Source organism: Sorex fumeus, unplaced genomic scaffold (assembly GCF_029834395.1).
Source record: "Sorex fumeus unplaced genomic scaffold, SorFum_2.1 ptg000003l, whole genome shotgun sequence".
NCBI lineage: Eukaryota > Metazoa > Chordata > Mammalia > Eulipotyphla > Soricidae > Sorex > Sorex fumeus.
The window spans coordinates 54,465,360-54,536,356 of record NW_026606060.1 but is presented as its reverse complement, the minus strand read 5'-3'; the positions used below and the strand labels follow the sequence as shown (position 1 = coordinate 54,536,356).

Below are 70,997 nucleotides of genomic sequence, written 5' to 3'. Positions count from 1 at the left end.
TTCCTGAGTGTGTGAGCGAGGAGTAACCCCTGTGCATTGCTGGGTGTGACCCAAAAAGAAAAAAAAAGGTTTTTTTAGTGGTAAGCACATGGGGTTGAGGTGAGGTGGCTGGGTGTGATCAGAGTGGAGGGCCAAGTAGGAGAATCTCAGCTCAAAATGAGCCTGTAGCAGACTGGAAAGAGGTCAGTAGGGTGCTTGCTTTGCATGTGGTCTACCAGAATTTGAAAATTGATGCCCCATGTGATCCCCCCAATCCCTGCAATGGGTGACCCCTGAGCACAGAGCCACTAAGCTCTGAGCACCAAAGAGCGTGGCCAAAACAAAAAAAACAAAACCAGAAAGAGCCTGGAGGACTGGGGAGATAGCTGTAAGGCAGATTACATGGTAGCATCAAGTTGGCTCCCCGGCACCTCAGAACCACAACTCACTGCTAGATGTGGCCCAGGTGGGCCCCAGCTCTGACAAGTGTGGGCCTTAATTTCTTTTTACGTATCAAGCTAAGATGTAAAGATTTGGGATACATTCTAGAATGTGAGCCGGGAGAGCATTTTAAACAGGGGCGTCCTTATCCATCTCCTTCATTCTGAGCAATGGAAGATGACTACTAAATAGGAAAGGATTGGGATTATTAGAGAGCCAGAGAAATCACTCCAAAAGACTGTGCATCTTTTGCAGGTTGGGATCCCAGGCTGGATCCCGGGCACTTAATGGTTCAGTCCCCCTGAGCACCTCTGGCAAGAACCCCAGGACTAGCCTGGCTCCAGGGATGGAGAGTGGTACAGCAGGTAGGGCACCTGCCTTGCATGTGGCCCACCCGGTTAGATCCCCGGTACCACATAAGGTTTCCCATTCACTGCCAGCAGTGAATGGGGAGCGTAAGAGCCGCAAGTTAAGCCCTGTGCGCGTGCGCTGCGGAGCGTAGCCCAAAATAGCAAAACAAAATGACAGCAGATGAAGGGGACGGGAGAGGTGGCTGCAGGCTAAGCTTCCAGGAATGAGGCTCAGAAGCACGCAGAACTGGCTGGGGAGGAAGCAGCGCTACCGGGGTTGCTGCTGCGCCCCACCCACCTTGGGAGCACCGCGCCCCGACGGCTCCAGGAACCCCTAGGGAACGGCTGCCCCCTGCAGGTACCATACGCTTGTTGCAGCCTCCAGCACCAGCAAAAACCAAGGTATCCAGAGAGCCAGATCCCTGTCCTCTGCCCTGGCAACTGCGGTGGAGGCTGGAATTCAGGGTCCCAACTCCTTCCTTCCAAAGCAAGCCTTGTGGGTTGCTTATCTGGGGATTCCCAGATAACAGAAGGCTGTTTCAAAGCTGATAGGAAGTCATGAGTCTTGAAGTTGATAGGAAGTCATGAGTGCACTGTAGCACTGACCTCTTGTTGTACATCGATTTGCTTGAGTGCAAAGCAAATGCCCTATCCACTGTGCTATCTCTCCAGCCCAAAGTGGAGTATAGATTAAATATAGATGAAATTAGGGTTCCCTTGGAACCGAAGAGATAATTTAGTGCATAGGGCGCTTGTCTTGTGTGCAGCCGATCTGGATTTGGTTTCTGAGCACCACGAGAAGTGATCCCTAAGCATTATGCCAGAGGTAAGCCTTGAAAACAGCCAGGTGCAGCCCAAAAACCAAAATAAATAAAAAATTAGAAGGGCCACAGGACTGACTCAGGTTTGATTCCCCAGCACCCAATATGGTCTCCCAAGCCCGCCAGGAGTAGTCTCTGAGCAAAGTCAGGAGTAAACCTTGGGTGCCACCACATGTGACCCAAAAGCCAAAACAGAAAAGGAAAAAAGAAAAGAAAAAAGAAATTAAGGTTTACTTGCCTCAGCATTATTGGCATTTGGGGGTCTCGTAGTTTTGTCTGTATAGAATTTCTCAAGGTTTTGTAGAATGTTTAGCCTCTTCTGTCCAGTAGACTACCACCATCACCACCAGCTATGAGACCTGGAGTTGTAACTTTGACCAAATATCCTCCAGGAGTTAAAATCATCTTAGAACCCATGAAATTGAACCTGAAGCTCATAAGGAAACTCTTGACAACCAAAAAATTATTAATGGGAGGACAGTGGCAATAGACAATGGGATCTCTAGGGGAAATGTTACAGAGGCAAATGTAGTAGAACTTGGAAGATGACTAAAATTGGAGGAGATTGCTTCAGCTGCCTTAACAGATATGAAATAATGAATTAAAGAGAACATTCTTAGAGATAGGAAGATTTTACAAAGGTTAAGGTGGTGGCCTTACACATGGCCAACAAGGTTCAATCTCTGGGTTTGATCCCAGCACTCCATATGGTTCTCTGAGCATAACAAGGAGTGATTTCTGAGTGCAGAGCCAGGAGAAAACCATATAGCTCACAGTTAGGGAAGAAAGAAAGAATGAGAGAAAGAAATAAAGAACAGAAAGGAAAGAAGGAAAGAAAGAAAGAAAGAAAGAAAGAAAGAAAGAAAGAGAGAGAGAGAGGAAGGAAGGAAGGAAGGAAGGAAGGAAGGAAGGAAGGAAGGAAGAGAAAGGAAGGAGGGAGGAAGGGAGGGAAGGAAAGAAAAAAAAGAGGAGAGGGGAGGAAGGGAAGGGAAGGAGGGAGGGAAAGAAGGAAGGAAGGGATAGAAGAAAGAAAGGGAGAGAAGGGAAGGAGAAAACTTAAGATAATAAGTCAGATCTTTTGTGACAAAAGTAAAACTTTCTTGTGCATGACCAGGTATTCTCAAAAATCAAAAACCTAAACAAATTCATCAAGTTTTGACAGAAAGATACTACTCACCGCCAATCCCAGTTCAATCCCAGAGCAGTACTGGGAGCAACCCCCAAGCCCAGGGCCAAGAATAGCCCTGGCCCGCCCCAGCAATGCGGAGTGACTCCAAAACCCCTAACTAGAGTTATCTGTTGCCCCTCGTGATCGCTGCCTTTATCCCATTCCAGACAGACTGACCCACGATTGCTCTGGCTTCCACATTTTTCCCTCAGAGCTTTGCTTGCATGAATGTCAGGTCCGTTTTGATGGGATGATCCGTGGTATGTACCACTTTACAAGGCAGAGACTTCCTGCTCCTTCCTAAGCAGGAAAGCCAGCCCCGACACCACTCCATTGTACTGTTTTGCCACTTACAAGGCCACTTCCTGGCCACAGGCCCTGATTTCCTTGACAGCCCACACAGCATTCTCTACATTTCTGTTTACGTAAACTCCAGCAGACAGGGATTCTGTCTTCGCTGAAGGGGACCTTATACCAGTGGGCGCCCAAGACTGTGTTGAGTTACCGATTCTTCTATGGGGACTGACAAGAAGTGATTCTCTAGGGACCACACGGATGAATGAGCACTAAGAGCACTGAGCACTTTTAAGAGCACAGAGGTGATTGTCAGGCTCTGAACGTTAGTGTCTCCCCCAGATTCCTAGGTTGAAATCCTGTGTGATGGTTTTAGTGGGTGGGGCTTTAGGGAGATGCTTGTGCTCTAGGAAAGGGGTTGTACCTTCTCAGAGGGGCTCCAGAGAGTTCATACACCCCATAGGAGGACACAGGGCGCAGGCTTCGAGCAGGAGGGCTCAGCTCTCACCCACACTCTGCATCTGGCACCTGAATCTCCTGGACTTCCCCGCCTCCAGAATGGGGACCAGTAACCTCAGCAGCGCCAGCTTCCTTGGAGACAGTCTCCTGGAAAAACAATGTAGTTAGCACATCCTTTTCCGCCACCAGAACCTAGAGGTAGTGCTAATTCTAGTCTCATTTTACCCCAAGGAAACTCAGGGTTTTCTTTTGGGGGGGGTGGGGAGGAGGTTAGGCCACACTCAGGGGTGCTCAGGGCTTATTTCAGACTCTGTGCTCAGGAGTGACCTCTGGCAGTGCTCAAAGGACCATAACCTGGGGATTTGAACCACGGTTGTGGGTACCACAGCCACAAGCAAGGCAAAAGCCTCACTGCTTTTACTGTCTCTCCAGGCCCCCTGTATTTTTGACGAGAGGGGTGTAGGTTGGGTCATACCCAGGGCTTACTCCTGGTTCTGTGCTCAGGTATCCCTCCTGGCAGCCCTCAGGGAACCCTGTATGATGCTAGGAGTCAAAGTGAAGATCGCCATGAGCAAGACAAAAATGCTTCACCTCTGTGTTACCTCTTCAGCCTAGGGATCTCAGTGTAAATCGACTCCACGCCCCCTCTGCAGGGCCGTGCTGGCAGTATCAAGTGAACATACCTGCTCTTCTTACCTTCCAAGCTGAATCTTCCTGGGTTTTCCCAAGATGGTCCTGAAAACCTAGACAGTGGTCGCTTTTATCTTACCCAGAAAAGGGTCAATAAAATGGCCATGCAAAATGCAATGATAAACCACTGGGGCAGGCTGGGGGATGGGGTTTAGAGTCTTCAGGTATCAAGTCACACGATAGCCAAGGGAAGGCAGGAAAGGATGACATTAATCAGCTTCTGAGCAGTGGGGGCCGTGTAGGGTTCCACCTGAAAGATGAGGACCGTAACAGGGTAGCCTGGTGATCCGGCCTCATGCTTTCAGGCTGAACCTGAGCCCCGGGAGTTCAATGGGTGTTCTGGCAGCCCTGGGAGCACCCTCACTGCCTGCAAGGAGACCAGGAGAGATGGACATAAGTTCCCAGAAAGAAAAATTTCTCCTAGTTTGTCAACCATTTTTTTTTACAACTTAGTCAATGCAATAGAAATCTTGAATCACTTTGGTGAAGGAGCCACAACAATTTCATAATAACCCCTAGCACAAGTGTCTGAGTAGGTGTGTGCGTGTGTGTGTGTCTGTGTCTGTGTGTGTGTGTGTGTGTGTGTGTGTGTGTTGCAGGGAGGTAATTACTGCAGAGGTGGCACTGTCGGCTCACCTCGGTAGAGACGACAGTCTTCATTCATGCCATTGGGTAATTGAAGTGAAGCAACTGTGTATCACATTTTGAAAGAGGCATTTAAAACAAAATCCAGCAGGAGATGACTCAGACTTAATTAACCTTGCAGCAGCTGAGTTCACGGCTCAAAGGGAGAACACCCCGACTTCAAAGGCAGAGGAAAGAAGACTCTGTCTGACTTCAGATACTTCCTCAGCTCCAGGTAAAGACTGCCCCCACGGCTGTCTCCGAAGTTCTACCAGCGGGGCACAGGACAGCTGTCCTGCTGGAAACCATCTAGATCTGGTAGGACAACTTGAACAGCCAGATGTCACCTTTCCTCAGTGACTTTGGCTGCTTTGGTATTTCTGTGTCTTGCTCGTTGGTTCTCATCTTTGCTTTTTGTCACTTGAAGCTGCCTTAGGCAAGAGATGCGTTTAGGTGCTGAGGAGAGGAGCGTTCTGTGGAACACCAGGGAGTTCTCTTTCAATGGGGAGTGCTAAGAGGGTCTCTCCAGAATCAGTCCTGGTTTTGACTTCCAGTTCCCGAACGATACAGCCCAGGGGAAGATTCTCTCCATCTCTCCATCAGTGTAGTTAGGACAGAGGCACTGCTAAGATCTCTGTCAAAAATCCAGTCAGTGACCTAGATCCTGCCCCAGTAACCGCCTTCCACTGGTCAGATAGTTTAACTTGTCTGTGTTCAGCACGAAGCTTCGGGGGGAAAGACTGAATACTCAAGATTCTGGTCCTGAGAAGTCTTGCTGGATGGGGCGGGAAAGAGAGTAGGGAGTTTGCCTTGCATGTGGCTTACGCTGTTTAATACCTGGCACCACATACACCTCTCCCTGTCTCTGTCTCTGTCTCTGTTTCTCTCTGTCTCTCTGTCTCTCTCTTTTTAAATTTTTTTTAGATTTTTTTGCTTTTTGGGTTACACCCAGCAATGCACAGGGGTAACTTCTGGCTTTGCGCTCAGGAATTACTCCTGGCGGTGCTCAGGAGACCATATGGGATGCTGGGAATTGAACTCGGGTCAGGTGCATGAAAAGAAAACGCTCTACCCACTGTATTATCACTCCAGCCCCCCACATATGATCAAGAGAGCATGGCCAGGAGTAATCACAGAGCCGGGCGTAAGCCCTGACACTGCTGAATGTGACCTAAGAATCAAAAAAGAGATCTTGCTATGCAACTCCATGGGGTAGGGGGTGCTGAACCCCTTGAAATGCCCTCTACTTCTACTCATGGTACAGTTCTCTAGATGTAGAATTTTTACATACATTTTATCCTCATCCTTGCATTGAAATATTTTAATAGTCTAGACTTCTTTAAGCTCACTAAACTTAATTTTTGAAATTGTACTCTTTGTTGTCGTTGTGTACAAGACTTGCTCCTGGCTCTGTGCTCAGGGATTACTCGATCACTCCTGTCAGGGCTTAAAGAACCAATGTTGAGTCTCAGGGATTGAGCTTCAGTCAGCCGGGTGCAAGGCAAGCACCTTCCCCACTGTACTATCCCTCTGGCCCCCAAAGTTCACTTGTTTTTATCCTTAAGTCCTTATTCTTTTGATGACAGGGGTTTCCCACACACACCTGACCACGGTGCACACACATTGTCAGTTGTGGCGCTTATGTACACCTGTCCATGCTGGAGTCGCACACTCTGATGTGGTGCCAGGGACCCCAGATGACAGGGTTGCCAGGACTGCATTTGGCAAACATGGGCACTACACTCAACATATGCAGTGACTGCACTCAGCATATATAGGGGCTGCACTCGACATCTGTGCGGACTGTATTTGGAAATGTGGGAACTGCATTAGGCGTACATGGGCAGTCCCTGGGACGGAACTCAGAGCCTCAGAGTTGCAAGGCAGGTACTCTTGCTATGAGCCATCCCTGGGCCTGCCTGGCCTCTATTTTGAAATCAACTTACTTTTATTTTAACTCATCTCTCCTTTAATCCACTCTTGCAGTCTGTCAAATCTCTCTCCTGTATGAGCAATAATAGTGAGTTAATACGTGAGTCCCGCAACTGTTTCAGTTGTACCAGAATTCTTATTCCCCTTCCTTGAATGACTCAGGGAAAGGCCATTTTCATTCAGAAATGCCAGTCTGCCCTGAGATCGGTAGGGAAATGTAATGAGTTTGGAGACTCTGAATCTTGGAAAGAAGCAATACCTCAGAAACAAAACAAAAAAAGCAAAACAAATTTGAAAAAAACTAGGTAACTTGTTGGCAAGGTTTTCAGATCTCCTTGAAGCCCTTTTCAAAAGCAATCACCCTGCCCTTACTTGTCAGACAGATTACTTAACCTTTTAGGAGTCATCGTTCTGTTTGATAGGGCTGTTCTCCTTTCCTACCCATAAAACCTCCTGACCAAGCAACTCACTGAAAGTTACCTGCAACCCATCTCTAGACGCAGGATTTCATCTGCTCATAAAATCTCTAAAAGAAAAAGAAAGTGTGTTTTGATGTATCATGTGGAGTTCTGAGCTCCACTGAAGTCCACCACTTCAGCAATCCCTTCACCCAAGAAGGGAAATGGTTTGTAGGTGCCACAAGGGAATTTCAAATTCTTTTGGTGGCCTGAGAACATACACAGGGATTTGTATTTAGGTGCTTGGAGATTTCCAGATGCTCTATGGCTCTTCCACCTAGAAGATGGCTTCAGGCAAAGCCTCGGTCAAAGTCCCAGGTGAGAATGAAGAGGCATCCAGCAGCCATCCTGTCATTAGCTGAAAACACAGTTTATAGGTGCAAACACTAAGAACCAGATGCACAAGGTTTGATTCCTGTGGGAGAGAAGGTGGCTGATTTCCAGTGTGACTTCCAGGGTACCTGGACTAGACATTTGGCCTTTTGACTGTATATGGACTCATGTCTATAAGGAGGGGTTGGGGGTGGTGGCAGACAATGGTAATATTTACAATGATTTTGTTGTTTTTATCCCCCCCCCAAAAAAATGTGCTAATCGGGGCTGGAGTGATAGCATAGCGAGTAGGGCGTTTGCCTTGCACACTGCCGACCGGGGTTCAAGTCCCAGCATCCCATACGGTCCCTAGAGCACTGCCAGGAATAATTCCTGAGTGCAGAGCCAGGAGTATCTCCTGTGCATCACCGAGTGTGACCCAAAAAGCTAAATAAATAAATAAATAAATAAATAAATAAAACATGCTGATGTTGTCCCCTGACATGAGCTGGAGAAATAGTACAGGGATTAAGGTGATTACCTTGCAAATGGCCAACTCCCATGTGATCCCCAGGACCACTTACCCTCAAGCACTGTCAGTAGTGATCCATGAACACAGAGCCACAAGTAAGCCCTGAGCAGCGCCAGCTGTGCCCCCATCTCCCCCCAAATAATAAAAACGTCTGCTAGTCACGGTGCCATTTACAAGTAACATGTCTATTGTGCCTTTTTGTACTTTGAAATCACTCTTCCCGCGCAGGTTCCATTTTCTTAGATTGTTTTCTGTTTTTGTTTTGTTTTGTTTTGTTTTTTTGCTTTTTGGGTCATACCCAGCAATGCTCAGAGGTTACTCCTGGTTCTGCACTCAGGGATTACTCCTGGCAGTGCTTGGGGAACCATATGGGATGCCAGGAATTGAACCTGGGTCAGCCGCATGTAAGGCAAACACTCTATCCACTGTACTATTGCTCTGGCCCTCTTGGGTTGTTTTTGAACCTTCCCGGAACCTTTCTCAGTTAGCTCTAATCTTATAGGCCAGTCAGTTGATGAATTAGCAAACCTCCGGGAACAGAGCTGTGCATCAGACCTCAGTTTGCATGCAATGACACAGACACGGGCTACTGGGTCCTGCTTTCCAGGGTTGGGAAAATGTCTTCCTCTTGTTAAAAACTTGCTCCCCTGCCTGCCTCAGCATGATGCATCCTTTTATAACTCTTGGCCTTGGTGAAATGCTACTCACCAGCATGACCTCACCGTTTTGGCGATGTGGAAATAAATACTCCAGGTGCCAGGAGTTCGCCCTCACTTCCTTCATTGTCTTCCTCTCCTCACTTTGGACCAGACACCCCTTGCCCGTCCTCCTCTCCTGACTTTGGACCATGCATCTCTTGCCTCCCGTTGGAAACAATCCCCTTCCCTCATAGCACTTTGTAAATACGTAACTTTACCATCACTTGAGGCAGGTAGAATGAGACAAGCTGGAATTGCCGGCTTGTGAGTAATTTGTGTAGCATAATCCTGAAGAGGATGGAAGGAAGTCAGGTCAGGGGCTTTTCCTGCATTGATTGACCCTGACCCACCATGTCCCTTTTGACTGGTTTCAGTTTTGTGTGCGCTGCCCATTTCTCCTTCATATTACCCAAATGTGGCTCCTCAACCTATCACTGTCCTTATTTCTGGATAGATAGGGTTGGGTTTGGGTCTGATTGGTTGATTAAAAGTGTTAGATAAAATAAAATAGATAAAATAGGCAGAGTCTCCTGCCCCTGCGCCTGGCTGTCCTCACCAAGGTCCCTTGGAGGGGGGAGGGTTGAGTTTCCCTCCCTGCCCCGAGCAGAGCCCCGGCAGCTAAAGACCTCCAGAACCAAGCCATAACCATGCTTAAGACCACTCCCCACACTCTCGGACAAGCCTCACACATAAAGGAATTGGCAGAGGAACCCAGGTGTGCGGAACCTGGGGCTGAGATCTCCAAGCCTGCTCGGATCAGGACTGGGCCTCCTCTACTCAGATCCCCCATCTTCCAGTAGCTAGACAGTTACACCCATCAGCTGCCCCCAGCGCCGTGTAATCACATCAAAAGCCAAGATATAGAGACTATAAAACCAAGCTCCTCTTACTGTCTAATTCTCACTCTCGGAGAACCTGGCAGGCTACTGAGAGTATCCTGCCCACACGACAGAGTCTAGCAAGCTCCCCGTGGCATATTCAATATGCCAAAACCCAGTAACAATGATGAGTCTCATTCCCCTGACCCTGAAAGAGCCTCCAATGTGGCACTTGCTAAAATCTCAGGGCTAGGACGAATGGAGACGTAACTGGTGCCTGCTCGAGGAAATCGATGAACAAAGGGATGACAGTGATACAGATAAAATAGTTGTGGGGCCATAGAATCGAATGCATTGTGTGTATTCTTGGTTTAAAGGACTTTAGTGTTTGGATATAGTAAAGGATCCCTTGACCAACCCCAGGAAAACTAACACTTTCAAGGAACTTGCTGCCATAGAAGCTAAGATGGCCGGCGGCTGTCCCAAAGGAAGGGAAGGTGTTGTTGATGTCTAGTGATATGAACAATCTAGAAAGTGGAGCTGCCCATGCGCAGGACCCTGCACCCCTGCAGACCTGTGCAGAGATGCACTTCTGCCCACAGTCCTCACTCATGGCTCCTCCTTGCCCTGAGTATCTCAGGGCAGGGTTGGGCAGGACTGGGCTCTCAGTCTTCTGGGGACCCAGTCCTGAGCCTCCCCAGCCTGGTCCAGGACTCAAATCAGCATCTGTTGTGCAAGGTGCCCATCTTGCCAGTGAACACTTGCTTCACCTCTTCCGAGAAGTGCAGCACAAGGTCGAGTGGGGCAAGGCCACTGCTGTTCTCACCCATTATCTGACATGTTCTGCTGGCACTTGCTGGCCTTCATTATGTCTGAGACCCAGAGTCGAGCTCTAGGACCGGTACCGGGTCTCTGCGCTCCTAATCTGCATATTCTCCGAGGAGAAGCAATGAGCAAGAGCATAAGCATCCAAGGACCGGAGTGAGAGTACAGCAGGCAGGGTGCTTGCCTTGCACACAGCCAACCTGGGTTCCATCCCTGGCATCCCATATGGTCCCCCGAGCACTGCCAAGAGTGATTCTTGAGTGTAGAGCCAGGAGTAAACTCTGAGCATCACCAGTATGGCCCAATAAGGAAGGAGGAAAGGCAGGAAGGCAGGAAGGAAGGAAGGAAGGAAGGAAGGAAGGAAGGAAGGAAGGAAGGAAGGAAGAAGGGAAGGAGGGAGGGAGGGAGAGAAGGTGGGAAGGAGGGAAGGTGGGAAGGAGGGAAGGTGGGAAGGAGGGAAGGTGGGAAGGAGGGAAGGTGGGAAGGAAGGAAGGAAGGAGGGAAGGAAGGAAGGGAGGACACGTGAATAAATAGGTATTTTGGTGAGGAATGGCTCGGCCTACTAGCAGTGCTCAGGGGTTGCTCCTGGCTTGGTGCTCAGGGAACCAGGCGGCACTCAGGATCAAACCCAGGCACTCTGCATGCAAAGTGTGTGCTCCAGCCCTTGAGCCACCTCTGTGGCCCATAAATGTATTTATTTCACAGCTAGCTCAGAAGGAAATGAGCTCAACTTAGGGAAGTCATAACTGACTTGGGGAAGGAGATATAATACAGAGGGTAGGTTGTTTGCTTTGCTGTGGCCGACCTGGCTTCAATCTCTGATGCAACATATAGTCCCCCAAGCCTGCTGGCACTTGTCAACCTCCATTATGTCTGAGACCCAGAGTCTAAGCCCAAGAGACAGGAATACATCCCAAGCACAACCAGGTGTGGTCAAAGCAGAAAAAAAAAATTGGTTAATAAAGAAGGCTGTAGCCAGAGAGATGGTACAAAGGCTAAGGCACATCCTTGCATGCAGCCAACCCTGGTTTGATTCCCAGCACTCCATATGGTTCCCCAATTATGGGAAACTATCGTTGATGGTATTGTAAGTCACAGAACCTCAATCAACAAAAGAAGGGAAACAAATCTTAATTTTTTTTCTTTTTGGCTCTGCACTCAGAAATTACCCCTGGCGGTGCTCAGGGGACCATATGAGATGCTGGGAATCAAACCCGGGTTGGCTGCATGCAAGGCAAATGCCCTACTCGCTGTGCTATTGCTCCAGTCCCAATAAATTTTCATTTTAAAAAGTCATACTGACAATTATTTTCATTTTTGCATGTCTTATCTTCTATGCAAAATATTTGATAAAGTATCAACAATAATTATACCACTGTGTTTTAATTAGTAAATGAAACAAAAATAGATGGTTCCCCGAGGATGTCAGGGTGACCCTGGGAGAGCCTGAGCAGCACTGAGGTGGCCCGGGGGAACCCCCAGCACCACACCCTTGGGCCCTTGTATTGAACCATTCATTGAACCACCAGGGTCATTGGGAGGGGCCCGTCCCCCTGAGTACCACTGGGTCATCCTGGCACAGGGCAGAGTGGGAGCGGGAGATCCGGGCGCAGAGCAGAGTGTGGGGGACCCAGGTCCTGGCACAGAGTGGGGCGTGGAAGAGGCGGCAGGCAAGGTCAGCCCGTCTTCCTCTGCCTCTGGGCCCGAGGCAGAGGGAGCCAACTGAGCAAAGGGATGCCACGGCAGCCTGGCCTGTGTTTCGGGACCTTTTCTCTGCATAGAGGTTCCTGGGAGTCTGGGCGGGCAGGGGGCTGGGGTGTGACCAGTGGGTGGGCTGAGCCAGTAAATATGCTCAACCGTGTGGACAGGTCAAGACTCTAATTCTCAGCTTCCCGGCCCCTGCCCCGCAAGCACTCACTGACCCAAAACCAGAGCCACTGTCCAGGCAGGGCAGCTTGTGCCACACTCTGGGCACCCAAGGGGCGAAATGTGGCAGCCCCTGGTGCCCACCAAAATAGATAGCATGGTGGAGGTTTGCCCAAAACACACCTCATGGTCGCCCTTCATGCCCAGAGCAGCTGAATCTCCATGGAGCACCACACCCCAGCCTGTACCCAAACCCCAGCCTGCACCAAGCTTCAGCCTGCACCCAAACCCCAGTAACTACTCAAACTCCAGCCTACATCCAAACCCCAGCCTGCACCCGAACCCCAGCCTGCACCCAAACCCCAGCCTGCACCAAGCCTCAGCCTGCACCCAAATCGCAGTCTCTACTCGAACTCCAGCCTGCACCCAAACCCAGCCTCTACCCGAACCCCACGCTGCACCCAAACCCCACGCTGCACCCAAACCCCAGCCTCCACCCAAACTCCAACCTACACCCGAATCCCAGCCTGAACCAAGCCTCGGCCTGCACCCTAACCTCAACCTGCATCCTAATCTCATCCTGCACCCAAACCCCAGTCTCCAGCCTAACCCCACCCTGCACCCGAACCCTAGCCTTCACCTGAACCCCAGCCTCTACCTAAACCCCAGCCTGCATCTCACCCCCTGCTCCTCCCTCTGCCTTCGCGGGGCATCCCACCACTTCCTCTTCCCTGCCCACCCCTACAAATGCTTCCCTGCCTGGGCTCATACTTGTGTGTGGACTCAGTGGGCACCTGCCACCCGTGGGCCCTGGCATGTGGGAATGTGGCCACAGTGGCACACCCAGGTTCTATGCTCCCAGATCTGTGACTCAGCGAGCTGTCATGGAGGACACATCACCTCCCCTGTGCAGTTCCCACTGGGGCCTGGTCAACCGGAAGGCAGGTCACCTCCAGCCCAGGCTTCCCTGAGCATCTCTCCCTGGCCAACACTGATGACACCATGAGGAGGAGGTCTTCTTCTTGGATGGTTTATGGAGTGTGTGTGTGTGTGTGTGTGTGTGTGTGTGTGTGTGTGTGGTGTCTGTATGTCTCTGTGTGTCTGTATGTGTGTCTGTCTGTGTCTGTGTCTGTGTCTATGTGCGTGTGGTGTCTGTATGTTTCCGTGTGTCTGTATGTGTGTGTGTGTGTGTGTGTGTGTACTGTGTGGCACTCATTGAGCCAGACTATGGAGTGACAGAAGACAACACAGGACAGGGGACAGGTTGTTAAGATATTCCTGGACACGACATAGGTTAAGATATTCCCACCACAGATGACCCCTTTGAAGCTCCAGCTGTTACATGTGGTGGGAACCCAAAAAGACGCACCTGACCCTGAGGAAACATTCTCTCACGCAATCCCAAAGTCAGTCCTGTGAAATTGTCCCTGGAGCCTAGCCCTGTTCAAAGGGACAGTCCTTCCCCAGGAGCCCGGCACATTCCCAGGGCACAGACCGACAGTATATAGCGCTGCAGACTAAGCTCGATGGTGGTACATACTTTGTTGGAAAATTAAGCCAAAAGCAGAGGAAATACGAGGATTTGAGAAGGTGATTATTTAGTGTAGAATGTTCTGGAAAGGCTTCCTGGAGACCAGTCCTGCCTTGTGTGAGCAAAGGGAAAGCTCTGTGGCTCTCTGGAGGATGGTTGGTCCAGGCTGGGGAGCAAGCCCAAAGATGCTGGGCTACAAGCTGCTTAGAGTGTTCTAGAAAGATCAGTTGTCCCTTGAGACTTGGGCTAGGCCAAATATCCACGAACAAGGGGAGGTCTGGGGGAGGCTTAGCTGCCTGGTGGAAACGTTCTCTCACCCATTCCCAGCTTTACCTTTCAGTGAAAGAGAGGGCTGGGGGGACACACCTGGTGGTGCTCATGGCTTACTCCTGGCTCTGTGCTCAGAGTTCACTCCTGGTGGTGCTCAGGGAACCAAATGTGGTGCCAGAGATTTAACTGGGATCAACTGCATGCAAGGCAAGTGCCCTACCCACTGCACCATCTCTCCGGCCCCTAGGGTTCTGCCTCTTTACATGCAGTAAGATGGGGAGCCACTCTATGAGGTCAGGGGTGACATGATCCAACTTCATTTTATTTCCCCGCCCTTTACCTTGTCACTGTTGTTACAGCTGTAACGAGGGTCACAGACACTCGGTTACAGTGTTAGAAACTCGGGTGATGGTGCTCATGGGGTCAACAGTATTCACACTCGTTTGGGATTGGAGCAGAGTTCACAGATTTTCTAGTTGTGCTCACTTGGTGGAGGAGGGAGGGCTAGCACGCACCTGGCTCTGTGCACACACTTTGTTATGGTGCTAGGGGTCCCAGACAGCGCAGTTGGCAGCACCAAGGTTGACATAAGCGGGCTGCACCAGGGATCTGACTCATTGCCTTGCGATTGCAAGGCAAGTATTATTTTTAATCTTTTTATTTTTTTCTGGAGGTGGGCCCCACCCAGTGGTGCTCAGGGCTTGCTCGGGCTCTGTGTGCAGGGTCACTCGTGAAGGTTCCCCGGGGGCCCAATGGGATCCTGGGGATCAATCTGCGAGCAAGACAAGCACCTGACCCCCATCCTGTCTTTCCGGTCTCCCGACACAATGGGAGTATAGGTTGCCGAGGGAAAAGGGAAGGAGGCAGAGAGAGTGGGTGTGACGTACGTGTGTGGTGTTTTCATTGGGAGATTAAACCAAAATTCTCCATTGTGGGAAAATGGGCCAGGTGGGGACTAGAAAGTACTCGGGGTGATTGACTCAGCACAGCCACTTGGACCGAAGGTGGGACGCAGGAATTTGAGAGAAGTTTGTGAAGGGGCCAGAGAGATAGTACAGCACCTATGGCCTGGCACGTGGTCCATCCCAGGCACTGCATAGGATTCCCTTGCTCACACCTGGTGGTTCTCAGGGTTTACTCCTGGTGGGCTTGGGGGGGACCATGTAGGATGATAGGGATCTAACGCAGGTGTGTTGCATGCAAGACAAACACCCTATCCACCCCTGAGATCACCTTTCTAAACTACTCACTCAGCTATTCAAGAACCATCAAGTACCCCTCCCCCACCCCCACCTCACACCCAGGGCCATTCCCAGACTTACCCCAACTGTTGCATCATTTTATTACATGGCTTTTACATTACGTGATATGGTTTTATAATCAGTCTTGCATGCGTGTGACTCTTCCGCTAGTCTGTGGGAAGAAGTCAAGGACAAGGCGTCTATTTTCACATGCACGAAATCACACGCAGAAAACCTAGACATGCTAAATGAAGTTGCCCACTGAGAAGTTCAAGACTCTTCAAGGAACTGTATTTGTTGTTTGATTGCAGATGCATGCCAAGGTGGTCCCAATGCTCTGGGGATGTTTTCTCCTGTGGAATGTCTACATCTCCTCCTCTGAGGCTGCTTACCCTGGAATCAAGGCCAGGATTACGCAGCGGGCTCTGGACTATGGTGAGTTGATGCTTTCAGCAGCTGGGCTGGAGCAGGGAGAGTCGATGGCCCAGACCCAGAAGCTCCTGTTGCCTCATGACTGAGATGCACTATTGGGAGAGCTTCAGTCCCTTGCAGGCTGGTAAGGACAGCTGGGAAGAGCTTATGTTGCATGAGGCATATCCAGACACAAGGTCAGATTTCCCTCTCCCCCGGCATGTGCTCCACGAGCCTTTCCTCTAAAGGGGGTAGCATGCAAGGCTGCCGGAAAGAAGAGCTGTGAGTAAAAGGAATTGGAATACTGTATGACTGAAATCCAGTCATGAACAGCTTTGTAATGGTCTATATCACAATGATTCAATAAAAAAGTTAAAAAGGGGGCTGGAGCAATAGTACGGCGGGTAGGGCATTTGCCTTGTATGCGGCCAACCCGGATTCAATTCCCAGCTTCCCATATGGTCCCCTGAGCACTTCCAGGAGTAATTCCTGAGTGTAAAGCCAGGAGTAACCCCAGTACATTGCTGGGTGTAACCCAAAAAAGAAAAAAAAGAGTTAAAAAATACATTGAGAAATAAGAAAAAAGAAAATGTAGCAGAGCCAGAGATAACACAGGGGCGAAGGTACTTGCCTTGTTTGCAGCTGACCTGGGTTCAATTCCCAGCACTACATGTGGACCCTGAGCACCACCAGGAGAGATCCCTGAGAACAGAGCCAGGAGTAAGCCCTGAGCACCAATGAATGTGGCCCCAAACCTAAAAATAAAATGAATAGAAAACATAGAGCTTCCGAAGGAGCTGATTTTGAAAGGAACTCAGAGTCTGCTAACACACAAGAAAGAAAGATATTGGACGGAGATTTTCTTTGTGCTAACTTGAATGGTTACAAATCAAGTAGAAAAAGTAGAGTGTAAAAATGCAAGTCTGTGGACTCATTTTCACCCTGAGCATATTTGCCTGAGTTTAGCTAATGACAGGTTGTGCTTAAATTTTTGAAGTTAAAGCAACCAACCTAGACATTGTAAGTCTAAGAAATGCCTAAATATAACAAAGAAATACCTCTCCTACTACACCCGGGGGGGCGGGGGGGCGGGAGGAAAGAAGGAAGTGTAGGAGGGAGGAAAGATTGGTTTGAGGAAAATCCTTTTGCAGGATCTCATCTGGCATAGGGCAACCTAAAATTGATTCCATCTTGCACAATTGCTTGTGATATTTTCGGAAATGTGTGAGTTGAAAATATGCATGTGTATCTTGTTGCTCTGTTGATGTCCACAGAAATGTTCATTAGAAATAGGCATCTGGCCACAGTATCAAAGTTTTTTTGCATGTAGCTTCTTTTGCCCCCCAAATCAGGACAATTAAAAGAACAGATCAAAAGAGGCCGGGGATGTGGCTCAGCAATATAGCACTACTTGCCTTGCATGCCCGAGGCCCTGGGTTCCATCCCAGTCACCAATAAAGAAAATAGGGATGAAGAGCAGATCTGAAGCCATCCACTTGGCCATGAGCCTCAGTTCTGTTCCTCGGACCCAGACACCACCTTGAGCTGATGTACGAACCATTTCCTGAACATCAACTGTGTCCAGGCTCTTTGACACATACCTGAGAGCTCCTAGGTGGGTCTGATTCCAACAACATAATGGAAATGGCATCATCCTTTGACAGAGGACAAGCCCGGGCCTTAAAAAGGCCAAAGTAAACTTTCACATTGAGATATGAACTCAGGGGCTGCAGCGATGGCACAGTGGGTAGGGCATTTGCCTTGCACACGGCCAACATGGGTTCAATTCCCAGCATCCCATATGGTCCCCTAAGCAATGCCAGGAGTAATTCCTGAGTGCACAGCCAGGAGTAACCTCTGTGCATTGCTGGGTGTGACCAAAAAATAAATAAATAAATAAAGAATAAATAAATAAATAAAAAGATATGAACTCAGCACTGCCAAGAGTGGTTCCTGAGTGCAGAGTCAGTAGTAAACCCTGAGTATCATCACTAGTTGTGGCCCAAAAACAAACAAACAAACAAACAAATATGAATTCAGGTCTGTATGACCTGACCTCAGAACCTACACTCTATTGTCCTAAAGAAAGTTTTTCTTTTTTTGGTTTTGGCTCTGGAGTAAAGGCCCTCCCGTTGGTCATCGATTTGCTCGAGCGGGCCCAGTAACGTCTCCATTGGAGACTTTGTTGTTACTGTGTTTGGCATATCGAATACGTCACGGGGAGCTTGCCAGGCTCTGCCGTGCGGGCGAGATACTCTCGGTAGCTTGCCCGGCTCTCCGAGAGGGGCGGAGGAATCGAACTTGGGTCGGCCATGTTGGCTGCATGCGAGGCAAACGCCCTACCGCTGTGCTTAGTACATCTCTTCAGGCTTTAGCTGTCTTTCTATGAAAATAGCTGTAATATTACCTAGGATTGGAAAACTCTATTAATAGAGTGACAAAGGAGAGAATGTGTGGGACCAGGGATGTAGATGAACAGCAGAGCATTTGTCTTGTATTTGAAAGGCATTCAACCACCAGACCCACCAAAAAAATAGGTTGATAGGGGGCTGGAGAGATAACATAGTGACGAAGGCACTTGCCTTGCATATGGTCAACTAGGGTTCAATCACCGCCATCCTATCTGTTCCCCTGAGCATGTCAGGAGTAATTCCTGAGTTCAGAATCAGTAATAACCCCTGATAAATGCCTGGTTAAGCCAAGAAAAAAAAAGAAAGAAAAAAAATGAGATAGATTGTAGATGAACTGAGAGAGAGCTGGGTGTAGAGTATACACAGTCATGGCACATACTCATTAAAAACCATAACGTTCTATCTCACCATTCTTTTATCCCAGCCCTTGTCTTTATGTGTGTAAGGGGACAGTTTGGGCCACACCTAATGATGCTCAGGGGCTATTTCTGAAGCACCACTAATGTGCATAGTCATGACTCCTAATGATGTCCAGGGGACTAGTTGGACTACCAGGGATAGAAAGAGGTCATGAGAGGTCAGTCTCATAAAAGGCAAGCACCTTACTTTCTATGCTATTTCTCCAGTCCCTAATTTTTTCCTGAAAAAAAATTAGATGTGTATGTTGTCAGTAGATATTTAGCAAAATGGGGCTTGTAGTAAGAGTCCCTGTCCATAGAGCTATTCTAGGAATCCCCTTATGTGCAACACACAATAGCCATTGTCCAAAAATGACGGTTAATGTCACTTTCACATTTGTACAGACCTTTTTATGATTACTAAAGACCCCATCATAGATAAGGGAAGAGGGATTTATTACTCACAGAGTCATATAGTTGGCATTATTGTAGAATTCAAAAAGAGAGTGGTGGCAACACCCAATAAGAGAGAGAGAACAAAAGGGAATGCCCTGCCACAGAGGCAGGGTGGGATGGGGGGATGGGGGGTGGGAGGGATACTGGGATCCGTGGTGGTGGGAAATGGGCACTGGTGAAGGGATGGGTATTTGATCATTGTATAATTGAAACCCAAGCACAAAAATGTGTAAGTCTGCAACTGTACCTCATCATGTCTCACTATTAAAAAAATTTTTAATAAAAAATAAATAAAATTTTTTTTAAAAAGAGAGTGGTGGGCTGGAGCTATAGCACAGCAGGTAGGGCATTTGCCTTGCATGAGGCAGACCCGGGTTCAATTCCCAGCATCCCATATGGTCCCCCGAGCATTGCCAGGAGTAATTCCTGAGTGCATGAGTCAGGAGTAACCCCTGTGCATCACCGGCTGTGACCTCCCCCCCGAAAAAAAAAGAGTGGTTACTAACCTATTTGGGGTAATGGGAGGCTTGGGGAATCTGATGAAAATGTGAGTCTCTCCCCTGAAGAATGAGAAATATGTGTATGTCGCATACACACACACAGACACACACAGACACAGACACAGACACAGACACACACACACACACACACACACACACACACATAGCACTTTTATTAAACTTCCAGAGGGTTCAAGAATTCACAGCAGTCCATGGATCTTAGGTCAGAAATTCCTGAGCTTCAAACATCAGGAGAGGTGGGAGGAGGGGAATGTGAGGAGATCTCTGGAACTGGGAGTAAGGTGTGTCTACTCTAGCAAGATTGTCCTGATTTGAACCATGGGTCCCTCAATCTCAATTGGTGACTTAGGCCAAAAAAATGGACATCCATGAAGCTTAGTTGCATCCTCCTGAAAATATGGGTAAGGGTGATATTCTGTGCTGTTCCTAAAATGCTGTCTCGTGAAGACATTCTTCTGTGCAGGCCGCACAATGAGCTTCTCTCCTGCTGCTAGCTCTGGGGATGTGGCCATCTTCCTCAGTCTGTCTGAAGTGTATACATGTATAACACAGTTCATTTTCATCTGTGCACCAAGCACAGTAACCCACTCTGTAGACTTCTCTTTTCTAAGTGCAGGGCCATGTTATACTCAATGCATCTCACTCATGGGGTCAGTGCAGTCATGTTAGTTCTCAAGAACTCTGTCTTTGCTTTCTTCCCAGGTGTCCGAGCTGGGTTGGAGATGATGGAGCAAATGCTCAAGGAAAGAAACATCCCAGACTTAAAAGGCTCGGAATCCCTGGAATTTCTGAAGGTTGACTATGTGGACTACAATTTTTCAAAGTAAGTCGAAACCGGAAGAGCGATTTCAGCTGTGAAATTCATCTGAGACCCCAGGGTGGTGGATGTGCCCCACCCCCCGCCGTGCTCTGGTGGGACCCCACAACCAGTACAGTAGAGACTTGGCAGTCTGTGGCAAGAAGCTGCTCTGAAAAACAACCCAAGGAAGGAATCGTCAAGTGGACAAAGGTGTGGCATCTGGGCCCTAGTCCCATTTGGACAGCTCACTTGTTGTGGGCACTGGGCTTCTCAGATGAGACTTTTCATGTTCCTCCTTTGTCCCTAAAATGAGGGTTCCATCAATGTGATGTCAGCTGCAGTCACGTTGCCCACCAATGTTAAATGACATACTAGTTATTCCCTTGTTACAGTTTCTTCTCCTGCACACCTACATGCAGAATCCAAGTGCAATCTCGAGCAAACCTATGCCCATAAAGACTTGTGTTAGTCAGTGCTTTGGTTAATCTTGACAGGGCAGAGGATCAAGTGCAAGGGACTTTATAGTGCAAGCCTGTGCTCTACCAGACTTCTTTCATTACTTTAATCCAGACTGTACTTGCCTTATTTTAATCCAGACTTCAATAATTGCTTAATCCAGACTGTACTGACGTTACATTAATCCAGACTTTAGACGCTACTAAATGGGTTACAGGGCATGTGATCTTTCAGCCTCTTACTAGCTAGCGCCCTGACCTCCTTCTCTGGAGCAACGCAAATGTCTTCTCTTGGTCTCATGCTCTGTAGTTTCCCCCCACGCTCTGCCCCACTCTGGATAGCCTCAGAACCTTCCTGTATTCTCTGAATGCAACACAAGTTAATTTTCCAATAAACACTCTCTTCTGACAGAGTTGACAGTGTGTCAGTCTCTAGATAGTCACAGAATAAAGGTCCAAATCTGTGAAGAGTAAGAAGTAGACAATAATCAGAGGTGATGGAACTCTCCGAAGTCGCAACTGCCATACACGTGGTGCAGGACACACACACACACACACACACACACACACACACACACACACTCCTTAATGGTAGTTCCAGGACATTGCTTGGGAGGTCAGTGGAATAGCCTCCTTGATTCAGACTCTTGTTTCACTCAGTACAGGCTCTGGAGATTGTGTATAGTTAGAACTAAAATTCAGTTAACATAAAGTTAATATGACAGAAAATTACAGTGAACTAGGTATAACAGTAGTAGGTTTTGTCTGGCAAAGGAGGCCACGGTGGGAGCCAATGGGAGCCCCCTGAGTTCATGAGGCCCAGTCCTGCCTTCTTCAGCTTTTCTGCTTTACCCTCCTCAGCACTGGTTTCTTGTCTCAAAGCTGCCTTGTGAGCACTGAGACTTCCCAAGTGGGTGTTTCAGGTTCTGGAAGGGGGAAGTGGCAAGAATCTGAGTTAGTGTCTTCCAGGAGCTTCTGTCCTAAAGCTTTTATCTCTATTCTGCTGACAATGATGGCCAGAATTTTGTCACTCTCCCCACTTATTTGCAAAGGAGGCTGGGAAATTCGCTTTTTAGCCAGACATTGTTGTGATTCTGAACAAACTCAGGATATTTAATAAAGAAATGGATGTTCAGAGAGTAACAGAAAAACACCACCACCCTTGGTAAGGGGAGTCCCAGGGAAAGTGTGGGAAGAGGAGGTTTTGCTCACCCTGAGCTCACTCCTAAAGGCCAGCGTCACCTACTTAGGAGGATTCTCTGTGGCTCCCAATTGCTCCCAATGCCTCATCAGTCCAGTTTATTTCCCTCTCCTCCAACACTTTGGAGTCATAAATTCCCAGGTTTTCAGGATGATATACAAGAAAACCAAGATTGGGGGAACGAATGAGGGTAAGTTGTTGGCAGATATCATTCTCTGTAATAACCAACTCAGCGAGTTCACAAGAATGTATTGAGCACCTACTACATGCTATGTAATCCCACAAATGAGTGATAGAATAGGGAGGAAAGGATGCTGAAAAGAGAAAATTATAACAAACCTTTTCTTACCATATTTATGGTTTTCAATTTTTCCAAAGCCTGTGACAGTGCCTCGGCCCTGGGACAGTTGCACACACAGACACACACAGACACACACACACACACACACACAATTCCATTCCTGGGACATGGTTACATACACATGCTCCCATTCTGAGAATACAGTTATACACACACACACATGATCCCATTCCTGGGACAGTTACACAAATGGTCCCATCCTGGGCCCCAGTTACACGCACATGATCCCATTTTGTCTTTCCACCACCTTGAGGAGGTGCACTGCCTCTGAGTGAGCAACTGACTGAAGAAGGTGAAGTAACTTTTTGCGGATCAGGGAGCCATATCCTGCAGTGCTCAGGGGTTCCTTCTGGCTCTGCACTCAGGAATCAGTCCTGGCAGTGCTTGGGGGACCATATAGGATGTCAGAGATGAACCCAGTTTGGCCACCTGCAGGACAAGCGTCTTACCCACTGTGCTCTCTCTCCCTACGATGTGAAGCGCCTCACCCAAGAATGCGTAGCCAGCACAAAACTTAGCTCCAAGTCAAGTGCCCTTTGCAAAAATGTTAAGAGAACCCAGTGGGCACTATTCACTGTTAGGAGCATGGTCTGAAGACAGACCGAGAGAGTGCTAGGTGTGGTTCTACAACTTACAGGGACTCCAGCCAAGTTCCTTATCATTTTGTGACTAAAATGCAAATTGCAAAACCAGCACTGGCCTCCTGGGATTATCAGGAGGGTTCAAATGAGTTAATGCATAGACACAGTGACTGGCAGGAAAGAATCCCCAAAGCTGGTCATAGTAATTGAGCACAGGCATGTGGCTTACAGAATTACACACAAACGTCTGTCTCCTAGTTTTCTGTCTAGCAGCTCAGAGGAGCCTAGGGAAAGTTCAGTGTCTAAAATAAGTTTCTCCACTAATGAATGTCCTGAGCATAGGGCATTTGGAATCAAAAAGGCACCAAGCAGTCACCCTCAGGCAACCCCGTGGGGTATGGAGGAGTGCTGCGAGTTGGCATATTTGCTAAATCTTTAACTGTTTGTTACAAAGACAGTTGTGCATCCCATCCAAAATAATAATGGCCCTATCCCCATGGGAAACACTGGAAAGCTGGAGGGAAAAAATAATACTGGTAATGTTGTACCTCCTTTGTCTATAAATAAAGAACTAAAGAAATCAGTTATTTGGGTAAGAGAGATAGTATAGGACTTAAGGTGCTTGCCTTGAGTACAACCAGCCCCATACCAGTCTTCAGCACCACATATGGTCCGAAGTACCACCAGGAGTGACCCCTGAGCACAGAGTCAGGAGTAAGCCCTGAGATAAGAAAGAAAGAGGAAAAGAGGAATGAAGGAAGGAAGGAAGGAAGGGAGGGAGGGAGGGAGGGAGGAAGGGAGGGAGGGAGGAAGGGAGAAAGGAAGGAAGGAAGGAAGGAAGGAAGGAAGGAAGGAAGGAAGGAAGGAAAGAAGGAAGAAAGGGAGGGAGGGAGGGAGGGAGGGAGGGAGGGAGGGAGGGAGGGAAGAAGAAGAGAGAAAGGGAGGGAGGAAGAAAGGAGGGAAGGAAGGAAGGGAGGGAAGAAGAAGAGAGCAAAGGAGGGAGGAAGAAAGAAAGGGAGGGAGGGAGGGAGGGAGGGAGGGACGAAGGAAGGGAGGGAGGGAGGGAGGGAGGAAAGGAGAAAGGGAGGGAGGGGGAGGAAGGAAGGGAGGGAGGCAGAGAGGAAGGAAGAAAGACTTGGGATCCAGAGAGACAGTACAGGGGGTAAGGTTGTTTGTCTTGCATGTGGCTGGCCTTGGTTTAATACCTGGCACTCCACGTGGTTCCCTGAACCCTCCAGGAATGATCCCTGAGTTGAGAGCCAGGAGTAAGCCCTGAGTGCAGAGCCAGGAGTAAGCGCTGAGTGCAGTGGCCAAAAGAAGGAGTTGTCTTTATTTATGTGTTTGGCCACACCTGAAGTGCTGGTTCTGCGTTTTGTGTGGTGCCAGGGATCCAACCCGGGGCCTCCCGTATGCAATGCATGCACTCCACCCATTTGAGTCATCTCTTCGGCCCTTAGCAGAATTATCTGAACATGCTTTCTTCTCTATCTGACATACAGGGGGCTAGATAAGACACAGGGGGCTTCCTAGCATGAGATAGAGAGATAAAGGCAGCACCCGGAGGAGCCCTCCCCAGTGGGAATTCTAGAACCAGTTTCTGATTTCCGTTGTCTTAGCCCTGTGTTTGGAGAGTCACGCTAACCCTCTGTTTCTTGTCTCACAGCATATCAATCAACGCCTTTTCGTTTCCAAACACTTCATTGTCCTTCGTGCCCGGGGTGGGAATCAGAGTCCTGACCAACCATGGCACTGCCAACATCAGCACCGACTGGGAATTCAAGTCTCCACTCTTGTGAGTATCCCCATGACACGCAGTGGCTCTTCTGGGGGACGAGGATGGGGATGGGCCATGCCCGGGGGTGCTGATGCCTTGCTTACACCTCAGTTCTATGCGACTCAAGGCAACTTGAGTGCCCTGGATTGAGCGCAGGCCTCCAGCCCATTGAACTCTCTGGCCTTCTGATGTGTTCCTTACCTTGGACTTGTTTCCTTCCCTTGGTTTTGTTGTTGTTGCTTGGCTTTGGGGTTACACCCAGAAGTGCTCAGGTGCTACTCCTGGTTCTGTGCTCAGGGTATCACTCCTGGCAGTGCTCAGGGGACCATCAACAGTGCTGAGGATTAAACTAGAGTCTGCTCATGTTACATGTTGGTGACGTGTAAGGCAAGCACCTGGCCTGTACAGTCTCTTTGGTCTCCCTCAGTTATTAACAATCTTTCTCAAGAGTTCTCTTTTTGACCCACTGGAAATTTAAATGAGAAAATCCCTTCTAGCAGAGAGGGAAAGGAGAAGGAAGAGGGTGGGAAAGCATCCCTCCTTTATAGAAAGAGTAATGAATCAAGTGAAGAGAAATAAAAATGAAAAAGAAAAGTCCGTTGGGGCCGGGGAGATGACTCAGAGGGATGGGGCTCAGGCTTCGTGTACTGATGGTCTGGGTTCAGTTCCTGGTACCTCGGGGTCCTCCTAGCAGCACCGGGGACAACCCCTGAGCAATAAGTCAAGAGTATTCCCTGAGCAGCACTGACCTGGTGTGCCCCCCCCCACACACACACACATGCACACTCTCTATGCACACATGCACACATATAATTTAAGATTTCGTTGCTTTTCTTTTTTCTTTTTTTCTTATTTATTTATTTGGCTTTTTGGACCACACCCAGCGGTGCTCAGTGATGCCCAGCGGTGCTCAGCGATGCTCCTGGCTCTACACTCAAGAATCACTCCTAGCAGTGTTTGGGGGACCATATGGGATGCTGGGGAGAGAACCCAGGTCAACTGCGTACAAGACAAATGCCTCCTCACCGCCGTACTATTGCGCTGGCCCCTAATTTAAGATTTCTTACAATATTAAGAGAATGAACCTGTGCTCAATTTTCTTTAATTTTTAAATTTTGTGGGAAAGGGTCATACCTGGCAATGCTAAGGACTTGCTCCTGACTCTGTGCTCAGAAATCACTCCTGGAGGCCTCGGGGGATGATATGGGATGCCCGGGATTTAACCCAGTCCGGCCATGTGCAAGTTCTACCCTCTGTACTATCACTCTGGCCCTCGAGCTCAGTATTTTAGACCTGGAATAACTTTTTTCTCTTAACCCTGTCTTCCAACAGCCTTCCCCATCTGTAGAGGCAGCTGAAGGGAAATAGTTATCCTAGCTCAGCATGCGTTGGAGGAGGGTAGTGAGTTTGAAACCAGTTCTTTCCCTACCAAAGGTTCTTGCACCTCTGCTAGAAAAAAGAGGAAACAAGCACAGGTCAGACCCCCCTGTTTGGGCAAGTTCCTGACATGGCTATATCCCACCTGTATGAGTGCCCTAGAATAACCCAGTCATTCACTCATTAAGGGTGTCATTCAACCAGCATTCAGTGAGCTGTATCTATTTATAAGGAATTCAGGACCTGTCCAAGAATTCCAGTGTTGTTAACTGTTGAACATATTTTGTGGGTCCAAAGTGATCATACAGTGGGTAGGGTATTTGCCTTAACACGGTCAACTTGGATTTAATCCCTGCACCCCATACTGTCTCCCAGGTCCCACCAAGAGTAATCCCTGAGCATAGAACCAGGAGTAAGCTCTGGGTGCATCCAAAAAAGAATTAAAAAAAATTCTAGAAGAGATGTAGTATAGGGCTTAAGGCATTTGCCTTGCATGTGGCTGACTCTGGTTCAAGCCCTCACACCACATGATCTCCCAATCACTGCCAGGAGTAACAACTGAGCACAGAGTCAGAGAGTCAGGAATAGGCAGACCAACACCAGGAATGGCCCCAAATCTCCCTCCAAATACAGAAAAGAAAATAAACACACACACACACACACACACACACACACACACACACACCAAGTACTATAGATTCATTTATTCATTTATTCATTTCCTCACTGACTCATTCACCACCCATACACTGAGTGTTTATTCTGTGTCACGTCAAAAGCTAAATCCTGGAGACAGAGATGAAAACCACACACTCCACTTCCTCCCTCAGAGAGTTCTCAGTGCCACTATATTCTAGCGCCACCCTGAAGACCCACTGCACCCCTACATTCCCTCCAGAAAATATCCAAGGAGCTGGAAAGACAGTACAGGGGCTCGCTCAGGTGCTTTCCTTGCACACAGCTGACCTGATCGGGTTCCAGCCCAGGTACCCCATATAGTCCTTTGAACTCCCCCACCCACCCCCATGAGTGATCCCTGAGTGCATAGCCACGAGAAAGTCTGGAATCATTGCAAGATGTGGCACAAAACAAACAAAACACTCTGTCCTCCCGTTGTTCATCGATTTTGCTCGAGCAGGCCCAGTAACGTCTCCATTTTGAGACTTCTTGTTACTGTGTTTGGCATATCGGATACGTCATGGGTAGCTTGCCAGGCTTTGCCATGCAGGTGAGATACTCTCGGTAGCTGGCTGCACGTGCTATTGCTCCAGCCCTTGGCACAAAAACAAAAATAAAAATGAAGCAAATAGAAACTCAACAGGAATTATTCTATCATGAAGGGTGCTCAATGCAAGCTTGAACGCTGTAAGAGCCAGTGCACAGGGGGGAGGGGGGACAGAGGAGCCACAAGGTTCCTACAACTGCCCCTACTCCTCAGGCATCACTTCATTCATTCACTCATTCATGAAGTGCCCCTTCCCTGCCCCCTCTTCTCCCTGCGCTCAGTGGTGGGACTCAGAAGGGGCTATGATGGCTCTATGACAGGGGTTCTGCCCCCACACCAACCCAGGCTTCTTCCCCTAAGTAACCTTGCCCTTTGCCTCCCCACAGCCAAGATTTTGGAGGGGCTGATCTGTTCCTCTCTGGGGTCTTCTTCTCGGGCATTGTTGTCCTGACCCGGAATGACTTTGGCCACCCAATCCTGATGCTCCAGGACTGCCACGCCCAAGTGAGCCATGCCCACGTCACATTTTCCGGAGAGCTCAGGTGAGGGAACAGGGGCCAGTGGTTCATCTATGGCTGGCAATGCGGGTAGATTCTGGCTTCTAACTGCAGAGTCTGGTCCCTGAGCACAACCCCCCACCCCCGCCCCACCTTTTATCTCTTTTGTTTCTAGTGTCCTGTATAACTCCTTTGCTGAACCCATGGAGAAGCCCATTTTAAGGAATTTAAATGAAATGGTAAGTCTTTTTCTTTTTTTTTATTGGTCAAACACCATGTGGTATATTTGTAGGGTTACTATTTTTTGTGCTTGGGTTTCAGTTATACAATGATTGAGTACCCATCTCTCCACCAGTGCCCATTCTCTACCTCCAGTGCTCCCAGTATCCCTCCCACGCCTCCACCCCTCACCCGCCCCCATCCCACCCTACCCCTGTGGCAGGGCATTCCCTTTTGTTTTCTCTCTCCTGTTGGGTGCTGTGGTTTGCAAAAGAAACCTTGAGTGGCAATCATGTTCGGTCTACAGTCTACTTTCAGCATGCATCTCTCATCCTGGGAGGATCCTCCCAACACCCTTTATTTAGTGCTCCCTTCTCTATCTGAGCTCCCTTTTCCCCTAGCATGTGCGGCTGGCCTCCAAGCCATGGAGTGAACCTCCTGATACTTGTCTCGGCTATTCATAGGTATTAGTCTCCTATTTTGTTACTTTATGTTCCACAGATGAATGCAATCTTTCTATGTCTGTCCCTCTCTTTCTGACTCATTTCACTCCTACTGCATGCCCCCTTCCCCCACTAGACAAGGGGGTATGAGAGAAGGATAGTCCATTTCTTTTTCTAGAAAACCAAAATCTAGCTGCAAAATGAGACCTGCAAAAAGCATACTTTGATGAGCATGAGCTTGAACCACAAGAGATCCAAGACATGGGGAGAGTAAATACAGACAGGTTGGAAGTGTCCTGGAGATAATGATTTAGAGGACACAGGAGTAGAACTGGCCCCTAAAGTCTTGGTTGGGCTTGGAGAGTTGGGGATGGGGAAGCGGGGAGGGTAGCTGGGTCAGTAGAGAGGCACCAGCTAAGATGCTTTGGCATGTCCAACTTCTCGATTCCAGAAGCCAGCGTTTGAGGAAGGGAAATAAAGAACGGACTGTGTGACCCTCTTTCCCAGCCTGACCATGACTCCACTGAACTCTTTCCCCATGTTTTAAAGGCAAAAAGGAGAGGAGGAGCAGGAATGGACAAGCAGGGAGAATTTTTCTGGCAGAAAGGGCTGTTCCGGTGTGGGGCACCATTGGTCACCTGGTACTCAGCTCTGCACTGGCAGTCAGGTGGTCCCTCAGGGATACGGGGAGGAAATCAAAGCTCAGAAACGGTCCAAAGTGATAGAATAGTAGGTAGAGAGCCTTGTATGCAACCAACCCAGATTTGATCCCCTGCATGCCATAGTTCCCTGAGCCCACCAGGAGTGATCCTAGGGCACGGAGTCAGGAGTAAGCCCTGAGCACGGCATGGTATGCTCCTCCACCAAAAAATTTTAATTTAATTAAAAATAATAATAAGGGCTAAAGTGATAGCACAGCGAGCAGGGTATTTGCCTTGCATGCGGCTGACCTGGGTTCAATTTCCAGCATCCCATATGGTCCCCTGAGCACCACCAGGAGTAATTCCTGAGTGCAGAGCCAAGAGTAACCCCTGTGCATCACCTGGTGTGACCCAAAAAGCAATAATAATAATAATAATAATAATAATAATAATACATTCAGAAATATTAAGCAGCATGTCCACAAGGCTGTCTGCAGAGCAGGAGACTCCAAAGCTTCCCATTTGTCCCCCCTTAGCGGGCAGTGCTGCCCCTGCAGATAAAACAGCTACTGGGACAGAGCAGACCCGTCACAGAGAACCGCCACAGAGACCCTGCTGGCCACAGTCCTGTGTCCTGAAGGAGCACAGTGCTTTGGCCTCTGAGAGGAAGCAGGAGTCAGGTCAGCCCTGGGCTCCAGAGGACCTAGGGATCATTTGCTCCTCTGAGTCTCCCCAGCCACTTTTAGAAAATACGGCAGAATGTGCTTTCTACTGGTAGCATGGAACCAGTTTCAGACAACTCCCAGAGACTCAAGTCTCTGAGTCTCACTGTCCCTACTTGGAGAGGGTGACTGCAGTTGTAAGAGCGAGTGAGTACCTAATCCCAGGTTACAGTGAGAAGACAGGACCAAGGCAGCAGCCACTCGGCTGCATACAGGGGGCAATCCATGGCCTCCCGAGAATCCCCGGACATAACTCTAGAGGGCCCCGAGGAGAAAATAAAGCAGCAGGGGGGGGTGGGCAGAGTGATAGCATGGCAAGTTGGGCACTTGCCTTGCACACAGCCCATCCTGGCTCAATCCCTGGCATCCCACAGAGTTCCCCCGAGTGCCATCAGGAGTGATTCCTGAAATCGCCCCTGAGCATCATCAGGTGTGGCCCCGAAGAAGAAAAACAAACCAAATTGTTCCTATTTCCAGAGTGCTTATTGTGAGCTGGACAGCTATATTGAGCACCTCAGTGTCCACTCAGGACACGCAGTGAGGTACATAGAGCAAAGACCCCTCTGGCTGGCAGGGCGCACTGAGGGCCGAGTTGAGGCAAATGGTCACAGAGGGAGGCTGCGGGCCTCCTAGCTCTCGGCACATGGCAGGCCCAGGCTCCTGGCTCCCTTCCTCCTTCCTGAAGGGGTGGCTGGCTCTGACTCCAGGCCAGTTTCTGAAGGGCTGCTTCCCAGATGTGTGAGCTCCTGGGTGCTCAAACCAGCCAAGTGGGAAGCAGGGCCAGGTCCCAATCACTCCCTGCCGGACCTGGCACTGCCCAGGGAGGAGGCAAGTTGGGAGGTACCAGCCTCGCTGGAAAGGCCGAGCAGGTTCCACGGGTGGGACAGCTTGAGCCTGGACTAGCCTCATGTGCCACAGCGTCACAGAGAGTGCCCAGGGCTCTCTCCTTCATGCGGCTCATTGGGAGTGGCTCAGAGGCTCTGAAGTTTCCCCATCATGGATGACAGGCCTCTCTTACATAGCAACTTAAGGCCCAGAGGCAGCAAGTCACTTCAGGGAAAGTTCTGGCGAGAGGGAGGAAGGCTTGGGCTAAACCAGAAGACCTTCGGAGGCAGCGTCAGAAATCGAGGGTTTCCAGGCCACAAGGGATAGAGGGTGGGCTGGTCCTTCTCATCCCCGTCCCCCATCCCATGGGACCCTAGAGGTCATGCCCACAAATTGCCTCCAGCTGCTTGCTACTTAAGCCCCTTGGCGGCAATGATCCAGAAACACACAAAAGAATCTCGGAACTGAGCAGCTCGCTGCAGAAATTTCTCCAGACCCTAATTATCTGGAATTTTGGAGTTCCAGGAGCATGCAGCCGCTCTTGTGGCCACACGACATCTTATGCTATTATAACAAGCAATACAAAAGAGAGATATATTTGGGCGATTGTCTGCCATAGAGTCAGGGGGAAGGATGGGATGGAGGGATACTGGGGTCCTTGGTGGTGGAAGATGTGCACTGGTGAAGAGTTGGGATCATTGTATGACTGAAACTCAAAAAAGGAAAGCTTTGTAACTGTATCTCATGGTGATTAAATAATAATAATAATAAAATAAAATTAACATTCTGAATTTAGAAGAAGTAATATGGAGTTTATGCCCAATTCAATCAGCTTAATCGATGGCTAAATAAATAGCAGTACTCATACATTAAATATATATATATATATATATATATATATATATAGTTAAGAACATAGGGTAAGTACAGTGGGCAGCACTCTTGCCTTGCTCATGACAGACCCAGGTTTGATTCCCCAGCACTATTAGGAGGAGTAAGGGAGTAAGCCAGACCATTACCAGGTGTGGCCCCCCAAAAGCAAAAAAGGACAAAGGCAAGTCTGCCAAGTATCAGAAAATTATTTGCTATGTCTATGAGATGTATGTCTTTAATATGAAAAAAATTTTTTAACTGTCACTGTCCTCCCGTTGTTCATCAACTTGCTTGAGCTGGCCAAGTAACGTCTCCATCGTGAGACTTGTTGTTACTGTGTTTGGCATATTGAATATGTCATGGGGAGCTTGCCAGGCTTTGCCGTGCAGGCGAGATACTCTCGGTAGCTTGCCAGGCTCTCCGAGAGGGGTGGAGGAATCGAACTCGGCTCAGCTGGGCTGGCTGCACGCAAGGCAAAGGCCCTACCACTGTGTTAAAATTTTTAATACTTAAAATTTTAAAACTATTCAGGCATTACTCAGTATCTGCTTGAGGAGTTGAACATGACGAGTTTTCACTGTAAAAAAGAAAGAAAGAAAGAAGGAAGGAAGGAAGGAAGGAAGGAAGGAAGGAAGGGAGGGAAAAGAAAAGAAAAGAAAAGAAAAGAAAAGAAAAGAAAAGAAAAGAAAAGAAAAGAAAAGGAAAGAAAAGAAATCGAGAGTTTGGGGACTCGTAGCTTAACCTGCATTTTCCCCGTTCTTTTTTTCTGGCCAGCTGTGCCCCATCGTCACCAGTGAGGTGGAAGCCCTGAATGCCAACCTCAGCATGCTGGAAGGTGAGTTCCGAGATGGTCTCTTGCCAGTGCTTCTCCACCCCCTTCCCCATCCTCTCCAGGCTCTTCCAGCCACCCGGCTCTAGTGCTCTGCTCTGCATGCGGGGGTCGGGATGATCACAGCCTGTGTCTGGGGCTGACTTCAGAACCCAGGTGCTGAACACAGGTCAGAGAATTATATGTCCAGCAGCACTGATGTCAATTCTGATTGGCATTATGGGCACTGTGCTAAGCCCTAAACCCTGGGGGGATCTGGAAGGCACAATCCCTTTCTCTGTCCCGGTCACTTCCAGCTCATCTCATGTGTCCAGTCCCTACCAAGAAATCTTTTTTTTTTTATCAAATGCTGTTTAATTTATATGAAGTAACAACCCCCCCTCCCCTCCAAATATCCAAACAATCTTTTTTTAAATTGAATCACTGTGAGATACAGTTACAAAACTTTCCTGTTTGAGTTTCAGTCATACAATGATCGAACACCCATCCCTCCACCAGTGCACATTCTCTACCACCAATGTCCCCAGTATACCCTCCCCTTCCAATCCTCCCCATGCCTCTATGGCAGACAATTTCCCCCATTCTCTCTCTCTCTCTCTCTCTCTCTCTCTCTCTCTCTCTCTCTCTCTCTCTCTCTCTCCTTTTGAGCATTATGGTTTACAATATAGATACTAGAGTCTATACACATTTGGTGCTTTATCTGTACTACAAAGCAGTAGTAATTAAAACAACATGGTATTGGGCTAGAAACAGACCTCCAGACCAATAGAACAGAGTTGAATACTCTGTCACAGACTCCTTGCCAAGAAATCTAAGCTGAGGCTGGAGCAATAGTACAATGAGGAGGTGCTTGCCTTGCACAAAGTTGGCCGAGTTTGATCCCTCTTACCCCGTGTCCTACCAGAAATTATTCCTGAGCATAGAGCCAGGAGTAAGTCCAGAGCATCTCCAAGTGTGGCACCCCACAACCCCCACTGCCCCCCCACACACACACAAGAAAAAGAAATCTTAGCTGATTGCCCTACCTCATGTGCTGGCTCTTCTAGGCTTACACGATACTCAGTATGAATCTCACTCCATCTGTTCATGCACCAATAATGCTCTGAGCACATCTACATAGGGACACAGGGGCTGTTCTTGGTGTGAGCCGGGAGGGGTCCCTGAGCTATTGTGTGGCCCAAAGAAAAAGAAAGAAAGAGAGAAAAGTAATCGGGGTGGGGAAGAAAAAAAGAGAATGCAGAGAGATGGACTGAATCTCCAGGACGGTCTTGGCAGCATTGTTGCTCATTCAAGTCTGGGGCAGCCAAGGGCCAGGGCTTATGGAAATATGGGTTCCAGGGCCCAGGCCAGGCTGAACTCGCAGGAGGGAGGGTTTTTGCCTTGCATGTGGCTGACCCGGGTTCGATCCCCAGCATCCCATATGTTCCCTCAAGCACTGCCAGGAGTAATTCCTGAGTGCCGAGCCAAGAGTAACCCTGAGCGCCTCTGGGAGTGACCCAAAAAGAAAAAAATTTGTAATGAGGGGCCTAAGCGATAGCACAGGGCTTATAACAGCCATATGGCAGGAAATATGGGTTCCAGGGCCCAGGCCAGGCTGAACTTGCAGGAGCAGTGCTTGGGGTCCAGCCCTGGCCTGAAGGTGCTTCCCTGGTCTCAGCCTGTGCTCCGAATGAAGACTAGCGTTGGCTCCAGGAAATGTCCCATCTTCTCCCCACCCACCTCATGTCCAGTTTATTTAAGGGTCTCAGGGAACAAGGGGACTTTCCAATGGTGGGGAACAATTCCACCCTCCATAACTACCATTTTGATTGTTGGTTTTGGATCTGGAGGCCACACACCCATTAGTGCTCAGGGATCACTCCTGGCAGTGCTGAGGGGACCTCATGCAGTTCCATAAGCCCTGTGCTATTGCTTAGGCCCCTCATTACAATTTTTTTTTTTTTTTTGCTTTTTGGTTCACACCTAGCGGTGCTCAGGGTTACTCTTGGCTCTACACTCAGGAATTACTCCTGGCAGTGCTTGGGGGACCATATGGGATGCTGGGGATTGAACCTGGCTTGGCCACATGCAAAGCAAAAACCCTCCCTGCTGTACTACCACTCCAGCCCCTACAATTTTTTTAAATGCCTTAAATTTACCCTTTCTGCAAACCCTGTCACCGGGCTGGCAGGAAGCAGGTAGATGCTCCTTTTTCAGAGGAGGGGAATGAAGCCCTCAGAGGCTCAATAATTCATCAAGACACCCTGGCACCTAAGAATTTAGGAGTTTTTCCCTCGTATTTTGTCTCTTTCCCATCCCTCACCTCCCTGATATTCTCCCCTTCCACCTATCAGTCCATCTACCAGTTATCCTCTTGCATTTCTTTTTTCTTCTTCCTTCCTCCCTTCCTTTCTTCCCTCCTTCCTTCCTTCCTTCCTTCCTTCCTTCCTTCCTTCCTTCCTTCCTTCCTTCACACCTTAACCTCTGTAGCCTCCCCCCCAAGCCCCTAATTTCTTTTGATTTAAATGTGTTATATGCATTGTGTATATGTTTTTACACAAGTGTACATAAAGGCTTAAGCATCAGGATTTTATTGGTGTTTCTTCTATTATTAAGAAAATATTTAAATTAAAAAAACATTTTATTGTTCGACTCTGACGCTGCGGGTTATTCCTTTGACTTATGTACATTTCCTGGGCTTAGAAAAGTAAGCATGAATTTGGAAATAGAATAATTGTTAATTTAAACAAGAGAGAATTAAAAATTGTATTTCTCTGAGTGGACATTATATTGTGCTATGTCTTCAGTGAATTCAAATATCCCTTTTTCTTTGTTATTTAGTGTTAACCAAGATTGACAACTATACTATACTGGATTATTCCCTAATCAGTTTTCCAGAAGTTACTGAGAATTACATGGATCTGAATTTGAAGGTAACTTTGTCATTACCAGAGACCTCCTCCTGGGGCTAAGAGACAGTTCAACAGACTGAACATGCTTTGCATGCCGGGGGCCTGGGTTCAAGCCCCTGATCCTCACCAGGAGTGACTCTCAAGCAATGTGTCTGCAACAGCCCCCTAGCACCACCAAATGTGACACCCCCAAACAACAAAAACAGAATCCCTACCCATTCAGCAAGCTTTCAGGGAATAGATATTATGCAAAAAAGTAGATATAGCTCATGTTCACCAAATAATTTCACTTCTTTCAAGCTCCAATTTATGTTCTTTCAAGAGACTCTTGGATGCTGTTTTTCTTTAATCGAGAAACGGTTATCTGAGCCACACATTGCTTGAGAGTCACTCCTGGTGAGGATCAGGGGCTTTGATATTGTCTTGAAAGTGCCCCTGGGCTTCCAAGTCATTCCAATCTTAGTGCTATTCAAGTGTCATTTTATCCTGACTCTGGACAACTAATAAAGGCAGTAGCAGGGATGCCACAGACACATGAAGCCGCTCAGCCCTGGGTCCTTCTGAGTCTACTCTATGGAGGACCGGACACACCTGAGGTGCTCAGGGACTACTCCTGGTTCTGTGCTCAGCGGCCACTCCCAGCCATGTTTGCGGGACGGGTATCAGGGATCAAACAAAGGCCAGATGCATGCAAGCACATGCCGTAACCCTGGCAAAGAGAGGAACAACATGTCTCAGAGATGCGGGTCACTCCAGAGTAGGGAACACACATTTCTGGGTCTGCCCACGACACCCCAGAAGCTCCGTGTAACAAATGTTGTATGCCAGGCTGGTGACATCTCCACCCAACACTCGAGGAGCCAGTCAGAGCTGTCTCCCCTGCCAAGGCACCGCCTTCCTTTTCCTGTAGAAGGGACCCCCAGAAATGTCCCGGGAGCCCCCCATGCTATGCCCAAATATGCACGGAAGTCAACCAAGACTTGGAACACAGTCACTAGCCAAGAATTCCAAGGTGTTATCTTTTATTTCTGTTCCCCCCCCATGCCTCCCCTCCCCCACCCCCGTCCCTACTAAGTTTCTGGAACTTTCCTTAGATCTCCTTTCACTCTAAACATTTGAGTCTCCAGGATGGAGCAATAGCACAGCGGGTAGGGCGTTTGCCTTGCATGCAGCCGACCTGGGTTTGATTCCCAGCATCCCAGCATCCCCAAGCACTGCCAGGAGTAATTCCTGAGTGCAGAGCCAGGAGTAACCCCTGAGCATCACTGGGTGTGACCCAAAAAGCAAAAAAAAAAATTAAAATTAAAAAAAATAAATAAACGTCTGAGTCTCTACTGGACACTGTTTCTGTTTTTTTCCCACAGGGGGTCTTCTACCCACTGCAAAACCTCTCTGATCCGCCCTTCTCCCCAGCCCCCTTGATGCTTCCAGAACTCACTAATTCAATGCTCTACATTGCAATCTCTGAGTATTTCCTGAAGTCTGCGTCCTTCGCTCACTTTGCAGCAGGGGCCTTCAACGTCACCCTATCCACGGAAGAGGTGAGAGTGTGTGAGCGTGAACAGGCAGCAGGGCAGTTAGTCTGACTGGAAGGAGCCCAGCAGAGTTTCCATCGCTGGCCCTTTCTAGACTGTTCCACCGAGCAGGACCAAAGGGACTGACAGGATGAGTTGTGTTGTTATTAGCTGAGGAATTGTTGAGTTTCCTGTTCTGCTCTTTCCATTTTCTATGGCACTTGCCCCTGTTCCCGCCTAATCTTACATAATGCCAAAGCCCAGGGGTGGGCTTCAGAAGCCCAAGCACATACCTCATGTGGGGAGGACCTGGGTTCAATCTTTGGCACTGCAAAAAGAAAAGAAAAAAAGAGAAAAAAAAAAACTCCCGGACATCCCGTACATACACGGACACAGCCACAGCGTCTTGCCTGCAATTTGCAGTCATTTCCATTTACCTTCTCTGGGGCAGCGTTTCTGCCGCTGAAGGGAAGTGAGAATTTCCTTTCCTAGGAACACTAAAGGGATTGCAGCAGGAGCCCAGCGCCTCGCCCAAGTCAACCTCTCTACTTGCTGCATATTGTCCCGGCTATTATTACTCCCTGCCCTAGACACCTGAAAGCTTTCTCCTGTTGGTACTTGTACCTGATTTATCTACAACAACCAGTAATAAAACAGATACTCATTAACTACCTTTACCCCACCCCTTCCTCTTATAATGGAAACACTCTCCCCAGACAGTCAACCAACCGGTTTTATTGAGCATCCTGATGGATCTCTTCATTCTACATGGTATAATTACAACTCGAATGGGAGCTATCAATCTCGGGTTCCCATTCGTCAGAGTCACCGTGCCCTGCTTAGAATCAGCTTCTTCTGGCTTCGGAGGTAGAAACCTTTTATCTGTGAAGGGAGATTAGCCCAGCGCTCCTGTCTCAGTTGTCTCTGAAAATGGGGCCAATGGCTCATGACTGACTATCCAAAGACTGTAGCATGCCCATGCTCAGCTTGTACTAAAAGCAAATTCTTGACCTCTGGGCCTCTGGTGTCCTATGGTTTGACTAGACAGAGAATAGGTCACCTTCAAACACAAACATTTTCTCATGCAACATCTTCTTGAGCCCTAGAAATCATAAGAAAAGCTAGATTTTCCATGGGGGGGAAAAACAGGTCAAGTGAAAATTTCGGGCAATAGTACGATGGTTTTGTTATTGCAGATTTCCAAGCACTTGGCTCCGAATTCTCCAGGCATTGGCAACATGCTCTCCTGGGTGAGTCCGGCTGGTCAGGGTGCGGAGGTGGGTGGCTGGGTGGGAGGGTGAAACTCCTTGATAATGTATTTGGTTTCATGGGAATTCCTTCCGGGAGACTGACGGGTTCTCTCTGTTCCTTTCTGAGTCCATCTTTCCATTCTGAATGTAATGTTTTCCTTTCAATAAAAAAATCTCACAAATATTTATTGAAGAAGTTACAAGGAAGGTATTGTAAGTTCACCAAATAACACCTTCAGTCCCTCCTAAGGCGCCACCATGTTAAAAAATAATGAGCTTGACTAGGAAATGCAGGAGCAGCAGGCCTCGTTCCTGACTTTAGTAAAGCGAAGTCTTGCTGGCATGCCTTTAGCACCCCTGAATTTGGTTTAGCACAGCATCCAGAAAGGCATGAGGACAGGAGCCATTTGCTGAAGTCTGGCCTGCACCCCACTTCTATCTTTTTTTTGAGGGGAGTTATAACTGGTGATGCACAGTGGTTACTCCTGGCTCTACATTCAGCAATTATTCCTGGCGGTGCTCGCGCACCCCACTTCGAGAACAAGGCTCTTGGCACAGACAGGCAGAGGTCTGAACCACAGCCCTACAATGTGGAAACTTCCTTAGGGAAAGGTGATTTGGTTTAGGGGCCACACCCATTGCTGCTGGGGCTACTTTTGGCTCAGTGCTCAGAATTCCCTTCCAAAGATACTCAGGGGACTGAGAGGTACTGGGGAACATGCTAGGATTCCAGCATGCAAAACCTACTCTGGAGTCCTGTAGACTTCCTCCCCAGTCCCTGAACCGGGACCCTGGGAAAATGAGTGGGCCTTTCTGCAGCTGACTTTTTCTTTGGGAGTGAGGAGCGGGGTAATGCCCAGCGAAGATGCTCAGGGTTGACTCTTGACTCTGTACTCAGGAATCACCCTGGGATTGAACCTGGGTCAGCCACATGCAAGGCAAGTGCCTACCCGCTGCACTGTTGCTCCGGCTCCCTACAGCTCACTTTCTTCGGGGACGAAGCAGATATCCCAATCAGACTTGCCTCACAGGAGTCTGGTGGAGATCAAATAGGATTGTGCAGGAAGTCTTGGGACTGTTGCTTGCCACACAAGAGCAGTTGAAGTGATATCAGCTATTATTATTATTTTCGGGGTTTTTTTATTGTTATCAAAGGGCCTTTTTCTATTTTATCTGCATGGTGTGAAACTTAACCTGTTGACCCCAGCGGGTAGCCCCAACAGCTCTCCCTGGCATGTATCTTCATTGACACAAATTACAGCACCAGCATCAGCACCTTTATCCCCACAGGCCACCCCCAATTTGGGGTCTCCCCTAACCAACTTCCACAGTCATGATCTGTGCTTCTCTCTCCCAATGTGGCAGATCGCTGAGAGCTACATCTTGTCACAGCCTGTCATGATGCGGATCATGGCCACGGAGCCTCCCGTTGTCCATTTGCTACCGGGCAACTTCACCCTGGACATCCCGGCCTCCATCATGATTCTCACCAAGACTGAGAACTCGACCACAGAAAACATTGTCTCCATGGACTTTGTAAGTCCACAGGACAGGAGGGCAGCCTGTGGGTAACAGATCTGTCCCTGTAGCAGGCCACCAACATTTAGGCAGAGGAGGGAACCTGTCCATGAGGGGTGAGACTGGGTTTGGAGAAGGTCTTGGAGGTGGTCAGACCCCTATCTGGTCCAATAACCAGTCAGCCTTCTCTGCTTCATTATTATACTGAAAGCTGAATTTCTGTTAGCCTTAAAGGAAGTCTACCAAGGGGGAATTCAAGCTTAAAAGGGAGATGAAGGCCAAATATGATCCAATGGAAAGGAACTAATTCAATTAACCTATGCAGAGTGTTCACACACAACTCACACACACATTCACACACACATAGCACTGTAGCACTGTCCTCCTGTTGTTCATTGATTTGCTCATGTGTCTGCCGTCCGACACACATACATGCAAATACATATTCATATCGTGTATGGGCTAGGAGAAAATGGGGAAATGATATAAAGAAGATCCTCAAACCCAAAAAGCTTATCATCAGTTTCCCTACCTAAAAGACAATATTTTCAGGTTTCCCCCCCACACACTTTCTAGTATATCTTGAAATAGGGGAAAAAGCGGAGCTTGGAGTGTCTCCACTATTACAATCACTTGTGGCCAATAGAGCTGATTGGCTCCCCTTAGTAACGATGCTTTTGTGGTCCACAGGTTGCCAGCACCAGTGTGGGCCTCGTCATCTTGGGACAAAAATTGATCTGCTCCCTGTCTCTGAACAGGTAAGGACCATTGATGGCACCTTTGGGAACTCTAGTAATGAAAGGTCAGGGTCGAAGAGATAGGACGGTGGGCAAGGTTCTTGCCTAGTACACAGCCAGCCCCAGGTCAAGCCCCAGCACGACATAGGGTCTACCAAGCCCTGCCAGGAGTGATTCCTGATCATGGAGCCAGGAGTAAGTCCTGAACACAGCCAGGTGGGGCCCCCAGAAAAAAACAAATCAACGGGGGGCTGGAATGACAGTACAGCGGGTAGGGCTTTTGCCTTGTATGCGGCCGACCCGAGTTCGATTCTCAGCATCCCATATGGTCCCCTGAGCACCTCCAGGAGTAATTCTTGAGTGCAAAACCAGGAGTAACCCCTATGCATCGCTGGGTGTGACCCAAAAAGAAAAAAAACAACAAAAAGATTAAATGGGGGGCTGGAGAGATAGCACAGCGGGTAGAGCGTTTGCCTTGCATGCGGTCAACTCGGGTTCGGATCCCAGCATCCCATATGGTCCCCTGAGCACCGCCAGGAGTAACTCCTGAGTGCAGAGCCAGCAGTAACCCCTGTGCATTGCCAGGTGTGACCCAAAAAGGAAAAAAAAAAGATTAAATGGGAAGAAAATAAGTGTAAGTTATGGCAACATAAATGCACACACTAATGGTAAAGCAATATAAACTAAAGCTCCTACTCATCAAATGCAGGAAGGATACTCTCCAGGAAAGAGCATGAGATGTGAGGAAAGGCATTTTAGATCCCTCCTTCCCTCTTCTGTAGCTGTGATTTAGTTTATTCACTGCTCTGAGCCTCCCTCTCCTTAATTGTCAAATAGGAAGTTGGACTGAGTCATCTCTAAGGCATTTTCCAGCTCCCGAATGCTGATCCCATTACTAGAACATAGATTTTTATAAGACTCAGTTTTGCTGGCTCATGGCAAGTCGCACAGTATGAAAGGATGTGGAAGGATTTTATACATCCACGACTGAGCGCTCAATTGCCACTTGGAAAAACCACCTCCAGAGTACATTTTCTCAGCCTTAGAGGCTGGTGGTTGAGGCTGTGAACCGGATAATGTGAGGAAGGATACACAGAACAGGCTGGCTCAGACTAAATCCAGGAGAGGAAAAAGAGGGAGCAAAACCAGCCCGTGAAAGTCCTAAAAGAACAGGAAACCAGGGGCCAGAGTGATAGTACAGAGAAGAGTGTTTACCTTGCAGGTGGCTAACCTGGATTGGATCCCTTGTGCCCCGTGTGGCACCCTGAGCACCGCTAGGAGTAATTCCAGAGTATAGAGTCAGGAGTAACCTCTGAGCATTGCTGAGTATGCACCCCTCCAAAAAAAATAATAATAAAATAGGAAACCAGGGGCCAGAGAGATCGTACAATGGTAAGACATTTGTCTTGCACACACCCAACCCAGCTCCCATCCCCAGCACTACATATGGTTTCCTGAAGCCCCCAAAGAGTGATTCCTGGGGCTGGAGTGATAGCACAGTGGGTAGGGCATTTGCCTTGCACGCAACCAACCCGAGTTCGATTCCCAGCATCCCATATGGTCCCCCCGAGCACTTCCAGGAGTGATTCCTGAGTGCAGAGCCAGGTATAACCCCTGTGCATCGCCAGGTGTAACCCAAAAAGCAAAAAAAAAAAAAAATGATTCTTGAGCACAGAGCCAGGAGTGAGCCCTGAGTACTGCCGGTTGTGACCCTCCAAATACCAGTAGTAATAGTAGTAGTAATAATAGGAGATCAATCAAAGGGAAGAAAGTCAATCACAGTAAGTCAACACAATGGCTATGAAGACTATTGTGAAACACAGGGCGTGTTACACGCTACAAAGAGAGTCTGTGGAGTGTGGAAATGCACAAACCAGCAGTCTGCGGTGAGGACCTACATTCCATCAGGGCGAGAGTCACACACAAGGAGTTAGAGGAAGATGTAAAGTTCAGGTGGTTTCATCCCCTTAAAGTGCTTCTCATGGGGCCAGCCATGTGACTGTGGTCCAGCACCTACCTGGAAGTGTGAAGCTGGGGTCAATCCCCCAGTGCCATACATAGATGGAAAAGGAACCAACAAAGCATGTGGCTTCCCAGACAGAAAGACTTCAAGATGGCTTTACTGGGGGGTTTCCTGGTCCAACTGAGGCTGGGGCTCCTCTAAACCAGCCAGTCCTTCTGCACCAGCCATGTACGTGGAATCAGAGGGGGCTTCTGCAAGAGTTGGGGGCTGCAGCAAACCTGGAGAGCTGTTGGAGGAAGGTGGGCCAGGCCTCACTCGGGCCTGTGACAGCCAAATAGCAGGCAAGAGGTTGCCAAGGAGCAGAGCTGCCCAGAGGGCATACTTCATCCCAGAAAGCGAGTGGGGGCCCTGCCTCCCAGATGGGGTACCTCAGCTGGCTCTTCCTAATGTACCCCCACTAGCTGCTGCTTTTCAGGTTAAACTGGTTTGGCAATGCCAAGGAGACAGGGGAGGATAAATGTCAAGTTTGGTGGAGGGGGGGCAGGGATCAGTAAAGTGTCCCTGAAAAAGGGGGTGACCCAATATCACACTATAGAGTCCCATCACCTCCTACCAGCCCCTGCTTAGGGCTGGCCACAGAGACAGAAACCACACAAAGCAGATGCAAGCTCTAGGAGTGACCAGCTTAAGGGGCCTTGGGGTGGTTTTTATTTGTTTGGGGGCCATACCTGGTGATGCTCAGGGGCTACTCCTGGCTCTGCACTCAAAAGTCACTCCTGGCAAGGCTCGGGGGACCATATAGGTGTGGGGATGGAATCAGGGTCAGCAAGGTATGCAAGGCAAGTGCCTTCCCCACTTTTCTCTCTCTCCAGCCCCTGAATGGCAGGTTTAGAGAGGCAAAAAGATCACGGCATTGGATGGTTCAAATCCCAGCACTGGGACCAGGGGGCTAACTCAGAAGACTCATGTGCCTGCCCTGTATGCAGGGGCCTGGCTGGATCCTTGGCACTGTCTGGTCCCCAACACCAGTAGCAGAAACCCCCAGGCACTGAACTGGAAGTAGGTTCTGAGTACAGCTGGATATGACCCCCAAGCAAACAAATCCCAGCCCTGGCATTCATCAGCAGTGGAGTCCCAGGTGATCTCTCTGTGCCTCAGATTCCTTCTTTGTAAAATGAGGACACAGGGCCAGAGAGATAGTACAGTGGGTAGGGCATTTGCCTCGTACACTCCTAAACTGGGGTTCAGTCCCCAGCACCCTGTACGGTCCCCTGAGCCCTGTCAGGTGTGGTCCTTGAGTGCAGAGTCAGGAATAAACCCTGGGCACCACTGGATGTGGCCCCAGCCCTCTCCCCCAAAAAAGGCATAGTTCTCCCTTGTTATCACACACACACACACACACACACACACACACACACACACACACAAAACCATAAATCAGATCCTCACTGCTCTGTTGACAGCCAGCTAGCTCTCTTTGGCAGGTTGGTCTACATTGTGGGTATTTTTCAGATGAATTCAGAGGCCAAGTTCAATGTCACTTTCCTGTTTTTTGTGCTCATCCAAAGGACTTAACCCTGACCTGTCTTCAAATCACGTGCAAAGCTCAAGGCAATCCACTGCAGAGAGAGATGCTCTCGTGTGTGTGTGTGTGTGTGTGTGTGTGTGTGTTTGTGCACACTGCCAAAACACCTGGGAGGGCTGCCTCCAAGCTGAAGGCTGGCCCCTCCTGGGCTCCTGGCTTGGGCAGATAAGCATTTCCCAACAGGGCCACCTGGAGAGAACCCCCCCACCACCACCACCAAGCAGAAAACAGGTCTGGGGAGGTGGTTGGGCTTGTGACCCGGTCAGCAGGCACGGGCCCTGACATGCCTGCCGCCCTCCCCACCCTTCCTGGAAGCTGGGACAAAGGATTGCTACATGGGGCTGGCCCCCTCAAAGGTTAGAAGACCCCCCCATAACTTCTGCTTCTCCCATACTGTGGGAAGAATGAGTGTGTGAAAACATTGTGGGTCGCTTCCCTAACTGGAAGGGGTTCCACGCATCCTTCCTTCCCTGGGAACTTCCCCTGGTGCAAAGCCCGTCCCAGCCTGGAGGCTCGAGTGACCATCACCTGTGGTCCTGCCTCCAAGCGACCCCAATTCCAGCAGCCGATCCCCACCAGTTCCCTGCCCAGCTCATCTCTGCATGCATGCATGAACGGGGCCACCTGGGTGCTGCTCGCTCTGCTCACTTGGCTCCATTCTGGACACAGAGCAGGGAGAGGGCCCTGCTTACTGCCCTCTGGATTCAGGGGTGGTGGGGAGACACGCCTGGTTAGCACACAGGGACCAAGCTAGATGCTGATGGACAGAGAGTCACTGCCCAAAAGACCGGTCCCAGGGTTTCATGCACGTGTGCGCACGCCCAGTCCGCGCTGCTGTCTTTTCACCTTTTCACATCTCAGGGTTTCCATGGGGGGTGGGAACTTCCTCCCAGCAGCATCAGGAGGCGGAAAACTAGCATCAGCTCCCTGAGGGACCTCCCTGGACTCTTTGTTCTTGGGGTAAATAGTGAAATTCCCAGCATTCCCAGAGCCTCTGCCCGCTTCCCACCACCTGCCTTGCCAGCAGGCATCACTGTCTGTCACCCTCCCTCACCTTCTCTTCTCTCTTTGTGGCCTTTGCACCCTCCCCCCACCCCGACCCTTTCCTGCTTGCTCCCCCACTCAGCTTTTTTTTTTTTTTTGCTTTTTGGGTCACACCTGGCAATGCACAGGGGTTACCTCCTGGCTTTGCATTCAGGAATTACTCCTGTCGGTGCTCAGGGGACCATATGGGATGCTGGGAATCGAACCCGGGTTGGCCCCATACAAGGCAAACGCCCTACCCGCTGTGCTATTGCTCCAGCCCCACTTGGCCCTTTTGCTCCTGTTCCTCTTTCCCAGGTCAGCTCAAGGCTGTGCTTCCCTTCCTTGGGTCCACCCAAGCCCTCCACATTCCCTCAGATCTCTCTCTTCTGCCTCACGAGCGTCCATCTCATTCTGTAATTAACCCTGAGTTATTGGGACCCTTTGGTAAATAGCTGCCACCCCGCTCAGGCTGCAGGCGATGCGCGAGTTTGACTGTTTCTGGTTCAACTTGAAACTGAGTCTCCAGGGCCAGAGCAATCTCACATCAGGTAGAGCACTCACTCGCCTTGCATGCAGCCAACCAGGGTTCGATTCCCATTATCCCCTATGGTCCCCTGAGTCCCTCTGGGAGTGATCCCTGAGCATAGAGCAGGAGTAAGCCCTGAGCACCATTAGGTTTGGCCAAAGAAAAAAAAAACCAACCAAAAATTGTGTCTTCAGTATCTTTCCCAGAGCTCACCCATCTTGGGTGTTCATCTGTCATCTGTGGGATGAATGAATAAACGAACCAAACTGACATCCTAAATATGCTGCGTACTCAATCCCGGAAATGCACAGGAATTAATACTGGCTCTCCACCCCCCAAGGAGGTCAGAGAAGCCAAAGAGATGAGCTATCTAACCATTTTTTAATAGGGAATTGGGTATGGGTTTATTTTCAATGTCTGCCATTACCATAGGGTTAAGGATTGGCATTCTGAGGACCAGTGGTTGTGCCATCACCCCATATTCCTCCCTTACCCCCCAAAAAAAAAGAATTTGAATTTGGTCTCTGGTCTCCCATCAGGCTAAGAAACTGCCTCTTCTACATGATGCATTGTCCAGCATTGTCCTTTCAGTTCATGTATATATGTATATTGACTTTAGGGGTCATACTCAGTGATGCTTAAGGCCAACTCTTGGCACTGCACCTAGGAATCACCCCCCTGGTGATGCTTGGGACCATATGAGATGCCAGGGATCGAACCCTACTCACTGTACAGTCTCTCTGGCCCTGCTTTTGCCTATTTTCATGGTGTAGCTAACTGAGTTCCCTTTCTCTTTCATGACTTTGGTTCTGTAATAAAACAGCTTATTGACTCAGGCCCGTGTTATGGGCACAGTGGATGTGACAAGGTCGGGAGTAATAGCATGAACAGTGCAAGAAAGTCCATGTGAGCCCAGGGCTGGAGAAGCTTGCTGTGCCCAGGGGATTGTGCTAGGGAAAGTCAGGCTGAGGCCAACAGCCACATTCTGCTCTTAGGAAGTGTGTCATGGGGATCGGCAAACTAGTATAGCAGGTAAGGCATTTGCTTGCCTTGCACGTGGCTGAGCTGGGTTGTTCCCTGCCACCTCATATGCCCCCCCCGGGGCCCCCTCAGGAGTGACCCCTGAGCACAGAGCCAGGAATAAGCATCTTAGCATAGCTGGGTATGGCCCAAAAGAACCAACCAAACAAACAAAAAAGGAATTGTATCCAAGTCCAGATGATCTAGAATGACTGCTTGAATTTTTATTGAGGAAAATGACGAAGTTCTGGTTGCTGGATTCAGTCACAAAGTCCAGAGTGTTGGTGACATTTCTGGAGTCCACCTTAAAGTTGCCAGAGTAGTTGCTGTTGCTTTTTTGGCTTGTACAAGGCAAGAAGGAAAATCCAAGATCATAGTTTTGATGGTGAAAAGAAAGTCGTAATAGATTTTCACCTGCAAGGATAGATGATAGATAGATGATAGATAGATAGATAGATAGATAGATAGATAGATAGATAGATAGATAGATAGATCCATGTATATGCGCGCGCGCGCGCACACACACACACACACACACACCTACTTCAAATAGTTTGAAGAAATAGGTGAGGACATGAGTCTAAGAACTGAACTCAGGCGCCACCTAGTGGTTCATAAGTTGAACTGCACGTTTTTCAGAACCAGAATGAGAAGTTTTTGCAAACTGTTTAGCCCCTGTGCCGCTTCTGGTAATGAATGAGCCACGACTGGCTGCAGGTGGGCAGAGAACTAGAAAGAGAAAGAAGAGGCCTTACGTGGAAAAGATAGTCTAGTTCTTGGGAGATCCCTGGAGGGTTCACTCAGGAAGTGCCATCAGGACTTGTACTGAAAGGAAACTCCGGGGGCACAGGAGATAGACCCAAGGGCTGGTGAGCGTGTGGGGTGTGCTGGGTGTAAACCCCGGACATCACATGGTCCCCTGAGCCACAGGGAGTATCTCCTGACCATGGTGGGTGTGGTCCAAAATACAAAAGGGAAAAAAGAAACTCACAAATACGTTCCTTTTTAGGGATTGGGGTTTGGGCCACACCTGGCCGTGCTCAGGGTACTGTAACTCTCCTCCCGTTGCTCATCGATTTGCTCGAGCGGGCCCAGTAACGTCTCCTTTGTGAGACTTGTTGTTACTGTGTTTGGCATATCGAATACGTCACGGGTAGCTTGCCAGGCTTTGCCCTGCGAGCAAGATACTCTCGGTAGTTTCCCTGGCTCTCGGAGAGGGGCGGAGGAATTGAACCTGGGTCGAACAGGTTGGCTGCGTGCAAGGCAAATGCCCTACCCGCTGAGCTATCGCTTCAGCCCGCTCAGGGCATATTCCAAAATAAAAAGAAATTTAAAAAAATTTTAAGCTCACACTTTTTTGTATATTTTTTAAACTTCCTTTGACCATTTCCTGTTGTTTTGGCTTTTGTTTCAGATTCCGCCTTTCTCTGCCAGAGATTGATCGCAGCAATATTGAGGTAGGCATTTCCCACCTCCTGAATGGCCGTTAATGGACGTAGACACGTGGGTTCTTCCGGAGTGAAGGAGTTTTATTTTTGGCTGGGGGGGGGGGCTCCTCGGTGATGCTTGGAGGACCCAAGGTCCATCCAGCGATACGCAGAACAATTGTGCAGGCCTGATAGTGTGGTGTGTGAGTGAAGCAGGCGATGCAGCCCAGGCCCAGAGAACCAGGACCACTGGTGGTCTCCAGGACCAAATCCCATGATTTGGTGTGGGGGCTCCCTGGGCTATGCCCACATGTGCTGAACATGAGGTGCCAGGAATCGAACTCTGGACCTCACACTCTAGCCTTTAGAGATACTCGCCTGGCCCCAAGAATAAAGGTTTTAACTTTCAAGTTTTTCATGTCTACCAAACCCACCACAAACATGAAAGAAACTCTGGAATTCACTTTTATCTGTGCAGAAAGACTTTAGAAAGAATTCAGAAGACTGTTAAGACTTTGTATAAAGTTGAGGGAAATGTGCATTGTTGGGATAGTACAGGGTTTACGGCATTTGCCTTGCATGTGTCCAATTCCAGTTGGATCCCAGCCATGATCACCCCAGGAGTGATCCCCAAGCACTGGGCTGGAAATAGCCTCTGAGCACCACTGGGTGTAAACAACACTCCCAAGAAAGAAAAAATTAGCGGGTACTTAGGGGAGATTTTGTTTCCAGGATTAAATAATCCTCCAGGGATAAAGTTAAAATGAAAACTCACAGGGCTAGAGCAATAGTACAGTATGTTTGCCTTGCATGCTGCCATTCTGGGTTCAGTCTCTGACATCCCATATGGTTCCCTGAGCACGCTAAGAGGATTCCTGAGTCCAGAGGCAGGATTAGCCCCTGAGCACTGTCAGGCTGGGCCCTAAAACCAAAAAATATATACATATTTTAATAAAATGCAAACTCCCAACGGAAGAGGCTATATGTAATTAGGTCTAGATTATGTTTGCTCTTCAAAGACCTTTTACATATCTAAATCTAGGCTAGATTGGTTGTAGGAGTACCTTTTTTGTTTTGTTTTGTTTCATTTGAGGACTATATCTGAGTTTGCTCAGGGATTACTCCTGACTCTGCACTCAGGAATTACTCCCTGTGGTGTTCAGGGGACCACATGGGATTCCAGGGATCAAAACCAGGTCTGCCTCATGGAAAGCAAGCACCCTGCCCACTGTACTATCTCTCTGGCCCCAGGAGTACCATTTGGGACTGGGGGAGGGGAGGGGACCTAGTGACCTCCTGTCTGGAGAAAAACATCCCAGGTGCGACTTGTACGTTTTTCCATAAGCTTCAGGAGATCAACCAGACCAGGAGCTAGATCAGATAGGGCGTTCGTCTTGCATGCAGCTGACCTGAGTTCGATCCCCAGCATCCCATATAGTCCCCCGAGCACCACCAGGAGTAACCCCTGAACATCACCAGGTATGACCCAAAAAGCCAAAATAAGGGGGAGAGAGAGAGACAGAGAGAGAGAGAGAGAGAGAGAGAGAGAGAGAGAGAGAGAGAGAGAGAGATCAACAAGACCAATTCCTAGGTGTCCTTATAACAGGGCTTCTTTCTTTAAGTGTATTGATGGAGGACCACACCCACAGGTTTTCATGGGCTACTCCCTGTGCTGGGAATCAAGCCAGAACCTCCTGCATGTGAAGCACGTGCTTCAGCCCATAGCATGGCCTCATGGATATTTCCTACCTGCAATCCCTTTATGCCCAAAATGCAACACAGATGAGCACAGCCAGAAACTCCTCAGACAAACACATTTGTCACTAGGCATTCAGAAACCTCTTACTGGGGCTGGAGTGATAGCACAGCGGGTAGGGTGTTTGACTTGCACGCAGCTGACCCGGGTTCGATTCCCAGCATCCCTTAAGGTCCCCCGAGCACCGCCAGGAGTAATTCCTGAGTGCATGAGCCAGGAATAACCCCTGTGCATCGCCGGGTGTGACCCAAAAAGAAAAAAAACAAAACAAAACCAGAAACCTCTTACTGTGCACATTCAAACTTCTTCACTACTGCACATTCAGTTATGTAACCTCCTAGAGGTCCACAATCCCCAGTTTCAGAAGCTGAGACCTAGATTGGGGGGTTCCAACTGACCTCCATCATGCCCCCACCTCCTAGGACATTTGATGACATCTGAAGGTGTATCTGGAGATACGCTCGAGAGAGTGCGGGAGATGCTGTAGATATTTCATGGGAAGAGGCCAAGGATGTAGCTTAAACACCCCACAGGGCAAAGGATGCCCCCTCCCCCCCCCCCCTGCAACAAAGGACTGTGTTGCTCAATTCCCTCAATGTCAATGGTGCCTCGATGGGAAAGCCCCCTTCTAGAGTGTGTGTGTATATGTGTGTGTTGTGTGTGTGCACATGTGAGTATGTGAGGATTTTTGCAGGTTTTGTGTGAGGGTTACATGTGTGAGTGTCTGTATGTGTGTGACACAGTGTGGACAACAGAGAACAGATAAACAGATAAACAACTGAACAATAAAAATTGCCTGTGCAGAAGGTTCAAGGGCATGGGGCTGGAGCGACAGTACAGAAGTTAGGGCATTTTTGCCTTGCACACAGCCGACTTGGGTTCGATTCCCAGCATCCCATATGGCCCCCAAGCACCGCCAGGAGTAATTCCTGAGCGCAGAGCCAGGAGTAACCTCTGAGCATTGCTGTGTGTGACCCAAAAAGCAAAACAAACAAAAAAAAACAAAAAAAGTGAAAGAATGAAAGAAAGAAAGTCCATCGTCAGAAGCAGATAGGCTGAGGAATGGTTTCCGCCCAAGAGCCCGTGATTCTCCTTATCTGGGGAAGCATCTTGCTTGGGCTACTGACTGTTTCCCCTTTCATCACAGGTCCTGAGGTTCGAGAACATTCTGTCCTCTATTCTACACTTCGGCGTCCTCCCACTGGCCAATGGTAAGGGGGTCTCCACCCACAAGGTGACCTGGGGTCAAGAGGGACGGTCAGTAGACAGAGTGCACACTTGGATGCTAGAGATCTGGGTTCGACCCCTAGCACTGGGTGATCCCTGAGCACCACCAGAAGTGATATAAAAATTTATATTTTTATTTTCAAGCAGCAGATTGGGCCTAGCCCCTGAGCACCACCAGAAGTAGCCCCAAAACTGAAAGCAAAAAAAGAAGAAAGGGAGGGATGAAAAAGGATGGAAGGGACTTTGAGGAAGGCATTGGATTGCAGATAGTCAGCGACTTTTCACCCTGAAGCTTGTCCTCCGAGACTATTAGGATGAACCCAAGGTAGCGCCAGAACTAGCTTGGGTTAGTTTTTCTTTTCTTTTTTTTTTTTTTGTACCATCAACATTTGTACCATCAACAATAGGATTGCAAAGTTAATTGTTCCAGGCACAAGCCATGTCAGTTCAACCCTCTTTGCAAATTCAGCAAGCATAGCTAACTATGGTTGAGTTTCAAAAATTGAAACCATTTTCCTTCGAAAGTAGAAAGTCTCGGGTCAGAGAGATAAGACCATGGGCAGGGTACCTACTGCAGTAGGAGCCACGGGTTCGATCCCTGGCATCACAATCTCCCCAGGGAGGGACCCTGTCTGGTTCACTGAGCCCACCAGGAGTAAACCCTGAGCACAGCCAGGATGGAGGGAAAGAGAATGAGAAAGGAGGGGAGAGGAGGGAGGGAGAGGGGAGGGAAAGGAAGGGGCCCAGTTCCACTGATTTAATGAATGACAATCCCAGGCCTGTCTGCTTTATGCACTAGAATTATTTATAAGCCGCAGCATCTTTGGGCTGGTACACAGCTCAATGGACTGAGCACTTGCTATACATGTTGGAGGCCCAAGTTCCATCCCCAGCACTGCATGGTCCCCTGAGCACTGCCAGAAATGACCCCATAATACCTAGCTGGGAGTACGCCCTAAGCACTCTGGGTGTGGCACCAAAATAAAAGGCAAAGAACACCACGAACTGCAGCATCTTGGGTTTTGCTTATTTAACCACATTTTTGTGAAGGCCAGAGAGATAGTACAGTGAGGAAGGCACTTGGCTTCAAACCCTGGCACCTTCTAAGGTTCCCCGAGCTCCACCAGGAGTGACCTGAGCACAGAGCCAGGAGTAACCAACCCCTGAGCACAAGTCGGGTGTGGCCCCAAAGCCTAAATAAATTAGTAACAACAAATAAATTAATTAATTAAAATGCTTTTTTTCTGGTGCTTGGACGTGGTAGAGTGAATGTTCCTCGTGGATGAGGCTACGGGTTCAATCCCCCAGCAGCCCTCCCCACCTCAGAATTAAACTATTTTTATATTCAAGACAAAAACGTCCTCAGAACCCCGCTCCTCAAGGCATTTTCAAGATGTAAATTGCACGTCTTGCCAATTTCTGCCCTCAGAGTTGCCCGATTACAGGCTCCTTTTAACAAAGCAGGATTCGTTAACTCTCCCTCCAGAAGAACGACTGGGGACATCTCACACAAAACTAGAAACTAGGTAGAATTAAAGGAGAAATCATTACAACACTGCCGATGTCTCTGAAGAGAAAGTTTGCCAAAATTTCTGTGCCTGTTGTCTCATCGTTTTCTAATTCTCTCGTTCTATATTTTAGCCAAATTGCAGCAAGGAATTCCCCTGCCCAACCCATACAATATCTCCCTGACCAAATCGGAGATTGAAGTTCTTGAGGTAAGAGTTTGACTCTGCTCTTCGCTCATGGGTTTCCCTTGGTTGGAAAAAAATAACTCTGCTTCTCTGGCTTCCTAGCGGTTTAAATTTGTTCTGCTCCTGCCCCTCCCCCCCCCCAGGACTTTTGCAAACAATGTTGCTTGCAGTTAGCAGTGAAAAGCATTGACTTTTTTTTTTTTTTTTGCTTTTTGAGAGCCTGGCAAGCTACCGAGAGTATCTTGCCTGCATGGCAGAGCCTCGCAAGCTCCCCGTGACGTATTCGATATGCCAAACACAGTAACAACAAGTCTCATGAAGGAGACGTCACTGGGCCCGCTTGAGCAAATTGATGAACAACGGGAGGACCGTGACCGTGACCGTGGGTCACAGCCTGCAATGCACAAGAGTTATCCCTGACTCATGCACTCAGAAATTACCCCTGGCGGTGCTCTGGGGACCATATGGGATGCTGGGAATCGAAATGGGTTGGCCGTGTGCACGGCAAACGCCCTATCGGCTGTGCTATTGCTCCAGCCCCAAGCTTTTACTTCTAACTTGAGTTAGAAGTCAGAGTACAGGCATTTGCCAAAGATACAGGACGACTCAAAACTTGAAACATTTGTATATCAATATGAGGGCTGCAAGGTCAGTTACTCCAGGACCAAGTCCTGTCAGTTAGTGGCCTTCTCTAATCTAGGGACTACTGTCAGGGTCGAGTCCTTCCCTGGTGGGGAGAAGTTGTGCAGGGTTTAAGGTACTCATCTTGCCTTAGGCTGCTGGTGGTTCAATCCTGACCCCGTGTATCCTTCCCTAAACACAGAGCAAGAAGTAACACCCGGAGTCTGATCTCTGTCAGATTTTTTTGTTTGGTTTTTGGTTTGGGGTCACCTGACAATGTTCAGGGCTTACTCCTGGATCACTGATGGTGAGCTGCAGAGAACATACGGGCTGCCAAAGATCAAACCTGGACAACTGTGTGTAGGCAAACAAATGCTCTATTCACTGTACTTTCCGGCCCCTGATCACTGTCAGAGTTGACCCACATACCGTTCCTCAAAATCAGACTGAGGCAAATTCCCCTTTGTAGTCAAATTTTTCCTCACCCCACTAGAGGCAGCGTAGCGTGTTTTATTTCGTTTTACCAGTCAACCTGTGAGACTGGGGTTCTTAGTCCCATTGTACAGATGCGGAAACTAAGACTAAGATGGGGGAAGTATCTTAATGGCTATCAAAGGTCTTGACGAGACCACACTGGTTCTTCCCATATTCCCACAAACTTTTGCCTCCACTAAAGACCCTACTCTGAGCTCTCATTTCTTTATGAACCGGATCAATTTTTTGTTTGCTTGTTTGATCCCCTGGTGGTTCTCAAGACTTATTTGTGACCCAGTGCTCAGGGATCACTTCCGGTCAGGGGACCATATGTGATGCCAGGGATCAAGCCCTGTACTAACTCTCCAGTCCTGCTTCCAATGTTAAAACAAACTTCAGGACAAGAGAGCTGGAGAGAGAAAGAGCAGGGCAGCATGATGGACTGTGGAGAGGCTAGCAAGGGGGACAGAAAGAGAAGAATGTAGAAGAATCCAGGAGCAGGCACGTGGAGAGAGAGAGAGAGAGAGAGAGAGAGAGAGAGAGAGAGAGTTCAGGTTGCGAGATCGAGCGCGGAGAGATGAGCGGGAGAGACAGGAGGAGACAGGAATGAGGGGAGTGTGAGACTAGAATGGGAGGCTCAGAGAGACTGGGGCAGGCGCGTGGGGAAAATGGAATAAATGGCAACTAATCAGTCAAAAAATAATTAATTAATTAAACAAACTTCAGAATACCTTTGTTCGCTTCTTTTGGGGAGACTTGTCTTACTTGCAAAGGTAGCTGTCAGATTCGAATGGATTCTCCAGTCCTATAGCCTGCACCCCCTCCTTCTTCGGTGGCTTGAGTCGTGGGTACAGTGGCTTATTCCACAGTCTAGTGACTAACTCTAGGGGTCCGGGGAGATGAGAGAGCATGACACACTCACGCTTGACCATGAAGTCGTCAGGGGGACTTAGACGGGCCATGGCGGGCCAGGCCCAGAGTGTGACATTATCTTATTCTTTCCCTTCAGGGTTTCCTTTTGATTTCCACTGACCTGAAGTATGAAACGTCCTTGAAGCAACAGCCGAGTTTCTATGGCTGGGAAGGTCTACCCCTGTTTCATGAGTTGTGGAGGAAGAAGCCAGCACCCTACTAGCGGGTTCCGGAAGTACTCCTGGAGTGACCGCCCCGTGGACACACTTAATGTTCAAGCTATTGTGAAGCCTGGCAGCCGAAAGTGAAAGTGTTCTTTCTCCAACCCTCAGGGATGTACAGAGAGAAAAGCTGGGTTAAGAGCTACTTAGGTTGGGCGGGATGTTTGAGTGTGTGTTGGTGTTGAATGTCTGTTGTGTGTTTCCATGTTTGTAAGATTCTGGAGCCAGGTGCAAAGCATGTACTTAAGATCTTCAAGTGCATATTTGCATCAGTTGGTGTCCGTGGAGATCCTACAGTCCTCTCCATTGCCCGCCCACATGCCCCTTCGCTGTTTTGAATTTCATGTTTTATATTTACTGTTACTGTCCCCTATATTTAATTAAAATTGTTTTCTATCAAAGTCAACCTTGTGTTTTTATCTGAAAATTTTCCTATCCCTGCATTTTATATCTATTTCTATAAGAATAGAGGGAGCAAAGGCAGGAACTTATTGTTTTTCACAGCACCCAAAGCTGAGGTGATGCAGATTTCTAGACTTGATTTAAAAGTGAAGTCTTGAGGCTGGAGGTAGGGCGTTTGCCTTGCATGGGTCAACCTGGGTTCGATTCCCAGCATCCCATATGGTCCCCTGAGCACTGCCAGGAGTAATTCCTGAGTGCAGAGCCAGGAGAAACCCCTGTGCATTGATAGGTGTGACCCCCCAAAAAAAGTAAAGTCTGGGGGTGGGAGATAACACAAAGGGTTGGGGCTGTGAGCTGGAGGCCCAGTTTAGATCCTCTGCACACTTAATCAAGTATAATTCATGATTCATACATGAAAATCAGATACATTCCAGCGATGCAGAGATGGTTCAATATATGCAAGATAATTACAGTAATGCATAAAATGAAACCTAAAAGTTATATGATCATATCAGTATACATATACATTCAGCTTTTGATAAGATTCCATATCCATTCATGATTTCAAAACTCTCAACAAAATAGATATTGAAGGCTCATACTTCAAGACAGTAATTTACAACACATAGCCAACATCATACTAATGGGTGGGAAAATGAAAGGCTTTCCTCTGAGATCAGGTACAGGGCATTTTCATCAAAACAGTTTATTTTTTATTTTATTTTATTTTTTGCTTTTTGGTTCACATCCAGCGATGCACAGGGGTTATTCCTGGCTCTGTACTCAGAAATTACCCCTGGCAGTGCTCAGGGAATCATATGGGATGCTGGGAATAAAACCCGGGTTGGCCTCGTGCAAGGAAAACGCCCTACCCGCTATGCTATTGCTCCAGCCCATCAAAACAGTTTTTTAAATGCTTATCACAACAACCAGGCAAGAAAAAGAAATCAAGTTCAGAGAGATTATATGGGAGATAAAGTCCTTGTCTTGTGCACAGCCAACCCCAGTTCAATTTCAGCAACACATATGATCTCATTAAGCAACATATGGTCTCCTTTGTGTGGTTGGTTTTAGTTTGGGTTTGGTGGACCACCTGCTTAAATACATGACTGAGCTCTGTGTTTGGTGTGATGGGGTCCCCTGTGGTGCATGAGATCATGCATTTAGGAGCACCTCACCCTAACCTCCTAATTCTCCTCTCCAGCTCCAGAATTTCTCTTCTTTAACCTAAAGTAGGACTAGCTATTCCAGCAGAAAGTTCAGCCATTACTCTAGACAAGCGAACCTTCTGATCACAAACAAACCACAAAGCCTGATCACAGAGTGGTCACTTCCCAGGTCTCCTGGGAATGCACATCTTGGCCAAAACTGATGCCCCATAGTGCTGGGACAACTGGCAAACTGTCCTGTTTCTTTGGCGTGCACCTTCCTGAAAACAAAGATCATTATTTTGTTTTATTTGTTGGAGGAAGAGCGGGGTCAGCACACCCAGTGGGGTCTGTGTGGTATCGAGATCAAATCCCGGCCTTGAGAAATGCACTCTGGGTTCTCCAGCCCCTTCAGTTGTCTCTCCAGCTTGAAAAGAATTGAACTAGGCAACTACAAAGGCATTGTGTTTCAGCTATGCTATGTATCCACACTTTTCTTTTTCACCACTGCATACATCTTTTCCCAATTCCCATCTGTGGGGAATGATAATTCCAAACATTTAATTAGAGCAACTGGACCTAATGCAGATGCAGTGCTTTCTGAAGTGCTAAAAAACACTTTTTTAAAAAATTGAATCACCATGGGATACAGTTATAAAGTTTTCATGATTGAATTTTAGTCACACAATGATCAAACCCCATCCCTGCACCAGTGTACATTTTCCACCACCAATGTCCCTAGTATCCCTCCCGCCATCCCCACCCCACTCCACCCCCTGCCTCTATGGCAGACAATTTCCTGCTTACGGGGGCATGGTGCCACCGACAGGTCAACCTGTACCTGTGGGGCAAGTGCATCAGCACCCTGATGGTACCTTCAGGCTTCCTGATACCCCAAAATTGTTGCTGTGCCTTTGGCTGGATCCCAACAACTTGGGATTTACCAAGTTTACCAAGATATTAAACAGCCAAGGGACTGGAGCAATAGCACAGTGGGTAGGGTGTTTACGTGGCCAACCCAGTTTTGATTCCCAGCATCCCATATGGCGCCCCAAGCAGCGCCAGGAGTAACTCCTGAGTGCAGAGCCACCAGGAGGAATCCCCGTGCATCGCCGGGTGTGACCCAAAAAGAAAAAAACAGAAAGAAAGAAAGAAAGAAAGAAAGAAAGAAAGAAAAGGAAAGGAAAGGAAAGAAAGAAAGAAAGAAAGAAAGAAAGAAAGAGAGAGAGAGATTAAACAACCAAAAGTTAGGTATGTGGGAGCCATGCCCACAAACCACCTCCAGCTCAGCTATGCAAGCTTAATTATTGGCCTTATTACAGAGACCCAAAGATAAATCTCGAAGAAGATCAAAAGCCACCATTAATCTCAGACCCACGCATAGCTGAACAGACCAAAGTAAATCAGAGGGAGCCAAATTGCCCTGGGGCCCACCCAAGCAGAGCCCCCAGCAGCTGCTTGCTTCCACAATCCTAAAATGCTGCCATACTCCCAGTCTGACTTCACCATCTCAGGACGAACCTCACCAAGATATAATTTGCTAGAAATTATGGTATGCAGGTTTTGTGTCTGAAATCTCCAGGCCTTCTTGGGGTTGGGATGGGCTATCTCCCCCCACTTCCCTGTACTTCTGGAAGCTTCACCAGTCAACATCCATATCCCAAAGCCTCTACCCAATTGAAAAGCTACTCCAGTCTTACCATCCAGATAAAAATACCAAATGTCCTGAACAAACACCATGACCTCTTGGAACCTATATTGCAAACCATAATGCATAAAAGGAAAAGGAGAGAGAGAGAGAGAGAGAGAGAGAGAGAGAGAGAGAGAGAGAGAGAGAGAGTCGGTAGGGGTCAGGAGGTAGGGAGTTGGGGGATGGTAGTGGGGAAAGGGGGGACAGGGAGACATTGGTGGTGGGAAATTTACACTGGTGGAGGGATGGATGACTGCAATCGAATTATGAACAGCTTTGTAATGGTCTATCTCATGGATATCTAATTAAAAAATGTTTTAAAAAAAGTAATGTGGAATGGGAGCCTTGTGGACAGCAGGTATGAGCCGGGAGTGTGGGGGTGACTAAAACCTCATGGGAAGGGGGGCGTTTCGCTCCGCCCTTCACGCCCTACCGAGGTCAACAGTTGCCCCCCGCGAGCGGCTCTCCAGCACGGCCACGACTCCAGAACACAGAAACCAATTTCTTAACTATCTGACTTTCAGTAGAAATACTTCCAGGGTCAACAGGTAAAATAGCAGAAGTCCAAAACCAACATTTAATTCTTGAACCCAGCTGTAGAAAGCAAATCACTTCACAATGCTTTTTCAGCATGTCTGATTTGGGGGGGGGGGGGGTAAACTCTAAATAATAGTGGTGAATCTTATTGAAACAATGAATCTAATCAAAGCAGATAGAGTGTTAACTAGAATTCATCTGCCTCACAGGGACGGGGAGGGGTGGGGGGTGGGGTTTTATTGGGGTTCTTCAGGGTAAAAAATAAGTATTGGTAAAGGGAAATGTGTTTGATATTTGCATGACTGAGACATAAACCTGAAAGCTTTGTAACCTTTCCCACAGTGATTCAATAAATAAATTTAAAAAAAAAATTTGAAAAAAAAAAAGTAATGTGGAATTCATGCCCAATTCAATCAGCTTTAATCAATGGCTGTGTAAATAGCAGTATTCCTACATTAAAAAACAATCATTCTTACTCCCTCTCTACTTCCCAGCATCATGGTTTGTAATACAGATACTGAGAGGTCATCATGTTTGGTTCTTAGTCTACTTCAGTACACATCTCCCATCCTGATCGACCCCTCCAACCATCATTGACTTAGTGATCCCTTCTCTACCCCCAGCTGCCTTCTCCCTCAGCTCATGAGACCAACTTCCAACCGTGGAGAGATCTTCCTGACACTCGTCTCACCTGTACTTGGGTATCAGTCTCATATTATGTTATTCTATAGTCCACAAAGGAGTCATTTATGTGTGTCATTCTAGGTCTGTCCCTCTCCTTCTGACTCACTTCAATTAGCAGGCTATTCTCCATGTCCATCCACTTCTAAGCAAATTCCATGACTTTCTCTTAAAAGCACTTTTAAAAGGGAAAACAACTAGATGACAGTAACAAACGGCTGGGTTTCTGAGAGAGAGGAGAGGAGAGGAGAGGGGAGGGGAGGGGAGGGGAGGGGAGGGGAGGGGAGGGGAGGGGAGGGGAGGAGAGGAGAGGGGAGGAGAGGAGAGGGGAGGAGAGGAGAGGAGAGGAGAGAACGCGCGCGCATTGGGGCGAGGAGTTTTGAGCCTCAGCGCTGCCCGTCGCGGCGCCGGCCGAGCGCGCACTGCGCCTGCGCGGCGGATTGCGGAAGGAGGTGCCGCCTCCAGAGGGACGAGGCGCGGCGCGGCGGTAGCGGCTGAGATAGCGGCTGCATCTCCTCCTTCTCCTCCTCCTCCTCCTCCTCATCTTCCTAACGGACCCCGGGCCTGGTCGCCCCCGTCGTGGCCACCATGAGTCGCAACTACAACGATGAGCTGCAGTTCCTGGAAAAGATCAACAAGAACTGCTGGAGAATCAAAAAGGGCTTCGTGCCCAACATGCAGGTGAGGCAGCGGCGGCGGCGACGGCGGGGCCTCCTCGGGGAGGGGGCGACGCGCCCCCGGGAGCGACCCCCGCGCGCCCAGCCCGCTCCCGGGTGGGCGGGAGAGGGAGGGGCGTCTCCGGCTTCCCGCCCCGCGCCAGCGTCTTCTGAACCGGGAGCGGGTTCGAAGAAGGCGGCCTGGGTGAGGTCGGGCCGCCAGATTTTTTTTTCGCTTAGGCCGTTGAGGTGTCTTTCTTTCTTTCTTTCTTTCTTTCTTTCTTTCTTTCTTAAAATAATAATAATAATAAAGTTTCCTCTTATAGTTTTGGTCACATGATTGCAATGATCTTTAATATCCTTAGCCTTGATGAGCAAAGTTGTCGGGACCGGGACTTCTAAGGTGCCGAGAAGTACACTCCTCCCCCCCCACCCGGGGGAGCCGAGCGTTGAAATCTTCCCGACCAGGCACCGACCTGGGGCGGGGTGGCGGGGGAGGGGTTGGCTCCCCGGACGTCCCGGAGACCCTTTTCAGCCTCTTAAGGCTCTCTCGTGGGAAGGTCTTTTTTTTTTTTTTAATTTTTATTACTGAAACGGCATGAGGTACAGTTGTAGACTTACAAATTTTTGTGCTTGGGTTTCGATTATACAATGTTCGCGTACCCATCCATCGCTCCACCAGTGCCCATTTCCCACCACCACGGATCCCAGTATCCCTCCCATCCCCCATCCCCCCCCTTCCCACTCTTCCTCTGTGGCAGGGCATTCTCCTTTGTTTTCTCTCTCCTTTTGGGTGTTGTGGTTTGCAAAAGAGGAATTGAGTGGCATTCACGTTTGGTCTAGAGTCTACTATCAGCACGCATCTCCCATCCTGGGAGGATCCTCCCAATACCTTTATTTGGTGCTCCCTTCTCTGTCTGAGCTGTCTTTTCCCCTAACTCTGTGTGGCTCTGAGGGGGAGGATCTTTTTAGCCAAGCAGAAAGGTTAGGAAGTTTTCTCTCTTTTCCTTTTTTTTTTTTTTAATTTATTTATTCAGAATGTTGATTTTTTTTTATTTTTTTAATCACCGTGAGATACAGTTACAAAGCTTTCCTGTTTGAGTTTCTGTTATACAATGATCGATCACCCAACCAGTGCACATCTCCCTCCCACCATCAAGGTCCCCAGTATCCCCCCCCTCGCCCCCCACACATACACCCATCCCACCCCTCCCTCTGTGGTTAGGAAGTATTCGTTTAGTCTTAGGAGCCCAGGTTGGGCATTGCGCAGGAATCGAACCCTTGAACTCGGGCTCCAGGACGCAAAGCATGGGCGCCAGCCCTTTGAGCTGCCTCTCCAGTTCTTGCCCAGTTAAGAAAGGGTTAAGTCTTCTGCTCTTGTGTGACGTGTAGCTCCTTTATAGTGTTTGATCACTGATTTGAAAAACATGTTCTGGTGTTACATAATTGGACTGGGCATTCCCTTTCACCAAGCTGCTATCCCCTCTCAAGATTATTATGTAAATCATACCACGGAGCACTTGGTTAGCCAGACATTAAAATTGAGGTACTCACTGCTTTTCAAAGGCGGCATCGGTGTGCAGATCAATGCTGGACACAGTGACGTGCCAGGAGTAACACTTGGTATGCACAGAAAATGTACAGAAAGGCTCCATGACTGTGTCCTCATGTTTAGAGGTTGAAGTTTTGAATCATCTATATTGAAATCTGACATCAGAGCATAATTGGAAGAAGTCACGCATGCGTACAACATTTTTATTTATTTTGGTTTCCAGGGCACACCTGGCTGTGCACAGGCTTACTCCTCGCTCTTTGGTCAGGGATATTCCTATTAGTGCTCAGGGCACAGTATGAGATGCTGAGGATCAAACCTGCATTGGTCACATGCGGGGCAACTACCTTGACCTCTGCAGCACTACACACAGGTGTTTTAACTTCAAACTCTTAAATGTGCCGTTTAGTAAGAATATGCAAAACAATTTGTGAGCATTGAAAAAAAAATATTCTGTATTTAAACATAATAGCGATTTAGGCATTTGCCCTGTACGCGGCCGACCCAGCTTCAATCCCCAGCATCTTATATGGTCCCCCAAGCACAGGCAGGAGTGATTACTGAGTGCAGAGTCAGAAGTAACCCCTGAACACTGCTGGATGGGCCCAAAAACCAAATAAATAAGTAAATAAAGATGCGACTTTCTAGGAGATGGAGAGACAGTAGAGCCATGGGTAGGGCATATGCCTTACGCCTGCTGACTTGAGTTCAATTTCTGGCATCCCATATGGCCCCCAAGTGCTGCTGGTTCTGGCCCAAAAACCAAAAAAGAAAGATGGGACTATGCATGATTTTGATGGAAAGCATTTAAGGTAGTCTGAAATTTTGAATCATCTATATTGACATCTGACATCAGAGCATAATTGGAAGAATTCAAGCATGCACACAACATTTTTATTTATTTTGGTTTTATAAGGGTTTTATAGGACAAAGCAAAGTGAGAGTTGCAGTGTTTATATTCCGTGCTTGTGTATCTTGTATATGTGTTCAGAAATAATTTTGTCTTTTTCTTTGGTCCCAGGTTGAAGGTGTCTTCTATGTGAATGATTCTCTGGAAAAATTAATGTTTGAGGAATTACGGAATGCCTGCCGAGGTGGTGGTATGTAACAAGAGTAGTGCATGAAGTGTCTTTCCTGTGGCCTGAAAAAAGAAGGCGATTCAAAGAACTATTTAAAAATAGAAAAGTTGGGGCTGGAGTGATAATACAGTGGGTAGAGCATTTGCCTTGCACACGGGCAACACGGGTTTGATTCCTAGCATCCCATATGGTCCACTGAGCACCACCAGGAGTGATTTCCTGAGTGCAGAGACAGGAGTAGCCCCTGTGCATCGCTGGGTGTGACCCAAAATGCAAAATAAATAAATACAAAGGTTGGGACTGGAGCAGTAGTACAGAGGGTAGGGCACTTGCCTTGCATGTAGCTTAACCCAGGTTCAGTACCCAGCATCCCATAAGGACCCCAGATCCCCTCCAGGAGTAAACCCTTAGCACCACTGAATGGCACAAAACAAACATTGACACTGGAGAGCTGGTGCAACAGGTGAGACACTGACCTTGCACACAGCAAACCTGGACTTTATCCCTATGCTGCATCTAGTCTGAGCGCCTCCATGAGTGAACCCTAATCACAGCTGGGTGTGGAGGACCCACCCCTCCCAAGTTATATGAAAGTATTGTCAACGGAACAGTCAGTACTTGAAATGAGACCAAAAAGTCACTGTTGCTTTTTTGGTGATAATCATATTAGCCATATTAGCAACCTGACCTTGTAGAGTTCTTTTGAAACTGGGAGAATCTAGTTGATTTTTTTGTTCAGCAAAACTAAGACAAGAGTAACAAGGGCTACTATTAACTGTGCTTATAGGTGCCAGGCACTGTGCTAGGTACTTGCAAATCTAAGGAGACACTGTCTCCATTTTGTAGACCCTGAGTCAAGGCTCAGTAAGGGCTCACCGCAGTTCATCCAAGTATGCGCAGGGCCCTTAGTGAGCCAGTATTAGCTGTACACTGACTGGCCTCGCCAAACCCTAGTTATCTAGGATTTTTGTTGACATTTTTTTCCCAAGGCCCCACATATGCACAGCCTGTAATTGACAGTAGAGGCACGACCCTGACTGCTCTTTCAAATGTTTGGTTTCGGGGTTTGGGGAACCATACCCCGTGGTACTCAGGGCTTATTCCCGGCTCTGCACTCTGGGGTCACTGATCCTGGAGGTGCTGGGGGGTGGGAGGAATACTGTCTGTGGTGTCAGGGATCAAATCTGGGTGGGCCACGTGCAAAGCAAATGTCTTAACCCTTGTACTGTCTCTGGCACGTACCGAGGAGTGGTACATTTGCCTGTCGGGGTCTCACCCCCACACTGCCCTTCCTTACTGCTTACAGTAAACCAGTCTTGATTTCTTTTCCCCTTTTTGGAGGTGGCGGGGACCAGTGGAGATGGGGACCAGAACTAAGTGGTCTTGGGGGGCCTGAAAGCCACTCTCAGTGATTGTTTGCCAACCTGGCCAGGTGGTTCAACACTCGGGCCCAAGGACACTGTATTTCTTGGACCCCTGTACTGGGGACCACCAGGGCCAGACCTAGTGATGTTTGGGGGTCCTGCAGTTTCAAGGGTATGCGTGCCCCTAGCTATCTCCTAACTTCAGGTGATTTCAGATGTTTGTCTTTGCTTTTTTGAGGAGAGTGGGTGGGGTGGAAATTGGGACCACACCTGTGGTGCTCAGGGATCGAACTGGAGTTGGCATCATGCAAATCAAACAACCCCTGTACTATATCTCAGGCTCCTGCTGTTTTTTCCCTTTTTTGTTGTTGCGTTTTTGTTTTTGGTTTTTGGTTTTTTTTGATTGTCTGTTTGACGGCCACACCCCGCCAAGCTGAGGGCTAACTCCTGGCTCAGGATCATATGGGATGCTAGGGATTGACCTGGGTCGGCTATGTGCAAGACAAACACCTTTACCACACACAAGGCAAGCTCTGGCCCCAAGGAAGCTTCACACACACACACACACACACACACACACACACACACACACACACACATATCGGGCTTGCCACTCCCAGTGTGGCATTTGTAAGAGGCTCTCAGGCATACAGGCTGCTGACCCCCACACCCTCTGGGTCTGCTGCCTTCTGGACGTGGTTCCCTCTCCATCTTTATCTTAGACATCCTTTCGGGCTTCTTGTTTTAGTCATCCTCACCACTCCTTAATTCGGGGCAATCTAGAAATAGGATTAGACTTAAAGCTGAAAGAATAACATGTTCTCATGTTTTCTAACTTGGAATGTTTGTGTACAGGGGTTGGAGGTTTCCTGCCTGCTATGAAGCAGATTGGCAACGTGGCAGCCCTGCCTGGGATTGTTCATGTGAGTCCACTTCTGCACTCGCCAGCCTCTTTCCTTCTCTACGCTGTTGGATGGATGGATCGATGTGTGGTGGCTGTCGATCCTAGAAATCATCAGAGCCTGGGGCATAGCTCAGCTTCTGGTTGCTTTGGCTAGAATCCATAAACATCACTTTAAAGAAGTTCTGTCATCTGGTGGAGGCATTTTGATTGGTTTGGGGATTTTGTATACGTTGGGTTTCAGATGAGTTTTTGTTTATTTGGTTTTCTGTTGTGCTGGTTACTGGGCATACCACATCCCTGGCTGTTTTTACTTTCTTGTCACCTTACATCATTATTTCTGATTAAGTGTACTGCAGCTATAGGCTGCACTGGCTGTACTTCTAAGGATGGTTAAAAAGGAATGGGCAGGGGCTGGAGCGAGAGCACCGCGGGTAGGGTGTTTGCCTTGCATGCAGCCGACCTGGGGTCGATTCCCAGCATCCCATATGGTCTCCCAAACACCACCAGGAGTAATTCCTGAGTGCAGAGCCAGGAGTGACCCCTATTCATTGCCAGGTAACCCCCCCCCCAAAAAAAAAGAAGTGGGCAGAAGTTCAAGGGTTAGGACTGAGGAGAGGGGTGGAAGAGTAACAGCCACGACTGGAATGGCAAGAGGATGGTGACAACGGGTAGACCTGGAGGGCACAGTCAGCCCTTATTTAGGTTCCATTAACAGCAGGTGTTAAAGCACGTCAGGTCATTGTTTGGCGCCTGTTGCCAAGTCCTGTGCTTGGCGGAGTGAGGGGTGGCGGTGATGAAGACATGACTTGTGCATTTAGGAACTTGTGTCCAGGTATCTCCACGTGGCCTCATAGGTCTGACCTGCATTCCCTGGGGTACCTCTGGGACCCCAGAAATGATAGGCTCTTCATACAAACAAATGGACCACATTTTGCTGGTAAATGATTGGAGATCCTCCGAGTACCGTGTTAGATTGAGGCTTTTCCCTTTCAGGGGTCCTTGGTTAACAGTCAGGTCTCACAAGGATTACCGCTCCCCCTATTTGCTTTATAGTGAAGAGCATTATACCTGATTTCCACCGACAGAGAAGATTTCTTGAGACTAGATGTGGAGAGTGCGTCAGCCCACAGCCTATTTGAGACGTAGTATCAAACCCTTCAACAGCCAGAGTTCAGGTGGAGAAAGTTGTATGTCATTTGTTTTATTTTAAATTTCTTTTTTCAGAGATCTATCGGCCTTCCTGATGTCCATTCAGGATACGGGTTTGCTATTGGCAACATGGCGGCCTTTGACATGAGCGACCCTGAAGCAGTGGTGTCCCCAGGTGAGGCGGCCGCATCTGCACTCCAGGTTTCTGAAGAGAGCAGCCCTGCTCCTAGGCCCGTCTCTCAGCCTCCTGATCTCCTGTCATTTATTTTCTTGTTGGTATTGAGAGAATTGTATCCACAATTTAATTTTCCATTAAATCCTTGAATTTACATAAAGCAAACTAAATCAGAGATAAAAGGCAAGTATCACTTCGGTTCACCTGTGGATACAATATAAGGATGTAAAAATTCAAAATAAAAGGACAAACCAGGGGTCAGAGCAATAATACAGTGGGTAGGGCATTTACCTTGCATGCGGCCGACCCACGTTCAACGCCCTGGCATCTCATATGGTCCCCTAGCACTGCAGGGAGTGATTCCTGAGTGCAGAGCCAGGAGTCACCCCTGAGTATTGCCAGGTGTGTCCAAAAAGCAAAAAAAGACCAGTGAACACTGATGATGAGTCATTGTTGCCTGAGGAAAAGCGACTGGGGTGGGGCTGGCGGGCACATCTGGGAGGGCTAGGCTGCAGCCATGGCATACACCAAGGCCTGCCTGGAAGAAACAGTAAACACCTATGAAACAACGTCTCCTTTTTAGCCCTAGCTCAGTGATGGGAAACCATGGGAGCTGCTTCTCAGCCACCCACTGCACTGATGTTTACCGACTGGCTGTGTTTCACAGGTGGTGTTGGCTTCGATATCAACTGCGGGGTGCGCCTGCTGAGAACCAACTTGGACGAGAGCGACGTGCAGCCCGTCAAGGAGCAGCTGGCCCAGGCCATGTTTGACCACATTCCTGTCGGCGTCGGATCCAAAGGCGTCATCCCGATGAATGCCAAGTAAGAGCACGTCTTTCCATAGAGAGAGCCACCTGACCCTCACCTCTGTCCCCTACAGACCCTTGGAAAAGGGGTGTTGCTCCATACTTTCCAGGAAGCAGCTGTGAGCTGGTCTCATGAATACGAGGACCAGCCTGGTTACAACAGGCATTATCAGCTCACAAACTTTTATTTATTTATTTATTTATTTATTTTGAGTTTTGGGTCACACCGCAGTGATGCTCAGGGGTTATTATTCCTAGCTCTGCACTCAGGGATTACTCCTGGATCACTTGGCATTCATTTGGATGAGCACTTTGGCAGTGCTTGGAGGATCATACAGGATCATATTGCATACTGGTTGGCCGCATGCAAGGCAAACGCCCTCCCCCTGTACTACGGCGCAGCCCCCCATTTTTTTTTTTTTTTTTTTGGGTTTTTGGATCATACCTGGTGATGCACAGGAGTTACTCCTGGTTCATGCACTCAGGAATTACTCCTGGCGGTGTTCGGGGGACCATATGGGATGTTGGGAATCGAACCTAGGTTGGCTGTGTGCAAGCAAACACCCTACCCGCTGTGCTATTGCTCCAGCCCCCATTCTTACAAACTTTGATACAAAGTAATATTTTAGAATGTCATCCACTAACTTTTATTGAGCACTTCTTATATGTAAGATGTTGTGTTGTTTTGAACATGTACCATGTCATTTCATCTAGATGTTATCTTAATCTATCCATAATTTTCAAGAAAAGAAACTGAGGTTTAGAGGTAAGACAGTCAATAGAAAGTCTGGTGAGTCTCAGCGAAGATCCTGTGGCTTCAGAGCTGTGATTCTGAACTGAACTGCCTTGGATCAGTGAGTCTATTATTTAGCACAACCTTCCTTTAAAAAAAAAAAAACAACTTCATTTTATTTTATTTTACTGGCTTTTTGGGTCACACTTGGTGATGCTCAGTGGTTACTCTTGGCTCTGCACTCAGGAATTACTCCTAATAGTGCTCAGGGAACCATAGGAATCGAACCTGGGTTGGCTGCTTGCAAGGCAGACAACCTACCTGCTGTTTGCTCCAGTCCAACAACCTTCCGATTTGAATGATTGCACTGAATGTGTTTTTCAGCTGAGTGTTACAATTTTTTGGTGGGGGGGTAGGAAGGTAGGAGGTGGATTATGCCCCACGGTGGTCAGGGTACTCCTGTCTTGGTGCTCAGAGTTCACTCCCAGCTGAGCATAGGAGGTGATTCGAAGCCACAAATCAAATTTGGGCATCCGGCATGCAAGGCCCTTTGAGCTATTCCCCCAGCCAGGAAAATAGTATTACATATTTCTGAAGCTGAAAATTAAATAGAAGAGGGCACATGTGTCCCTCAGCTTCAAAATGCAGCTGCAGTCAAGCCACGATGTCCTTCGTGGAACGTAGAGAGATAGGCAGGAAGCGGGGTGTGGCCTCCGTTCTGTGACCTGTCTGTCCACGCATTGGTCTTCCTGGCTGCACATGACTGGCCTCTTCTGACTCGCGCAGAGACCTGGAGGAGGCCTTGGAGATGGGCGTGGACTGGTCCCTTCGGGAAGGCTATGCCTGGGCAGAGGACAAGGAGCACTGTGAGGAGTACGGGAGGATGCTGCAGGCCGACCCCAACAAGGTCTCTGCCAGGGCCAAGAAAAGAGGCCTGCCTCAGGTAACACTTCCAGGGCTCTGCGTTTATACTTTTACACTTTTTAATGCCGAGAAGTGTTTGGTGGTTGTTTGGGGGCCACACCCAGATGTGCTCAGGGCTGGCTGGCTCTGCACTCCACAATCATTCCTCATGCCACTACGAGGACCCTTTATGGTGTTTGGGATCAAACCCAAGCTGGCCACATGCCTTAGCCCATGTCCTGTCACTCCATTCCTGCAAAAATAATTTGGACATGGGCCTTGGTGACATTGAGGGTTCTTTGCAGGCGGGGTTGGGGAGTTTGTGGCAGTTTCTCCTGACTGTGCAGTGCCTGGGATTGAACTCCTCATGCAAAGCAGGTCCTCAGCCCTCTGAGCCATCTCTCCAGCCCCTCTCAAAATGCTTCAAAATGTGTTCAGAACCTTTTGATAATCAGAGTTTTGGTTTATAAATAGTTTTTTTTTAAATGTATGTACCACAAGCAGTTAATGACAGTTAACCACAGTTAAACACAATTATCCTTGTTTGCTTTTCTTTCTTGTTTTGGGGTCACACCCAGCAGTGCTCAGGACATACTCCTGGCTCCGCAATTGGATGTCACTCCTGGCTAGATCCAGAGGACCCTAGGGTGTGCTGGGGATCGATCCCGCACCAACCATGTGCAAGGCAAACATCCTACTCTCAATGTAGTTGCTACAGCCCCAACTCTAGTTCTTATTGTCTGGTCTGTTACTTTAAATTCCTGAGGCTTATATTTACTTTGTTGTGTGAGACACTGCAGCCTATCTGTTACGGTTGGTAGTTCTTACCTGTGTACCTTTTAAGTAGACTTGTTCTTTTCTCTTGGGGGGAGTTGGGGTGGTGAGGCCACACCGGTAATACTTGGGTTATTCCTGGCTCTGCACTCAGGAATTACTCTTGGGGACCGTAGGGGATACCGGGGATCAAACCCGGGTTGGCTGTGTGCAAGGCAAACACTGTACCATCACCCCAGCCCCTACATAGATTTGTTCTGACTCTTTCACTTGATATTCTCATATTTATAGTTAGGGACCCTGGGAGCCGGCAACCACTATGCAGAAATCCAGGTTGTGGATGAAATTTTCAATGAATACGCCGCCAAGAAGATGGGCATTGACCATAAGGGACAGGTGTGTGTGATGATCCACAGCGGAAGCAGAGGCCTGGGCCACCAGGTCGCCACAGGTACGTTCTCACCCTAACGTTGGGCTCAGTTCTAGAATGTTGCATAAAAGACTGAAACGGTGCTTCCTCCTCCCCACCACCCCGCCCTGGTCTCTCCAGCAAGGTAACTCAGAAATGTTCCATTTCAAGGGAATCCATGTAGACATGCAGGAGAGAAAGCGATGGGAGTGCCCTGTGGGCTTTTACCCTGATTCTCCTACCTTGCAGTTGTGGCCTGAACAAATCCAATAACCTCATAGCACCTTAATTTTTCTTTGGTTGGCTTTATTTTATTTATTTTTTCAAATGGGACTAAGGGTCAGGGAGATGGTTTGGAGATTCTCATATGGTCCCCTGAGTACAGCCAGGAGTAACGCCTGAGCTTTGCTAGGTATGGCCCAAAAACTAGGAGAAGGAAAAGTGCAGATTAAAAAGCCAGTGGTGGAATACATAATAAGGGAAAGCATCTGCAGCCTCGAAATCTTAAAATACTCTCATTTTCAATACATGTTAACACTTTCTCTTTCACTATTTATTTGGTTTGGGGGCCACAGCAGGTAGGGCCTACAGCCTATTCCTGTCTCTGCTCAGGAGTGGCCCAGGGGTACTTGGGGGACCATATGCAGTGCTAGGAACCAAACCAGGGGCGGCTACATGCAAGGCAAGTGTCTTGTCTACTGTTCTGTCTTTCTGATCCCTGTGGTTTTATTTTTAAATGACTGTCTTGTTTTGGTTTGGGGGGCCACACCCCATGGTGCTCAGGGCTTGCTCTTGGCACTGCATTCAGGAATTATTCATGGCATGCTCAGGGGACTGTATGGGATACCAGGGCTCAAACCCAAATCAGCTGAGTGCAAGGCAAATGCCCTCCCCACTCTCCTACCTCTCCAGTCCCTTTAAATAGTAGTGTTTGACCTCCGCTCATTCGTGTGCCAGGAAGGAATCAGTGGGCTCCTGTTTGTGTCTCTTCCACTCCCTTCCTACTGTCTGGAGGGTAAGATACCCTCCTTATTGCCTTGAATCCCACAGAGCATGTGCAGATGACAGAGGTTTTCTGGGATATTTTAACCAAGCAAATGATGAACTAAAACATTACCAAGGGAAAGTTCCATTTTACTTATTTTCTTGCAGAATGGTTTTAAATGTGTATGTTAAGGGCCACCATAGAGTTGCTCAGGGCCTTCTCTGTGCTTGGGGGGTGGGGAGTCCTCCCAGCAGTGCTGGTTATCCAGCCTGACTCTCTGGTCCTCTGCCAGTCTTGGACCAGCTCGGCTGCCCCAGAGGACTTTGAACAGAGCCTCCCTTCTAGCGGGGAAGCTGAG

General features: G+C 48.4%; 2 protein-coding genes across 2 annotated transcripts in view; both read left to right on the top strand.

The window, feature by feature from the left end:
• Positions 1–15,620: 15,620 nt before the first annotated feature.
• On the top strand, positions 15,621–54,692 carry BPIFC (BPI fold containing family C). Its single transcript, XM_056119592.1, has 15 exons — positions 15,621–15,744; positions 20,209–20,329; positions 24,567–24,695; positions 27,666–27,821; positions 27,952–28,015; positions 32,274–32,334; positions 35,149–35,240; positions 36,584–36,760; positions 37,930–37,983; positions 39,349–39,519; positions 40,192–40,259; positions 47,773–47,815; positions 50,689–50,752; positions 52,410–52,486; positions 54,567–54,692. Exons 1-15 carry the CDS (start codon positions 15,621–15,623, stop codon positions 54,690–54,692), a joined length of 1,527 nt encoding a protein of 508 aa, XP_055975567.1.
• A 4,940-nt stretch (positions 54,693–59,632) lies between these two features.
• The window catches only part of RTCB (RNA 2',3'-cyclic phosphate and 5'-OH ligase), a 19,912-nt gene continuing 8,547 nt past the window's right edge, over positions 59,633–70,997 (top strand). Inside the window, exons 1-7 of the mRNA XM_056116212.1 lie at positions 59,633–59,829; positions 62,378–62,456; positions 64,655–64,722; positions 65,928–66,027; positions 66,695–66,851; positions 68,355–68,511; positions 69,537–69,696. Coding sequence (XP_055972187.1) covers positions 59,737–59,829; positions 62,378–62,456; positions 64,655–64,722; positions 65,928–66,027; positions 66,695–66,851; positions 68,355–68,511; positions 69,537–69,696 — 814 coding nt within the window. The 5' untranslated portion in view covers positions 59,633–59,736. The remainder of the gene's footprint in view (positions 59,830–62,377; positions 62,457–64,654; positions 64,723–65,927; positions 66,028–66,694; positions 66,852–68,354; positions 68,512–69,536; positions 69,697–70,997) is intronic.

What these genes read in the sequence shown, in the direction of transcription:
- BPIFC (XM_056119592.1), top strand. Translation starts at nt 15,621, where the DNA reads ATGCATGCCAAGGTGGTCCCAATGCTCTGGGGATGTTTTCTCCTGTGG. An exon ending in TTGGCAACATGCTCTCCTGG is followed by an intron (nt 37,984 to 39,348) that starts GTGAGTCCGGCT and finishes CCAATGTGGCAG; the next exon opens with ATCGCTGAGAGCTACATCTT. An exon ending in CGGAGATTGAAGTTCTTGAG is followed by an intron (nt 52,487 to 54,566) that starts GTAAGAGTTTGA and finishes CTTTCCCTTCAG; the next exon opens with GGTTTCCTTTTGATTTCCAC.